The sequence below is a fragment of the Coptis chinensis genome, chromosome 8, assembly GCF_015680905.1.
Source record: "Coptis chinensis isolate HL-2020 chromosome 8, ASM1568090v1, whole genome shotgun sequence".
Taxonomy (NCBI): Eukaryota; Viridiplantae; Streptophyta; class Magnoliopsida; order Ranunculales; family Ranunculaceae; genus Coptis; species Coptis chinensis.
The window spans coordinates 17,421,467-17,493,555 of NC_141463.1; the positions used below are offsets into that span (position 1 = coordinate 17,421,467).

Below are 72,089 nucleotides of genomic sequence, written 5' to 3' on the forward strand. Positions count from 1 at the left end.
GTACTTGAACTCTGCAATTGGAAAAGAATTGGTGAGATTATATATAATTTGAGCATAAGTGAATCTAGTTTGAGCATAAAAGAATGACTAATTAACACAGACTATGAGGGAACAAAGAGGCAGCGCACTAAACTGGTCAAAAATCAACATATTAAAAGTTCATAACCTAGAATAGTCAAGAAATAATGAATATCATGCGATACAAATCATATATCAGACTTCACTCTTCAATTGAAGGTAGAGTGAACTATTTTACAACTTAATAAATCAATGATTTATATGTAACTGAAAATGAAGTGCATGTCCATACTCTGTACTGCTCAAACAATCAAGATTTGATGGCTAGTAAATATGTGATACCATGTAGGCATTTCTTATCTCACTTCATTCATCAAGATCAAAGAAGTCAAAAATAGAATGTCATGGCACTATCCCTCGCTCAAAGCTTAATCTCGGCAAAATATTGGCCACCATTAGATGGTGGCTTCATGGGCATTGTTTGGTCATAATTTTTAGATCACAAACATAATCAATCAATATTATTGGCTACTAATTAACTACCTCACGCTAATTGTTGTCAGTGCTATCAGGCCTCGATTTTTCAGACAATTGAATATTCAGGTAAAATAGCTCAATCTGAATATTCAACAATCTAATAAACCAAGACGTGAGCGGTTTGACTCACACGAGTCCAAACTATAACTAAAATAAAATCCTCTCTGAACATTGTGTTCTAAAAAAAATAAAATAAAAAAAATTCGGCAGAGTCTCCTCTGTATTTCTAACATTTCATAAATCTACAACCTGTCCTAACCTGAAAATCAAATAATATACTTCCATTTAATATATTACAACCTCAGTCGTAAACCCAACTATTAAAAGATATATAGATTCGTGGTACCGGCTACTTAACCATCTCGACAAATGCCAGTTAAATCAAGTAGCTGCAGCGCCCCGAAACCGATCTTTTACCCAATTATCGCCATAACTTCTAATTAATGAATTCATAACTAAAGACAATTAACATTATAACTAAATTATTACAAAACCAATTAAAGGGAATAAATTTAGGAATAAGAACAACTAAAAGAACCGTCTTAGCCGATCAGAGTACGCTTCACGTTCAATTTTCCTTAGGGAACACATACGCCCTTTTCCTGTTTTCTGAGAGCATGTTTGTCCCTGTGAAGATACTCCAACGTTCAACGTTGGATACGTAGTCAATATATAATAATCCACTTGAAATGAAATTGAAAACAAAAGACAAGGTTACACATACCTGTAGCTGCTTAATACCACTTACCGTTTCTTTATTAAATCCTTGTAAGTGCATCAATTAACATACTCTCAAGAAAAACGTTAGCATTCAACATAATTCCATATATCCATGCATAACACGTACAATATAATTTAGCCAGACTTTATCACTAATAAAACATGTTAAACACTCGACTTCTTTATACAAGGGGTAGGGGTTTTCCTAGGGAAGCGGCTGAGCCGGGTGGCTGCCTACGTACCCATTTAGGGATCAAGCCAATCGTAGTTCCCCTATTCGGGTAAGGATCTATGGGATGGATTAAGCCATTTCCGATGAGGAAGGCGGTATAGGTTCCTCACTCTTGTTCTAATCATGTTTCTCTGCTAACAACTATTCACGGTTCCACCGTAACTAATCACTAATAAAACTAACTAGAGCATATGGTGTATCCTCATCAAGATTACCGATAACCATATCACTCTATTAAGTACTAAGAGTTAACCTACTTCAATGTAAAGACAATTAAAATAGTAACTAGACCTTACTTCTATCCGGTACCCAACGTTATTCCAAGTCGTTGTTCCTTCACCTCATGTGTTCAAGACCAAAGCAACAACTAAGCAAGAACGACTTTAATCTATGGTTGATTAGTCCACCAGTTTATAAAACACAATCAATGTCGCAACCAACATCAATATTCAGAGCAACCACTTACATATTAATCAAGTTTGTTACTGGCCTTGAGCGCAAGAAACTATCCTTATTATCATGTACTCACTTATTAATATATGCTTCAACCATAACCAATCCGACAGCGTTTTGAACCAGTTAACCATCGACTTAGTTCTTTGATGGTTTATAATGCTTTCCTCGTTCAAAGCAATTAAAGTTAGAAAAAGAGTAAGACACCACCCCAAAACAATGTAACTGAACAAGTGTCTTCATATACGAATATAATTCGAAAACCCCTTTTGTTTTTCCACTGCATGCAACTCTCTTTAATCATAAGATACTATAATAACTAACTTGATCCCTTACCTGAACTTACTAACCTGGTGACACTCAAAGTGAGGGCCAGAGATCCGCTATTCCCGAGAGTGAGAGAGAGAGAATCATCCCCAAAATCTTCAATAATCGGTGACCAGCGCATCCTCTTTTTCGAAGCAGGAGGTGTTTCTGCTTATCCTTTTCAGAGGTAGTGTGGAAAGTTTAGAGAGTGGTGAAGGAGATGAGATAGATGGGCACTTCAGGCATCCATTTCCATCTGCTCCTCTTTTCTTTCTTTTTTTTTTTTTTTTTTTTTCCTCATCCCCTCTTAAGCCCTCATATCCCCTTAATATTAGAGCAGGCCCAACATAAAATAGGCCCACTAAAAGAACAGACCCCATATTCTAAACCAAGCCCAAAATAAAACAAGCCCAATATAATAGCACATGCACATTGATATTTCTACTCAAGCCCACACAATCAAGTCCAATTCAATTCTAAGCCCACATAATCAAACAATTAATATAAATAAAGGCCCAACATAAAATTAACCATCAAGGAAAAAAAAAAACCCATATCAATTAATCAAGCTCACCAAATGATAAAAGTTAAACCTCGCCATATAGTACGTAATTACCTAGAGTAGCACTGAACTAACACGTAAAATGACCGGTTTACCCGTAGGTAAAATTTCGGATCATTACAAGTGCATAGCACAACAAGTGTCCAAGTTAGATAAATTTAGGAGTCCAATGACACACCTTATTGTGACCAGAAAATGTAGAGCCATAAAAACTCCAAGTGAGATGATAAAAACGGTGGATACAACGTTTCTTTGGATTTTGTTACTTAGTTAATTAAGTCCGAGGTCCACAGTCCGAAGTCCGAAGACCCAAGTCCAAGGTCCAAAGTCCAAAGTACGTATTAGTCGTACGTTTTAGTCAAGTTACCTTACTCACGTGGGTTTGGTAGGATAGGTCAAGTAAGGGATCGTCCAAACCTTAGGGCTCGGAAAAGGTTCACAACTTGAATTACAACTTTTGGTGAGTAGGATTTTAGGTTTTTGAAGTTGGTTTAATTAATTTAACGGTAATGCAATTAATGTAAATTACTAACGGTGATTTAAATGTAAGTAAACAAAGATGGAGAAACAGGGAGAGAGTTAATCATACTCATGCAAGAATCATTTTTCAACAGTTTATATTACCACATCACTACATCTCTAATTCGTCTCGTGTTAGGAGACGACGTCGAGTATTGATCACTAGCGCATGCCCTCATCTCTGAGCCGCATTACACTAGCATAAGGAGTTGAATTAATATTTCATCTCTGGAATATCATTTCAGCTCCTGGCTCGATTCCACATCAACTGGACAAATTGGAGAGCTGTCTGACACCATAGAGTCGCGCGGGAGACATTTTGGGATGCGCGCGAGACTGTTCTGGAGCATCGGAACTCCAACTTTGTACAGTCTCAATCATTTTGGGACCGGATGTCATATCTAAGCCTAACTCCTAAGTAGTGATTCTAGAATATTAAGGAGTTAATCCGGATTCTCACACGAGCAGCATAACCCTCCCCGGGGGGATTAGCTCATGGTCATAGAAGGAATAATAAAACTTGTCAGTATACATTAAGTAAATAAATACGGGACAAGAATTAAACTAGAAAAGAAATGATCAATTAAGGGTAAAATGACTTACGATTTTAAAAGCCATTTGGAATGAAAATGACGGAATGTAAGTCTTTGAAATAAAACTAACTATCTCGCTAACGACGCTAAAGCATGAAAATCTTTGAAGGAGAAATAATGAAGGCGACCCACCCCCATATATATAGGTTTGGATGGTCGGAGAAAGATTAATTAGCTTTTGTCCGTTTGCTAATTGAGGCGTCAAAACTTTGAAAATCAAAGTTGTCCATGTGAAATTTGATTCCAAAGTTTTGTTTCGAAACAAAACTTTCATTTAATGTTTTGTCTTTTACCTTATTAAGGTTTCGTCCTTATATGTTTTGGTTTCGTCTTTTAGCCCAATTCAATTCAAACATTGAATTGGTACGTGTCTTTCCTCTTGCAAGGTGGCACCAAATTAAAACCATCACTTGCCACCTGCCTATGCTGACTCGTCATGCCTTTGGGCCCGCAGAGTGGGTCTACTTAGTGTGTCTAGTGGCGGCTCCGATTTTGGCATTTTTACGACTTTCTGTCTTTGCGTAGAGTTCGTCGCCCAGGTCGCTATGGCAGCTTCACTAGCCAATGTCGGCATCTAGATTTATTAGATTTGAGCTTCGGAAGTTTGCTGCTTCTTTATATGTGGACCCGTTATGCACTAGTTTTGTTCTTTTGGAAACTTCGGCTCTAGTCAGGCTTTGTTGGGCTTCACTAGAGTTGAGTGGGAAACTTCAAATATTCCAGTATTCTCGTACTTCGATGCATGTTTTATCATTATATTCATTTTAAATGCGGAAACCTGCAAAAGTACAAAAATATAATTATTACATGATTATTAAACACATAATCGACCAAAATGTTATGTCTCTCGGGGTTTAATATTATAGTTTTGGGTGCTTATCACACTACCCCCAAACAGCATTTTGCTTGTCCTCAAGCAAAGAAGAGACATTAAAATGATAAGTGGTCAAAAATGTGTTGTCCTAAGCTAAATCTCATTTCAGCGAGAGTCGCGGTTGCATTGACAAGATGCAACAAGGCCTTGAACCACTAGGAATTCCCTAGTGGACGAGTTATAACCTCATGAGAGTTTTCCGGAGAAGATACTCACAAACTTCATTTATACTACGACTTCAAGAACAAAGGCTTGTTTCCTTAATTAATCTCAGGTATCTAGACATCTCACTAGCGGGGGAAACAAGGATTTAATTCTTTCGAAATTCAAGTTAATATACATACAATAATCATAACATCTACGTATGAGCGTGCATGCAGTGATCTAATAATGAAATGTACGAGCAGGGCCGTTTATGGATCTTTTGGATAGCGTCCTTAAGTAGGTTCTCATAGGTATGTGTCGAAACACAATTTCTCTCTTATTTTTCCACTCAAGTTTTGCTATCTCCAGTGTGCAGTGGCACATGTTTCCTCACATACTCAATGACAGTTAGAGGAGCCGAGGTCGAGAAGTCACAACTACTACTTATTATCACACTATCCTACTCCTAATTGAGCTAGAGGTCTTTTATTAGGTGTTATGGGGCTTAGGAGGTAGTGTAGAAGGAACTGGAATGGAAAATTCAAAAATGATAAGTATGAGAGAATAAGGTCTTCGAGATATTTATACTAGAGAAATCCTTATTTTCTTTCCTGCTTCTAACATGGGTTTCCATACTTGGTTTTTTCAAACTTTTGTATTCCCTTTTGATTTGATTTTGCGGGGAATTCTAACTTTGATATTTCTTTTGATTTTTGGAAACATATTTCTATTTTTTTTTTCTTTTCTTCTGAAGCAGGTAACTGATTTTGATTTGTGACAAGTTTTTCTCTTCATTATTCCGTACTTCATCCTATTTCTCATACTCATCATCTAGGTAGGCTTATTTATTTGTGGTTAATAGATGGGTAATGACTTTTTAGTGAAATAGAAAGGGTTAATGAAAGGTTCAATGGGGCGACTAGTGGTAAATTCTTTTACAGGTGTGAATTTTTGGCTATATCGATCCAAAGAAGGCCTAAATTCTCGCCTAGGATTCGGGTAGTGATCAAATAAGTAGACGTGTGAACTTCTCTATTCGGAAAAACTACTCCACTGTGTCATTACTCACATATCACACATATTGAGGCTTTTTGGTTAGATTCTTACAGGATATGGAAATTAAGTTGTCTAACCGTGGGTCCCAAAACTTACTGCTGTGTACATTTAATGAAAGTCAGTACATGAATGCTCATGAAAAGATGTAAAAACTATTGCATACGTATTAACTCAAGTTTCTAAGAACAAGTCCTAATTCAAATGCTAGGGTGAGATTTTTAAATATTTTTCATCACAGAAAAGGAAACGAGAATTTGTCACTAAATACACATATTTACACATAAATAAACTATATACAACTATGAATGCTTAATTTTTGCGAAAGGTTCTTACCACCCCCAAACAGTCGGACGCTGTGTCCTCAAAGTGTCAAGAGGAAGAAAGAATATACCTGAGAGGCTTTGAGCAAAAATATAGCTGACATCGTCTACAGAAAATTATTGTAACACACTATATATTATACAACATAAAAGTGAAAGAACATTTTTTTTTTTTTTTTTACAAGGGAGATTAATGTGAACAGCATTGGATGTCCAGAAGAGTCATCATCTGAATTCATAGGCAATTGTCATGTCGGCTCTGGAGCGAACCCAATCCAGCCAGACTGTGGCTTTACCTCTATGTATTATGGGGTTAGGGGGCGGGGATTCGTTTTCTCCTGACCGTCGTGCTATATGGTCTAATAATATTGCCCTTATTACATATGGCTATCCTCAAACCGCCCCTAAGGGATCTCAAAGTAACCAATTCTAGGGGTTGGTCTGGTGGAATCCATTGCCCGTACGTGTTCCAAGTATGCAACATCCGAGGTTGAACACAAATCTCTATGTGCACAACTTAATGCAAAGGGAAAAGGCAACAATATATACATATTTACAAGGTGAGTCTTTTAACGTCAGATCCTCAAGACGAATCGAGTCTTTTAATGTCAGATTCTCAAGACGTTTGCGAGTCTTTTAATGTCAGATACTCAAGACGTATCCCAACTTGTGGGAGAAATGGCGCGGCGACGAAGATTATCCTGCGCAGCTGGTGTCAGACAAAAGTACACCTTAAACCGGCTAGTATCGGATAGGAAGACAAGACCTGGACAGGAGGGTTTTTGACAATGCATACACCACCCCATCCTTCGCGCACGTCGTTTACGAGCAAAAGTACTACGACCATTACCTATTCGTGATGGGTGAGACTTACACCAAAAGATTAGCTGAAGTTCGGGAGGCAGAGAGTAGAAAAGGGAAGAGAAGGAAGGAGGTGAAATTTTTGGTATCCATCGTTTACCAGCAGGAACGTTTGCTCGCGTTGCAGAAGACATTTATACTCAGTTCTGAAATAGAGTTTTTGTGGACTACGGCTCCGGCGCTTGCAACCACACACTTCAAAAAACTATTGAGTTCATAAAATAGAAGATGACCCGGCTACCAAAATGGCGTACCCTCTATAGAAACAAGATTGAGTACGCCAAATGAAACATCTAGTCTATGTAGACCGGATCCTGAAGAAGAGTCTGTTCAACATCTGGTGAGCGTAATTCGTGGTAATGGTTTAGGCGTTGTCCATTGACTTGAAATTCGCTGTTATCTTGTGGATTAAGCAAAGAGATTGCCCCATAATGTTTCACAGCTGGCACAATGAAAGGACCAGACCATCGTGTTTTCAATTTACCAGGAAAAATGTGTAATCTAGAGTTGTACAGTAAAACTTTTTGGCCAATTTCAAAATCCTTACGCAAAATGTGCTTGTTGTGCACTCTTTTCATATTAGCTTTGTAGGATTTCGAGAGATCATAAGCATCACTCCGAATCTCCTCAAGCTCATTTAATTGCAGTTTTCGCTTCTCGCCTACCGCGTTGATATTGTAATTAAGGCTTTTGATGGCCCAAAGGGCACGATGCTCAAGTTCAACTGGCAGATGACAAGGTTTTCCAAAAACAATGCGGTAAGGAGACATCCTTATAGGTGTCTTAAATGCTGTTCGATATGCCCACAAGGCATCCGATAAGCGGAGAGACCAGTCTTTTCTTGATGGATTGACAGTTTTCTCCATAATGGACTTTATTTCTCTGTTGGAAACTTCCACTTGGCCACTCGTTTGTTGGTGATATGGAGTAGCAACTTTGTGAGTAACTCCATATTTCTTCATTAAAACCCAAAAATTTATTACAAAAATGTGTACCCCCATCACTGATGATAGCTTTGGGGACACCAAAATGAGAGAAAATGTTTTCTTTTACAAATTTTACGACAGTCTTATGGTCATTTGAGCAACATGCGAGTGCCTCAATCCATTTAGACACATAGTCTACAGCGACTAGAATGTAGAGAAAACCTTGAGAAATAGGGAAAGGTCCCATAAAATCAATGCCCCAAACATAAAAAATTTCCACAATTAAGATAGGATTAAGGGGCATCATATTGCATTTGGTAATTCGACCCAGGTGCTGACAACGAATGCAAGCTATGCAATGTTAGGTGTGCATCGCGAAAAAGGGTAGGCCAGTAAAAACCACATTGTAACACCTTGGCGCGGTTTTCTTTCCACTGAAATGACCTCCGCCAGATTGTTCATGGCAAAAGGATAATACATCGGTGTGCTCGGTCGGGAATGCAAATGACGAATGAGTTAATTCGAACAATACTTAAAGAGGTAGGAGTTATCCCATAAATAATATTTTACGATGGATAAGAACTTTTATGATCGGGGCGTGACCAAGAGGAGGGACTTCCTCAAGAACTAGGTAGTTAACGATATCCGCAGTACCATGGAGATGAGAAAATAGAGTACAAATATTAGATGCAGGAAGGAATCACAGATGGCTTCAGAATCACTATCCATGTCACCAACTAGCCTTGATAAATTGTCGGCCACGACATTTTTGGTTCCTTTCTTGTCTTTGATTTATAGGGTGAATTCTTGCAAGAGAAGGATCTAGCAGAACAATCGTTGTTTTGCGTCCTTTTTTGATAAAGTACCGCGAAGTGCGGCGTCGGTCGATATATCACGATGGTGGATGTTCCAACTAGGTAAGGGCGAAACTTATCCAAAGCATAGACAACAGCTAGGAACTCTTTTTCAGTTGTTGTATAATTACGTTGAGCGTCATTAAGAGTTTTACTAGCGTAGTAAATGACAATGGGTTTGTCATCACGCGTTGCTTGCCCTAATCACGGCGCCAATAGCAAAGTCACTAGCGTCACACATCAGTTCGAATGGTTGAGACCAATCAGGGGGTTGAATGATAGGAGCGGTAGTCAGAGCGGTTTTTAGCTTATCAAAAGCTTGTTTGCAATCGAAATTGAAGTCGAATACCGCATCCTTGAGCAGGAGATTGGTCAAGGGTCGCGCAACTTTAGAAAAATCCTGAATGAAACGCCTGTAAAACCCTGCGTGGCCTAAAAAGGCACGGATATCACGAACTGTACGTGGGAAAGGTAGCGAAGCAATTTTAACAATTTTAGCCTTATCAACTTCTATCCCATCTTTTGAAATAACATGACCTAGAACAAGTCCTTTGGTAACCATGAAATGACACTTCTCCCAGTTGAGTACCAGATTTTTCTCTTCACAACGCGTTAATACCTTAGAAAGTTTGGATAGGCAGTCGTCAAAGGAATTTCCGTAAATGGAAAAGTCGTCCATGAAGAATTCCATATAGCGTTCCACCATATCACTAAAAATGTGGAGCATGCAGCGTTGGAAAGTGCCTGGGGCATTGCAAAGACCAAAAGTCATTTGTCTGTATGCAAAGGTTCCAAAGGGACACGTGAAAGTTGTCTTTTCTTGATCGGCGGGATCGATGACAATTTGGAAGTATCCAGAATAGCTATCAAGAAAACAGTAGTAAGCATGACCGGCTAAACGTTCTAGCATCTGGTCAATGAATGGGAGGGGGAAGTGATCTTTACGTGTTCTGGCATTAAGTTTGCGATAGTCAATGCAAATTCTCCATTTTAATGGAATGCGAGTGGAGATGCACTCACCATTTTCATTTTGTACAACTTGAATGCCGGACTTTTTGGGAACAACGTGGACAGGACTAACCCAATCACTATCAGAGATAGGGTATATGATACCCGCATCAAGTAAGCGTAAAACTTCCTCTCTCACCACTTCCTTCATGGCGGGATTAAGGCGGCGTTGCGGTTCTCACGATGTCTTTGTGCCGTCATCGAGATGTATGCGATGCGTGCATATGCTAGGGTCTATTCCCTTGATATCATCTAAGGACCATCCGATAGCGGAGCGGTGTTTGCGAATGACATGAATCAAACGTGCCTCTTCGTCAGTAGTCAATTGGGAAGAAATTATTATAGGGTGACTATCAGCAGGATCGAGATGCACGTACTTCAAATCAGAGGGTAGAGATTTTAAATCCAGAGTTGGAGGATTGGGGATCAAGGATTTGTGAGGGGTCATCTCTTCAATGGAACAAAGTGAATCCGGTTCTTCTGAATCAGTTTGCAACACAACAGTAGGGTCAAATAGTAATACCGACTCTAATAATGCATGGACATCTTTCATGTACGAGTCATCGTCAAACTCCGGATTATTAAAAGAAAGAAATTGGTGTATCTCGTCTGGTGGAAAAGAGTTTGTGAAATAATCATGTTCTAGACTATCAACCAAACTAATCTCGCCCTCCATTATAGGATCTGGAAATTGTTTTATTAATTTGAACACGTTGAGTTCGACAGAAAGGTTCCCAAAAGACAATGTCATTGAACCGTCCCGACAATTTATGAGAGCATTAGCAGTTGCAAGAAAAAGACGTCCCAAGATGATAGGAATGGAGTCATAGGCCACTTCAGTATCTAGAATGACAAAATCAACTGGGTAGTAAAAATCTTGGACCTTGACTATGACGTTCTCTACTATGCCCTCTGGGTACTTGATGGAGCGATCCGCGAGTTGCAGAGTCATATTGGTAGGTTTCAATTCATGAAGACCTAACTACTTAAATAAGTAGTACGGAAGTAGGTTAACACTGGCACCTAGGTCTAAAAGTGCGGTAGTGGTATACTTGTCGCCCAACGTGCATGGTACAGTTGGTCGACCTGGGTCCTTGTACTTTACCACACCATTGGTAGTGGTAATTGAGGAAACCGCCGATGAGGAACGCTTGTTGAGGAACATTAAATGCGTCGTTTGGTGGTGCACATGTGCTTCAAAAACTTGGCATGCTTGGGTAAATGCTTAAAGCATCTAGGAAAGGTAAGTTTATGGTCAAATTTTTGAAGGTTTCACGGATCTCATCGAAATGTTCGCCACGTTTGTTTTTACCAAACGGGCAGGGAACGGAGGTTTTGGGCGGAATTGCGCATAAGGATCAGTGGCGTCTTTCCCTAGGGACGTGGGTGTCGATTTGGAAGGAACAACTTTGTCCGTTATAGGTTGCGAGGTAGGAGTTGGAAGGACGTTAACCGTGGCTTCCGTCGATTCTATGTCTGGCATACGTATATTATTGTCGATGGTTCAGCCAGAACAAAGAGTGGTAATGGCATTTACCTCACCCTGGCTTGGATTACTAGATCCTGCTGCATTATTGAGTTCAAAGGCAGTGTTTGTAGGCTTAGGGTTTGGAACTGCTTGGCGAGGGAACACGCCCTTTTGACTTTTATCCCGAAATAACATGAAGAGACCGCTTGGATAGAAGCTAGGATTTGATTCTGTTGATTCATGTATGTCAGAAAAGTTTCAGCTGTTTTATCGGCTGTGGATTGTACCAGCGGAGCAGCAGGAACTAGATCACGGTTATTGTTTACGGTTTGATTTTGGTCGCCATATCCTTGATTAACGGGAACAAGGTTGCGGTTGTTTTGGTACCCTATATTTGCATTGTTGGGAAAATTACTTTGCCCTTGCTGGAATTGTGGAGGATTTCCTTGACGATAGGAATTGTAGTTCGCGGGTGGTCGTACAGCAGCATTGTTGACACCCGGAGTTGCTTGTTGTTGGCCAGGGGGTGCCCAAGCCAAATTTGGATGTTGTCGCCAAGGTGCATTAGGAATGTTGAAAGCACAAGCCTCTTCAAAAGGTAGGGGAGGGCACTCGTATACCAAAGGACAATAAGAATCGGCGTGCTCGGGACTTAAGCAAAGAGGACATGGGGAAGCGTTGGCAGCCATGACCTGTTTGGGTTTTTTATCATTTACTTGCACCGAAAGAGCATCGACCTTTTTGTTCAGGGACTCGATTAGAGTTTTTAATTCCGGATCGGGTTTGACCTCGAACATAGACGTAACTTTGGTAGGAGTGTCTTTAGAAGATCTGGAAGAATCAGTGTTTCCCCAATGGGTGCTTCGTGAAGCCTGTTTCTCAAGAAAAGTGTATGCTTCAGTAGCGCCTTTGTCCATGAAACAACCGCCGTTCATGATATCTAATGTTTGCTTTTGATGGTCGGAGAGACCATTAAAGAATGAACGGACTAAGACAGTGGTGTCGAGTTGATGATGGGGGAATTCGAGAAGCAGATCAGTAAATCTGCTCCATGCCTCCGAAAAGGATTCCCGGTGGTCTTTGGCGAAAAGAATTAAATCTGGCCAAGCATTTCTGTAGTTTTCTTACGAGTATAGAACTTTATCATGAATGCTTGTGCGAGTTTGGCCCCAGTGTCAATGGATTGCGGCGCTTCGGCCCAGGGAGCCCAACCGGCTTTTATCGGCTAAGGTGAAGGGAAACAACCTAAGCAAGACTTGTTCATTGGTAACGGTCGGATGGCGGAAAGGGGTGACTACTTGTTGCATCCGGCGAAGGTGATTGTCATCGGTTTTCATGGTCTAGACCATGGTAAACAGGTAACAAACCGAAAATGTTTGGCGGAATTCGAAAATCACCTACAATAGCATCGAGTTTAATGCAGGAAGCAGGTCCTTCTTGTAAGGCAGTATAGAAATCCGAAAGGGGTTTCTCGACTGTAAGATTTTCCTGGGCCATAATTAAGGGAGATAATAGTAACGGAGATACTTGACGAGGTTGGTTTACGGAGGAGGAACTATGCCTAGGAGATAACTTAAGTCCAGACCGTAGTCTCATACAAATACCAGTTTTAATTCTAGGCTCATACGGAACAAATTATGACAGGAGGATTTAGAATTAAGGAAGGAGGGAGGTAAGGCACGTCTTCCTGAGCTGTTGCTAACTCGAGCAGGTAAGCTAGGATAACGTGTGAATATTCAGCAGCCAGAAGGTGTATTATGCGGGGTACTATTAAGATGAGTATTATGAAATTTTAATTATTAGGATTTTTTTTTTTTTTTTTTGTATTTTGTGTTTACGTAATTAATGTATTATGGAGACGTGATTACGAAACATGCAATTAAAAACGAGAGATGCGAAAATAGAAACTAATTAACGTATATTATTTTTACACATGAAGTCTACACATGCAAATCTATATTACTTATATGTTAATAGAAATGTGTCCTATGCATGCAATAATCTAGATTACCGATACGTGCAACTATATGTGAGCTAGGGGAATGTCGAGAACGAACTCATGCAAACATGCTAACATACGAGGTAAAACAGGTTATAGCAAATAATATCCTCGACAAAGTTTGAGGAGTTTAAGAGTTTGAAACCTGGCGTCCCGCGATTCCTCGTACAACAATCGAACTAAGTCCCGAGCTCGTGAACTTATTGGAAAAACAGGACCAGAGAGTCCAAAAGAGTACTGAAAAGGAAAGTGGCCTGTACCTGAAAACCGGAGTGTTGGAACTCCAGGTTAGTCTTAGTCATTTTGGGACCGGATGTCATATCTAAGCCTAACTCCTAAGTAGTGATTCTAGAATATTAAGGAGTCAATCCGGATTCTCACACGAGCAGCATAACCCTCCCCCTGAGGGGGGGGGGGGGATTAGCTCATGGTCATAGAAGGAATAATAAAACTTGTTGTATACATTAAGTAAATAAATGCAGGACAAGAATTAAACTAGAAAAGAAATGACTGTTATTAAGGTTAAAATGACTTACAGTATTTAAGCTGCTGGAATGAAAATGACAGAATGTAAGTGCTGAAATAAAACTAACTATCTGCTAACAGACGCTAAAGCATGAAAATGCTGAAAGAGAAATAATGAAGGCGACCCCCTCATATATATAGGCTGGATGGCTGGAGAAAGATTAATTGGCTTTTGTCCATTTGCTAATTGAGACGTTCAAAACTTTGAAAATCAAAGTTTTGTCTCCATGTGAAATTTGATTCCAAAGTTTTGTTACGAAACAAAACTTTCATTTAATGTTTTGTCTTTTACCTTATTAAGGTTTCGTCCTTATATGTTTTGGTTTCGTCTTTTAGCCCAATTCAATTCAAACATTGAATTGGTACGTGTCTTTCCTCTTGCAAGGTGCGGCACCAAATTAAAACCATCACTTGCCACCTGCCTATGCTGACTCATCATGCCTTTGGACCTGCAGAGTGGGTCCACTTAGTGTGTCCAGTGGCGGCTCCGATTTTGGCGTTTTTACGACTTTCTATCTTTGCGTAGAGTTCGTCGCCCAGGTCGCTATGGCAGCTTCACTAGCCAATGTTGGCATCTAGATTTATCATATTTGAGCTTCGAAGTTTGCTGCTTCTTTATATGTGAACCCGTTATGCACTGATTTTGTTCTTTTGGAAACTTCGGCTCTAGTCAGGCTTTGTTGGGCTTCACTAGAGTTGAGTGGGAAACTTCAAATATTCCAGTATTCCCGTACTTCGATGCATGTTTTATCATTATATTCATTTTAAATGCGGAAACCTACAAAAGTAGGAAAATATAATTATTACATGATTATTAAACACATAATCGACCAAAATGCTATGTCTCTCGGGGTTTAATATTACAGTTTTGGGTGCTTATCATGAGACTAGCTAGGATTCAAAGCTTTAGCATTTAAGTTGCAACCTCTTAATAATACATACCTCACGAGCACCGGCGAATTGCAACATAAGAAATTCCAGTTTGGCTTCAGAAGCAGTTTCTAACTTTGCAACTCCTCAACCCTAAGGTCAATATCAACTAACGAGTTGTGAGCTCCTTGGCACGTTGTTCAGACTCATGTGCATGCCTCTGCTCTCCTTCTAAGCTCCTCCACTTCAGAATTACGTTAAGTCGATGAAGACGAGATTGGCTCCACACCATGCCCAAGCCCACAATTGTAACCAAGTTTCTTACCTAATACCATTTCAGTGATCTCATCCTCGGTCATAGGTTCAGAGCCTTATTCCAAAGGTTAAGACTTTATCTCTAACATCTTATCCTGTAAGTTTAAATTCCATGGAAAAAATGCAGTATCAAACACTAATAACTTTCAAGCAACTCGTATATTTTAAATCACACACAACAAGTGAAATGAAATATGCATTTATTACATAATTTTCTTCAGCCACGTGATTAGCCCATCCTTTCCCAGCATTGAAGTACATCATACGATAGAATTCAATCCTACCAGGTTCTGGTCGAGTTTCTGGATCACGTTGTAACATGTTGACATTATGAAAACATATGAGGATTAGTATGTCCACTAGTAGTAGCAATAGTTTGTCCACTAGCACTAGCTAGTATGTCACAAGATAAAAACAGATGTAAATAAAAATAGATAGTAGAACTAATTAACAATAAACCTTGGCAGAAACAGTAAACAACCTTGGCAGAAAGTTAGGGATAGATTATAGGAAGTTATGAAGAAATATATGGAAGAGAAGCTAGTAACAATCAAAGACACAACTAGAGCCAAAGGTCTAATGCTTAGACTGGGGTGAATGTAATTACTTAATTACTATGTACCTCTTCTAGATGAATGCCTTATGTAAGAAAGCCAAAATTTTAATATATGTTGAGGAATCCTTAACCCTAAGCTTCATTTTAAAAAAACGCAATATCGGAAAATAATAATAATGCACGATCAGCATAAGCTTGATCAACATATGATATATTATAAACCCACTTCTAAAACTCAAAAGACATCTAAATTAGTGTCATTTATTCAAGGAGTAACATGCATAAACAGGAGCATTGAATTTAATTAAAAGACAAAAAATATCAACGGTTTCTAATACCTTCTCCTCTCGGTAGTTTGCAAATGATTTTGAACCACCATGATGGTGCGCATGCACTATTTTTTTCGCACGGTTCCCCTTGTTTTGCACGTTGAGTTTCTGCCATGATAATTTTGCATTATATTATAACATAATAAGATTAGAGTAATGCAATCTAAAGCAACTACATTATAGTATAACTACTTTTACCTTGAACTTGTCAGTTTCGAACCAAGTAATAATCCTTCCCCAATCTTCTAGTGACACACCATCATATGGCTTTTCATGCCTATGGTGGTCACTTCCAGCCCTTTTGTAGTACTTGTGCATTCAATAACGGAATTCCCTGAACCGCTGCCCTAGAAATCTAGTGACAGCCCTTTCCATGTGTGGTATATGCAAATCAATGTCAAACTTTGTCTACAAATAAAATTTGGGATAGGTGCGAATGTTAGTAAGAATTTAGCATAACAATTAATACAACTAATATATGGAGAATTATTACCAAAATATGCTCATGCAAAGTTGTAATAGCAGGCCAGTTCTCCTTCTTGACCAAAATCCAATTTGAAAAGACAAAGGTGCATGCTTGCGGCAAAGTATGCCGACCTCAGTAGCAAACTGTGAACTCCACCTTCTAACCGGTTTCAACATCCCAGGTAGCATCTCTATCCTAGGCTTTTGCCCCCCTTGAGCTCTATGGTTGTTATGAGTATTATTTATTGCCTTGCTTTTTTTTTTTTTATTCCCTGATGATGTCGAAGCTGATTACAGGCAAAACCAACATTTTAATAAGAAAGATGATCTAATCTATAGTTTTTAATACAAAATACTATTATCTTACCGGCACTAGACACATTGGTTGATTGTGCTACTGAGTTTGGCATAGATTGAGACTGCTCATTAGTAGCTCTCAAGGATCCTCCACCTGGTCCCATTACTTCACAAGAAATATATGTTTAAATAAACTATCACAGCATATGTAGACTCAAAATGCACTCTGACAACTACAAAATATCATGTGTAACAAGTGTGACAATGGTGAAGTAGACTCATAACTCATACATAACATTAGATCCACTTAAATCTGACATCCTTGCTTAGTACATTATAAATCCAGATATATTCATCCACAGTGAATCTCATCATCTGTCAACATCTCAATTTATAGATCATCATGCACAAAGCTTCAACATAGAATAAACATTTGGAGGAAGAGACAGACTTTACTTCATTCATATAAGAAAAATCAAGATAAGGAATAACGTTTACTAAGCTCATCTAAACAAACACCCTACTGCTCCACACTGATGCTACAACTTATTTCCACACATCAGCATGTCCAGCTCACACTGGAAACACTTCTATAATCTACTATCCATAGCGCACTAATTTTGCGGAGATGAGGATTAAAAAAAGCACACACACACACACTCTAAACAGAATTACCCTCTCTCTAGTGTCCAAGAAGATGGACACCTAAACACATACACACAAACAAAGATAAACGGATGAGCAAGCACACACAGAAACATATCGACACATACAAGAGAACCACATTTTATCAATTACTGGATTGTCACAAAAATAGTCCTACTGCATAAACAGAGAAACTTTCCTTTAACACTAGGTCCTCAAATCTGTAAGCACTATATCCACACAAGAGTTAAGTATTCCACATATTACATAAACAAGTAGCTAACAAAACCAATTCATGATAAAAGGGGTCATACCCAACAACAGCCATAATAACTTACAGTTACAGAAGATGGGATGGTACTTACAAAAGTGATTTTTAGACGTGAAACAAATACTATTAATTCAGCTCACTTAAGCTCAAAACTACTAAAAATATCGAAACTTTATATTGTAAACAAAACAATCAATCAAAATAACTCACATGTAAGATACTTTAAAATGATACATACTTTCAGGGAATCCAATAGTTCTTTTCCAGCAGAATATTGGTGAACAACATAAGAATATAACACAAATAATTCCACATTACCAACATTCAAACAATTATTCATACCTGAAAACAAAGTTTAGCTTGAAATCTGAAAAAAAAACCAAAAGCTTACCTGAAAAGAAACCAAAAGTTTTAGACTTTAGATGTTTAATAGTAAGACTTTCTCCAAATTAGAACCATCTAAAGCTTTAGACTTTAGATGAGAGGAGATATTTAACTTACCAGTAAAATACTGAAAAAGGAATGGTAGAGAGAGAGAGAGAGAGAGAGAGAGAGAGGGGGGAGGGAGAATGTGTGTTGGAAGTCTGAAGTTGAGCTAGAGAGAATGCCGGTGTTATTATTTGAGCTTTTCTATTTGAGTTTTTCACCTAAAAAATAGGCGCTCAAGTGAAAATAAGAGCGCGGGATAGTGAAAATAAATTTCACTCAAAAAAATTGACCGGCTTAAGTGAAAAAAGAGTGCGGGAAGTAATAAAGAATGGGCACGAAGAACAAAAGGCAAGGGTGGGCATAAAAATTAGGGCTGGAAATGGAGCGGATTCGGGTAGGATTCTCACTCAAAACTCTTTACCATATTAGGATCCATCCGGATTTGGGTTGGATTTTGGATATCCATATCCATTAAAAAACACCAAAAAATACACTATTTTAATGATTTTCATATCCAATTTCTATTGTTGACGAACCCGATGAAGAAATCGCAAAATCAACAACTCCTCCACTAGAAATTTCATTGCCAACCATCGTAGGCTTAGAGTAAGTTCATCTCTCTTTCATTTTGATTTTGATTTTGATAAAGTTATGACATTTTTCATGCTTGTTGAATGTTCTTAGAATTTGTTGTTCTCTGCCAAAATTTTATAACTGGTTGAAATATATTTTATACTTGTTAAATGTGTGTGAAACTCTAGTGTCATATGTTATTTGAGTATGAACATTCATTGTCCACTAGGAGTATGAACACTGAATGTTCATACTTTCAAACAGGGGGGGTTTGACCCATGAACATTCAGTGTTTATACTCCTAGTGGACTATGAACACTGAATGTTCATACTCTTGTTGGACTATGAACATTCAGTGTTCATACTCCTAGTGGACTATGAACACTAAATGTTCATACTCTTGTTGGACTATGAACATTCTGTGTTCATAGTTGATGCAGTACAGCTTGCCAATGCATATATCAATGAACTTGGCATATGATGCATATGTTAATGAACTTGGCATATGTCAATGAACTGGAAAAGCGGGCATCAAAGTTGAAAAGACATGGACACAGCCATATTTGATTGGAAACATCAAAATAAGCATAACCCATAGCACCGTGGGCACTACCCTATCGGGCCCTAAATCCATCGTTTAGGCCTTCAAAATCACGTTTTTGCCGTTTTATGGAAGTTTTGTTTTTGCTATATCTTTGGATAGGAGAGTCCGTTTTTTATTTGGTCAATTGGGTTAGTTCTATTTTGATTAGTAGTTTCTTAATATGTGGTTATCCTAAAACTTTCCATTTTTGGAAAATTTCGAGTTTTGTAGTAATTAGGGCATTTCGCCTATATAAAGGCTGGTAGTATGTATTAGGGTTTTCAGTTTTGGTTTGAGTTAATAATATTAAGAGTTACTTCTCTTGTTTCCATTGTTTGGTATTCCTTGTGTGTGAATCAACAAACCTTGAAGCCATTAATCCCTGGTATTTCACAAGAAATCGACAGGCTTTAGTGTAGGTTGTGAAAATCTGCAACTTATAAGTTCTTCTCTACATCAATAGTCCTATTGTACTATGAACAATGAATGTTCATACTCTTATTGGACTATGAACATTCAGTGTTCATACCATTGAATTATGAACAGTGAATGTTCATACTCTTGTTGGACTATGAACATTCAGTGTTCATAGTCTTATTGGACTATGAACAATGAATGTTCATACTCTTGTTGGACAACTTATACATTGTCGTATATAAACTTTCTTTGTTATATAGTGTCGTGCACAACTTATACAGTGTCGTGCACAGCTTATACATTGTCATATATAAGCTTTACAAGTAGATATGACACTATAACTGTCATACTTATATGTTATGTCACTTCTTACAACATACATTTGCAGACTACTCAAACCTTTTGTTCGAAACATAGAGCCGAACAGTACCATTTCTGCATATGACAACTTAAGTTACATATCTCTAACTACCATACTGCAATATATAATATATTTTTATGTTAGAAACCCCCCCTGTAATATGTAAAACTATTTGGTTTTGTTTCTGATAGGTTTCAGAAGAAAAAGCTATTACATCATTTTCAACAGAGCAAGCACCTGTAGGAAGCTATGGAAAAAGTATAAAACTTGTAGTCACTGATACGTATAAGATGAAAGCAAAAACATCTTGGAGCACTGTTGCACTGAATAGCAAAAATATGAACTATTTACATCAGCCAAAAAACTTGAACCAGAACACATTTACTCCATGTTTACAAAATATCCATAACTTATGCAGAAACTAGAAACAACAAAATATCCTCCCAATAATAATAGAAATCCATCGAATCTAGAACTGCAGAAACTAGAAATGCACAACTACAATTAATTTTAAGTCCTTCAGTCATCTTCATAATTTTAAGTCCTTCAGTCACCTGCAAATCCAAAGTTAGTATGAGTCTATATCGAACATTATTCAATAAAAAGATTACAAGAGTCAAGAAACTAAAAGCACGAGGGACCAACTTTCCACTCTTCGAAGATATAACAAGTTTAAGAATAACTTAATTAATATACTACCATTGTAATATGGCCCTAACTCCTAATAAATCAACTAGCCTTGTTACATAGACCTAAGCACCATACCCCTAGCTCTATATAACATTCGATAGGAAAAGTAACATAAAACTCATTCGATAGCTTTATTATTTTTCCTTTCATTGGCACTTCATTTAGAATAACATGTTCCGGGAAATAAAATGTGCAACGAGTGCATTCAGACAAACCACAAGTGACTAATAAGGAAGAAGATAAAACATCGCTCAATGTTCCCAAACACAATGCAAAATAAACAAATTGTGATGATGCCATCCACTACAACAATATTGTTCTACTCTAGGAGGGTTTGTTCTACTCTAGGAGGGTCATTCCCACCTAATTTTCTAAATGATCAAAACTGGTAGGGCATTATCCTAGGGTTACTATTAGCAGGTAAGATATTCCCAATGCCAAATAATAATACCCAAAATAATAAAAATAAATACTAATATATAAATCATGGTAGTGAGTTCTACAGAAAGGACATGCATAATATACAAAATGGGTATCAAGCTCAAGACCCTTATAGTAGAATTGCTCGAGCAATGACCACATCATCTTCCGCAGGATAGCACTACATGGTTAAAAAGAATATTAGCCCACATAGTTGTAGCAAAAAAACAGTAACCATCCAATAAACATAAAAGCAAAAAAGCAAAAGACATCTAAACAATGTAGCAAGCACATACCAGTCATCACTACTACTGATGTTGTTGCTGTTGATTAGGTGGTGGAGGTGGCATACCAGGACGGAACACCGGAATCCCCTGACCAAGCTCAGTAGAGCTCTTCCTCAAGCTCAGCAGAGCTTTTCACCTTAACAGACCAAGCACGGTGAGATGTTTCCAGGTAAGGCTCCTTAGGTCTCGTCAATGTGAGTTTTGGCTTAGAAGTGGTGTTTGCCAGTACAGAAATAGCCACACAATCTACATTAGGTTGAACATGCTAGTGATGGGATGAAACAATTAAGCGGGAAACACAAAGTTAAAATTCAAGGAAATGCTCATGGCATCTGAACGAGATCAAAGATTTAGGAACTAGTTTAAACAAATAACATATATGCAGTATCTTTTGAAGTCAGAAGAGAATTTTTTTTGTCACAATCAATAAAAGAAAGATGGGAATTAAAAGTTAATAAAGCAATACCGTCAAAGAAAAAGGTAACATGGTTAGTCAATTTGCAGTTTGATAAAGTAGTCGACTAATGCTAAATGTCATACAGTAATGGTACAACCAGGAGTCTGAGATCTCATTCTAATGGTACAAAAACAGAACATCACATTCATCTTTAGTGGTTGATAAGGCTTACCATTGGTCTATAGCTTCAATTTGACACCCTACCGAAATGCCCTACTTCATATTTAATAACAATTGTGAAGAATGTGATTAGAAGGCACTCAATCGAGGAATAATGTGAGTTCTTCCTCCTCCACAATAAAACCCTAGATTTACTCTTTTGAGAACCTTAGAAGAATGGAGATAAAGGTGAGGAAGAGAGGGTTTTACACCTCACCCCAATCTCTAAAGACCAACTAGTAATTTATATAAAGAAGAACTCAGCCCAAAATGGTAGTCCCAAAACCACCCCACTCTCATGTTCTTAATTCCTTTTTCAATACATTTTTACCCCAAAGATTGATACAACTACTAAGAACACGACCAATTTATCAATCACATTGAGTTAAGTGGTCAACCTTAAGTTCTACTAACAATTTCCAATAGTTTAATTTGATAATCTAATTGACCTGTTCACCTTGCATATTTAAAGTGACAAATTCAAATTCAAAATAGATTTTTCAAAAATGCCAAATTCAAATTACTCGTAGCCTAAAAGATAATTATTAAAATAAGAAAAATATCTCCGAGAAGAGTCATGTCCCTCCCATCTTTTGACTGCAGAGCACTATTTTGTAAACTAATGCACCATGTATTGCCCTATAGAAGGAATAAATTGTAGAATAAAAAAGTAAAAGTATACCCACCATTACATCTTTATAAAAAGTTAACAAAATGCTAGCTATAAGTATACCACGTAGAACAATTCATTAAACATGTCAAAAGTGAACTTACTTAACATTTAATCTAAGTCAGAATCATCATCACTAGATATTACGCCCTCTTCTTCATAATTACAATATTCAGCCAATGTATCATCTTCTTCATCAGTTTCACCATCATTAACAATAAAATCATCATCCATCAATGAGTTTCTCTCTATAATGGTCCTGACCGCAGCTGCGTCAACTTCACTTGGGTTCAAATCTTCTCTATTCAGTTGTATGGGTGCAACTTCTTTTGCTTCGATTCCATTGCTACTTTCATCAAGTTGCTCTTCTTCTTGATATGCCTCTCCACCATACTCTACTCCAATCTCATCCTCTTGTTCTAAAACATCATACACATTCCTAGGTTTTAACTTCTGGACAACTTGCCAACTACCCCGCAGTTTAGTATCACTCACGTAAAAGACTTGAGCTGCTTGAGTTGCTAGCACAAATCGATCATCTTTATACCAAGTCCGCGAAACATTAACACTAGTCACATAGCGGTCTATGTGTATTCTTGTTTTTCTGTTACCAACATCCCACCAATCACACTGGAAAAGAAAAACTCGATAGCCAAATAAGTAGTCCAACACTATGACATCTGTTAAGATACCATAAAAGTCGGTCTCTTTTGATTCGTGGCACCCTTCCACAACCACACCACTATTTTGAGTCGTAGGTTTACTTCTTTTTATCCCTAGTATGAAACCTTATTCCATTAACAATGCTTCGGTATACCGATTGACACGATTATCTGCCCCGCATGCTAATGAGTACAACTCATCAGTTGCTTCAGGAGATTTCTCAAACCGCAATATTTGCATCTATCAATAAAATATAGACTAATCAGTAATATCAAAATAGGCATGTAGTTAAGTACAATATCAAAAGGACCCTAAATGAACACTAACCCGACGCTTAAACCATTCAGGAAAAAGTGCTTCCTGCCTCTCTTCTAGATTATATGGACTTTGCATGTTAAGCTCTATCTTGTGTTGTCTGCATATAGTGAAAACATTATGATTATATGTCTTTCCATCACTTACTAACACCTATATAGGGTCTAAATAATTATTCAACTTACTTAAGATATGGTAATACTTCATGTGTATTATTCAGCACATAGTACCGAGCCTTATCGAGCTCTTTGGAGTCCATGATCATATACCTAGAAGCCCCCAGTGGTCGTACATTCTGTTTGAAAATAGACAACCCTATATGTTGTTTCCAATTACCACCATCAAAATTCCTTTCTTCACGGTTGAACCTTGTTTCAATTGCTTGCGGATACATAGAGCAGAAAGTGAGACATTCAGTATCAAAGTATGCTTCTGCAATTGAACCTTCTAGGGGTGCCTTATTACGTACATATTGTTTTAGCGTGTGAAGAAATCTGCATAAAATTTCACAATTATTGAATACTGAATACAACATGATACTATAGTTTTAAACATAAGCTACATTTTATATTAAACATATACCTTTCAATAGGATACATCTATCGGTACTACACAGGTCTACCATATATTGCTTCATGGGGCAAGGGAATAGCCAAGTGAACCATGACATCAAAGAATGCCGACGGGAAAATCTGTTCAAGCTTACATATAATCAAGGCAATGTATTTTTCCATCTTCTCGAGAATTTCCAATCTCAATGTCTTGCAACACAACTCCTTGAAGAAGGTACCCAACTCAATTTATGCGGTGCATATATCAGTATACAAACAACCTCGTATTCCAATAGGAAGAAGTCGTTGTAGAAGTACATGACAATCGTGACTCTTCATTCCTAATATTTTACCATCTTTGGTATTTACACAACGAGAGATGTTTGAGGCATAACCATCTGGAAACTTTACTGACTTCAACCACTCACAAAATGCAATTCTCTCTATAGACGACATAGTGTAGCCTGCAGGTGGTACAACAAATTTATTACCCTTCAGAATTACATGCAACTCTTCCCTTATGCCCATTGTAGCCAAATCCAATCGAGCTTTTACCGAATCTTTGTTTTTACCCTCTAGGCTCATTAGTGTGCCCAACACATTGTCACATATATTCTTTTCAATATGCATAACATCTAGATTATGGCACAATTCAAAAGTTTCCCAATATGGCAACTCAAAAAATATGCTCTTCTTTGTCCAATTCAACTCAATCTCTGTCCATTTTCTCTTCTTCTTGTTCGGCCCCTTCCCAAATTTCTGTTCTTCAACAAGATTAAGCTGCAATAACACTTCATCACCTGGAAACTCCTTTGGCTACTGCCTATTCTCAACCTTTCCATCAAACAACTCCTTTCCTCGGGTTCACCAAGGATGTCGTGGCGGCAAAAAGCGGCGATTGGCCATATAACATAACTTTTGGCCATTCTTCAAATACATAGAAACAGTATCCTTATTGTAATTTGGACATGCTAACTTGCCTTTGGTGCTCCACCTAGACAAGTTACCATATGCAGGAAAATCATTTATAGTCCACAATAGCGCAACATGCATCTAGAATGTCTTCTTCGTCATAACATCGTATGTCTCCACCCCATTTACCCACAAATCCTTCAATTCATCTATCAATGGCTGCAAGTACACATCAATGTCATTTCTTGGTGATTTACGACCAGGAATAACTAAATACATGAAGATGAAAGGCTCTTCCATAGATTTCCAAGGTGGCAAATTATATGGCATGACCATTACTGGCCACATACTATATTGATTGCTCATGTCACCAAAAGGGTTAAACCCATCATTTGCAAGACCAAGGCGAACATTGCGAGGATCACTAGCAAACCACTCATGCTTCTTGTCAAACTCTTTCCATGCTTTAGAATCTGCTGGGTGTCTAAGCACATTTTCCTCCTCAACTTGTTTCTCTTTATGCCATCTCATATCCACTGTCGTCTTCCTTGACCTAAACAACCTTTGAAGCCTCGGTGTAAGTGGAAAATACCGCAAAACCTTTTGTGGTATTCTCTTATTCTTACCTTCATTAATCTTATACCTCGATGAATTACATTTTGGGCAACTCTCAAGATCCTTGTTTTTTTTCCAAAACAGCACGCAATCATTTACGCATGCATGTATTGGAATATAACCAAGCCCTAACCCCCACATTAACTGCTTAGCCTCATGATGGGATGCCGGGAGTGTCTCGCCTACAGGCAATGCCGCTTTTATCAATTGAAGTACCTTATCAAATGATTTGTTACTCCAACGATAGATTATCTTTGTGTGAAGCAACTTCATAAGAAAATCTAATTTGGAAAATTTCCCACAACCTGGATACAAAGGCTGTCGTGCATCATTCAAGAGTCTATCAAAAGAATCTGGATTTTCTTCACTCGTATCATTATGGCTAGTAGAAGGGTCTGCATTAATATCATTAGTATAATTATCTCCAACTTCTCCATGTTGTATATCTGGACTAGGATTATTCACGTGAGTTGGTGCTCTTAAATCCTCAAGCAGGTCCTGCATCCCATCGAAATGACTACCTTCATCACCAAAACCATCCTCGTCTTCATCTTCTTCACTCATCACCTCCAATTCTTCACCGTGATATATCCAACGAGTGTAACTCTTGTCCATGCCATGCTCTTCTAAATCATATTTCACGTCATTGACAAGCTTGTAATATCTATTTTTGCAAATCCGGCATGGACATAGAATTCTATCCGCCTTGTCTTTGTGAACACCGGCAACGGTAATAAATTCATTAATACCATTGGTATACTGAGTGCCAAACCTATCTGGCAGTTGAATCCAACTATTATCCATATTCAATAATGAGACAAGTCCTATAAAAAAAAAGTTTAAGAAAGTTAATTTCAGCACAAATGAAATTAAATAAAATAATTAACAAGAAAAACAAAAAGACAAGCAAATGGACATCAACATTTAACCACAAGATATTCAAGTGAACAAAGGCACTGAGTTTCTAGTGCTCGAACATCTATCAATCACAAAGGATATCGAATGACACCCAATCACCAGCTCACTAAGTGTGTTACCTCATCAAATTGATAATCAATCCCATCTCTCAAAACAATCAAAATGAATTTAAATAAGGCTAGATCTCCCTGATTTTTCACTCATTTTACACATATCGAGCTTCCTCGAAAACGAACAACCAATCGAAATCTAATGCTTAAAATCCATTTCCCTACTAAACCATATATACTAGAACAGAATACAAAACAACACGACCCCTCATTCAATCAAACAAATTAAATAAAATCAAAAATCATATATGTGTAAAATAAAAGAAGTGCGTACCTAGAATAAAAAGCTTAACCTGGGATCCAACTACACCACCTTTCCAAAAAATTCAGAAAATTAGAATCGCCAAAAACAAAAGATTAAGACTTTTGATGTTTAAAATTAGACTCATGATTAACGGGGAAAAAAAAAAGATGTTTAAAATCAAAATTCTTCAACATTAGAACCACTAAACCTTTGCACTTTAATTAGATGGCTAAACAAAAAAGATAAGTGACTTACCAGTAAAGCTTGAGCACACACTAAAAATAGAGAGTGATGAGAGAGATCGAAAGGATAGAGAGAAAGGTGAGCTGGAAGTTAGTGAGAAGGAGATGGTGGTATTTTTAGGTAGGGTTCTCTTATTTTTTTTTCTGATATTTTGGCAAAAAAAAAGGAGCGCATAAGGGAAAACTCAGCGGGATGTGTATTTGCTGCACCCAATGCGTAGCAAAAGCCCCATCACTTGCAACGAAATAGTAAAGTGTGGCCAAAGCTATTTAGAAACCACCTTACGTTCTTATGAAAAAATATTAGCTGCAGATTTGAGTGTAGCAAAAACTTATAACTATTTACTACTCCCTTCAAAGTGTCTATGATACTATTAAAATGAATTAAACACCATTTTATTTTTACTAAAAAACATGATTTCGTAGCAAAAGGCCCCATCTCTTGTAGTGTATTATTATATTTTTTTCCAGTAAAATATACTGCATAATAATATGTAATTCAATTCCTAACCTGTAAATTTATTTCACCAATAAAACAGCTATAAAATTCTCAAAAATAAAATTAGAACATCCACAGTAATTTTAACCCATATATTTTCAAACCATTCGAAAATACTTATTCCTTACATCAATTTATCATTTATCCAACATCACTGAAAAATGCTAGATACATTTATTTGATAGCACATTCAACCAAACTAAAAATCATTCTAATCAACTCCATCATCAACAAATTAAGTATTATCCATCGATCGATCGAACGTTGTCAAACCTAAGAAACAAATAAAGTAAAGAAACATTATTAGTAAATTTGCTACCAAAAGCTCAAGCCACTGACCAAAAGCAGACTATTTTATATAGGCATGGGGATAACAATGCGATGGGACCTAGTTCTCTCACAACGGAAGAAAAAATAAATGAAAATACCTACAATGTAAATAGGCTGTGGTTCAAGATATACACTACTACATTTAAAGTCATCCCATACCTCAAAGCAGCAAACAAAATAAAAACAAAATACTATTATCACAATACATACACATACCTTTGGCTTGGCGAGATAAATCGTTCAATAAAGTCAATAAACTCCATACGAATTTCAATAAGTTCAGCAGTGGTATAGGTGATAGTGTTGGCCAGCTCCATTAGCTACACGAGTACGTCAAGTCAACAAAGAATTTAGTATATATGATATACGTTTACAAGAAAGAATTACATAGATATTTTAGAATATATTAACAAGAAAGACTTGCTAACCTTTGTCTTAATTGATTGACTAGGATCCATCATAAAATGTCTCATGAACCGCAAGACATAATATCCATACTCGTATCCTCCTGGTTGAATTGGGCACTACACAAAAAAATAAACAAATTTTCAAAACACATTCAATACACTAAGTAAATCTTTCACATTCAAGTACTGTATATTTACCTTGACATAGTCCCACTCTGGTTCCACTTTTTCTCCTTCACTTAATGCTAATGTTTTCATCCCACTAAAAAAATGAACTTTACAATTAAGTTACAAGTTGTTTGCATATATGACATACAAAATAAAAATAAGATTCAACAACTCACGTGTTCACCATGCATCTTAACTTTATATCAGGGACACCTCCAGTTGAATCAAGAAAATATACTTTTTTTGCACTTACGTCAATAATTACCAAAACCCAATGAATCCTATACAACCATATATAGGAGTTAAGAAAGTACAAAAAATAAAAATAAAATGAGAATGCATATATGTTAAAGAACATGACCAACAAGCATACCCCAAATTATACGGAAGAAAAATAACTTGGTCTCCTTGTCTTGCCATTAATCTATTTGAGACCAGACAATTCATCTCTTTTTTGTCTGCGTATAAGTTGAAATCGCCAGGATAACAGAATCCAAACCTCTGTCGAGAACTTTTATATTTCTCATACAAATATCTAAAAGACTAGCCATGCCTAATTAGGACTGTTAACGGCTTGTCATGGGTTGACTGGTGAACTGCCAGTGCTTTTTGGACCTATCAAGTATTGCGGGTGGACATGAATGGTATGGACATGGTCTGTTTAAGCTTGATATTGATTTGTAAAGGACTGAACAGGGTCTGACATGGGCTGGAAGACTGAACAACGTTTGACATGGGCTGGAACAGGCCTGTGGGGTGCTGAACATAGCCTGAAAGTGCCTAAAATTGGCATAGAATGGTCTGGTTGAGCTTGATACTAACATGTTATAGATTGAACAGGGTCTGACATGGCCTAAAATTGGCTTGTGGGATGTTGAACACAGCCTGAAAGTAGCCTATGGGGTGGAACACCAAACCTCAATTTACAAAATCCAGTGAAAATTCACTCCTTTAGACCATTGTGACTACAAGGCTGGTGATATTTAGACTTCAGGTGGACTGTAACATTAGTACTTTACTCTATTACCCGTGCTAGCATAGCTCAAAACTTACAATCTTTTCTGCCACCTTCCTTGTATCATTGTTAAAGTATTCGCCATTCTTGTTCTGCCGAGCTAAAAGCCACAAGCCAGCTCTATCATCCTCATCAAACGATTCTCCCAACTCTTCTTGCTATAATGAGATATACAAAAAAAAAAAAAAAATTAATTTAGTTATGAAGTATTTTATATGGTTTACTATGTACATTAAGATTTAAAAAAGTTATACAAGTCCTTACCATCTTATCTATCAAGCCATCATATCCAAGCCTGCTAACTCGGTGATTATACTTACCCTTTGCCCTTCGTGCAGATTGTAACTTACTCTTCTTCTAATGGATAAAAAAAAAATTATTAATTTAAATAGAACAATATACCTATTTAAATGTCTCACACATACCTAGAACTCTTCTGTTAATCTCGATTTCACAAATGCATCCCAATCAGCTTTTTTAATTAACTTATACTTTGCAGGTGGTTTTGAAAGTGCCTCGGGATCATCTTTAAATGGCATAATATATTTGACAGTTAGCATATCCTTGTAGGTCCTCCATCTAACTCCAAACGATTTCAAAATTGACTTCCTATACCTGATATCTATATCGAATCATATCTGGGTCACGAATAAATAAACCGAATCCAAGTTACAAGCAAGATAAGAAACAACAAGAAAATAAAAATTCAAAATTCAAAATAAATTACCAGTATGCCAGCCCATAATAGTTTTAAAAGTTCTGGTGGTACTTTCGTCCACTTTTGAAAAGCAGTTAGGGGAATCAGACTCCTCGCAAGAGCACCTTCCCAACCAGAAAGCTTATTACAAACTTTTCAACCTATAGGCCTACCTTTCCCATCAAAGAAAACTCTTATGATGATACCATCCCAATCACCAGAAAAATAGTACATTACAGTTGCTCCTCTCCTTTCTACTTCGGTACTTATAAGTGTTTCGGCTTCATAATGGACAACCTCATCCTCAGAATGAACAACCTCGTCTTCAGAATGGACAACCTCTTCTGGATCCATGGCTAGGCTAAGCTTAAAAATATAAGCACAGGGCATTAATTAGTATATATATAAACACCTAGTAATAGCAATTTGTTTGAATAATACCTGGCATAGATGAAGTCTACTCATGAAATAAGTAAAGCTCCAAATGGAAAAACATAAAAAGTAACTAATAGAAATAACTAAATACAAGATTCACTGAAGGCTTAAAAAAATCTTGATCAATTGACAACTTATAGAGAATATTACAATAAAAAAATCGCAGAAACAAAAGAGAAGAAAAAAAAACAAAATGAGTAGGTTTTAGATGATTCATTCTCAACCCATATTCCCTCACAGTCTTCACGTGTCTAAACTAACCGAGATTCATCAATCAAATCAAAAGAATTAGCACTTGGAAATACTTCGAGATGAACCTTGTCTCCTATGTCCCCATCAAACACGTCATTACCAATATCGCCAACATTATAACATCTTTAAGGAGCTGCCAGAGCAACTGACCACTTAGGATCAAGTTGGTCAGAAACAAAAAAGGCTTGCTTGGCTTGAGAAGCTAAGATAAACGAATCAGATTTATGCCCAACTTTACCAAGATCAACTAAAGTGAAACCCAAATCATCTTTCTTTATACCATTCCTACTATCAACCCAATCACACCTGAACACTGGAACGTGAAAATTAAAATAATCAAGCAGCCATATTTTAACAATAACTCCATAAAAGGACATATCAGAAAAGGTTGGTTTCTTATCCTATGCACTTGCAACTTGCATTGCTGCGGCCACCAAGCTCACACCACTATTTTGAGTGACACGTGAAGCATCCTGATTTTTTGTGGAAAACCGATAACCATTGATGATATAGCTCTCATAATTTAATACATACATCCGAGGCCCTTGAGATATCCACATTAAGGTATCCGAGACTTTGTTATTGGTGATGCGTCGCTCTTGTGAAACCTGTGTTCTTTTAAGGGTTAGTAACAATTAAATGGAGTTTATAGAAAAAATGGTACTTTAGAATTGCTTAATTGTACCCTTTCTTTAAGCCAATCACTAAAGGTACGATTGTGTTCTTCTTATAACCATGTTGGTTTCTTTGACTGACGGGGGTGGATTTTCTTCAGGTAGTCCATGTGCTCCCTATTTAGTTACCGAAAGCAATCTCACATTTAGTTATAGAAATTCTAAGCCAATGGAAGAATGGAAGTAAACTATCAACATATTTTACCCTATGTAAGGCTCAACAACTCTTGTGTTGTTATCCCCAAGACTTTGACTCCACCTTTCTCTGTCTTATCCCCAAGACTTTGAATCCCTCTAAGGTAGAGGACTTCAGACCCATTGCCCTCTGTAACACTATTTATAAATGTGTATCCAAAGTGATTACAAATAGGCTCATGAAGGTGATAGATTATCTGGTCTTTTCTAATCAATCTGCTTTTATCCCTGGTAGAATGATCCAAGATAATATTCTGCTTTCTCATGAATTACTCCGAGGTTACGATAGGAAATATGGCACTCCAAGATGTTCCATAAAGCTTGATATTAAAAAAGCTTATGACACAGTGAGCTGGGATGCAATTAGAGCCATGCTTATCACATTCCACATTCCAACTTCTATGCAGAAATGGATAAAGATGTGCATTTCTACTCCATCATTCTCTGTGTTAATTAATGGTGCTCCAGAAGGGTTTTTTCAAAGCAACAAAGGTCTGAGACAAGGAGATCCTCTATCCCCGTACATCTTTGTTATGGTGATGGAAATCCTGACATGCATTTTGAAGGAGAGATTGGAGTCAAAGATGATCAAATATCACTCCAAATGCCGAAAAAGCCAATTGTCACATCTTGCATTTGCTGATGATGTATTGATTTTCTGCAGGGGCGACATTGATTCCATCTCAGCTCTAAGGGATGGGTTGAATGAGTTTGGTATGGCCACTGGTTTACAGATCAACACTTATAAAACCTCATTGTTAACCGGAGCAGTGACTCAGCAAGATGGAATAGCTTTAGCTCAAATTCTGGGGGTACAGCTAATCAAACCCCCAGTGAGGTACTTGGGGTTACCTCTCATTTCGGCAAGACTGGGCATTAGAGAATGCCAACCGCTCATAGAAAGGTCACAGCCAGAATCACTAACTGGAAGTCAAGATTTCTGTCACATGCCGGGAGACTTCAACTAATTCACTCGGTGTTGATGGCCTTTCACGCATACTGGTCAAGAACTTTCATCCTCCCCAAAACTTGTTTAGAGAATGTTGAAAGAATTTGTGCTCAGTTTCTTTGGAGGGGTGCGGCCATGAAAAGGACTATTCATCAAGCTAGCTTCATTACAATCAGCAAACTCAAGGATGAAAGAGGACTAGGTATTATGAATCTACAATGTTGGAATCGAGGAGCTTATTGTGGGCTGGTACATAAGATAGCTTCAAGGGATAGCAGTGTTTGGGTTCAGTGGACTTGGCAACAACACATCAAGGACAACTACTTTTGGACTATGAAAGTTCCAAAAGACTGCTCCTGGACATGGCGACATGTGCTTCAAGCGAGGACTGATGCCAAAAAATTAATCACATACAGTATCTCAAATGGTGAGAATACTCTGCTGTGGCACGACTTATGGTGTGGAAACTCTCCTCTGCTGGAAAATCCCTTGGCTATAGCTGAATGGCAGTTTCCACTTGATACCAAAGTAAGCCATATCATTGAGAATGGAGGTTGGGCAGATGCGGTGCACAACATTCAGAACAGACAACTGAAAGAACTAATCCTTGGGGTCTACATAAACAGGAATCTTGATCAAGAGAGAGTCATTTGGATGCCACACCAATCAGGTCAGTTTACTTCTAATAGCGCGTACATGGCCCTAAGATCAGTCTCTCCTAAGGTGAAATGGAGCAAAGTAGTTTGGGGAAAATGGGTGATTCCCAAGCACTCATTCACTTGCTGGCAACTCCTTTCGAATAGCTTTTCCACACAAGATCAGCTGATACAAAAGAAAATCCTCACCCAATCATCATGCTGCTTATGTAATCGAAGTAGAGAATTCTCTAAACATCTCTTTTTCGAATGTGAGTATTCCAAGGAATTGTTCCGCAACATCAAAAGGCTGATCGGTATCACAACTGATGCTAGGAATTCAAATCGTGAATGATCATCGATTATCAGAATATGTCAAAGATCGGGACCTGTGGCTGAAGTATACAAGGTATACATTTGTGCTGGTGTTGATGCGATCTGAAAGGAGAGGAATGCGAGACGATTTCAAAATTCTAAAAGATCAGTGACAGTGGTTTTCGGAAAGCTATGCAGAGATTTGAAAAGCTATTTGCAGGTCACCCTTCGAGATCTGATTGGTTCTCCTGACTTAAGGAGGATTATCGCAAGTATTGGCATACAGGTACAATTTACAGAGCCAGTCCAAAAGTTTTATTCATGGAAGTGTCCAGAAGAAGGAAAGTTTAAACTAAATGCGGATGGATCAGTGGCTGCAAAAGGGTGTGGACATGGAGGCATCATTCAAGATGAGCATGGCAATGTGGTTTCTGCCTATATTGGGAGCGGTGGACCAGACTCAGTTTTACAACAGGAGCTTAAGGCAATTGAAGTGGGGATTGCTCAATGTGCTAGATTGTAGATCAAACAAGTCCAAGTTGAATCTGATTCCAAGAGAGCAATACAAACTATCAACAAGCTGGAGAAGCCACCCTGGTATTGTGAAGATGTTGTCAAGGCGATACAGAACCCATATGTATGCTTTTGAAGATGTGTCTTTTCATCATATTTTTAGGGAGTGTAATAGGGCAGCGGACTATCTTGCAGGTCTATGCCAAAAGAATTGTAACTTTTGTATCTTTTTAAGTCCACCACTAGATTCTCATTTGAGTATTATAGTGGAGGAAGATGCTTCTGGAAAATTGTACAACATAGTATAAGGTTTTTTAATACAGGTGAGGGTCTGCCCAACCCTAGCTTATTCTCGAAAAAAAACTCTTGTGTTGTGCAACACATAAAGATGCGCTTGCTCCAAGGCAGTACTATCAACTTCAGCAGCAGAACCCCCTACAGAGGTAACTCCCTCCACCAGCATATCATAATGAGTGATTTTACAATTGAGAGGAATTCCAATTGCATCCAAGTTAGATAAGAATTTACTGCAAAAATCAATTGCTTCCTCTGCAATATAATTTTCAGCAATGCAACCTTGTGGACGATTGTGGTTTCGTACATAACCCTTCAGCACCACCATGTGCCTAAGACATTTCAATGGGAAAATTGTATAATTATGCTTACTATGTCATACAAACCAAGGATAAAGGAAAGCTCAGTAAGTTGGTTTACCTTTCTAATGGGTACATCCATCGGAAGAAAACTGGACCACAAAGCTTCACCTCTCTAACAAGATGAATCGTGAGATGAACCATAATGTCAAAGAATGACGGGGGAAAGTATTTTTCCAGCATAAATACGGTGACAACAACATCCCTTTGAATTTGACTCAACTGCTGCACATCTATTACTTTTGCACAAAGTGCATTGAAGAAGAAGCACAACCTGACAATTGCATATCTCACATGCTTTGGCAAGACAAATCGTATTGCCACAGGAAGCAACTGCTGCATCAAAACGTGGCAATCGTGCGACTTCAGCCCTTATAATTTTAGATAATCCATTGAAACACGGGGCTTGAAATTAGAAGAGTATCCTTCGGGGACTTTCATCTCATGCAATGTTTGGCAAACTCTTCTTTTTTCATCTCTAGATAACATAAAACAAGCTGGGGGTAGGAAAGTTTTACTTTTACCTATCTTTGGTGCCAACTCAGCCCTTCCCATCTCCTCAAGATCAAGACGACCGTTAACAATATCCTTTGTTTTAAAAGGAATGTTAAGCAATGTACCAATAATGTTGTCACAAACATTCTTCTCAATATGCATGACATCCAAGCTATGTCTAACAGCCAAAAACTCTCAATAGTCCAGTTCAAAAAATATTGACGACTTTTTCCAACATTTCAAAATATCATCGACTCCAGTATCAACCCTTGCTGATGTGGTTGGCGTCTTTGCCTTTTTCTCTACACCCTGTCGCTTCCTTTTACCCATTGACTTCTTCCATTTTCGTTTCGTAACTTCTTTCCGCCATTTTGGTTTTGCTGAATTCTTCGCAGTTACATTCTTAACTTTTTTCCCCCAAGAAATATTAAGCAGTTTAACCTTTTCTTTTACTTTCTCACCGGTTAATGGTTCTGGTTGTGATCGAAACTCTTGTTTACCGTTAAACATCTTCTTCTGCTTTCTATAAGGGTGGTTCTTTGGGAGGAATCTGTAGGAACCGTTATTTCAGAATGAATATTTCTACAAACCGTGAAAACCATGCGCAGCGGAATTAATGGTTCTCACGATTTTGGAATGGAAAACATACCTATAAATCAGCTTCTTGATAACTCTGAGAATCCAATAGCTATGAATCCGAATCAACAATCAACCCTTTGATCTTTTGTTGTATTCCTTTCAATATATTGGAAGTAGTGTGAGAAACGATCTACCAACCCCCTTCTTTCTCACAAAGCTAGAACCAATTTTGGATCTATCTTTCCTTGCCTCTCTTTTCAATCCAGTGAATAGTGAATTTGGCCAGGAGAGAAGGGTTTCTATTTATAGGCTACAATAGGGACCATGAGGAGAAATTAGGGTTGGGCCTCCTGACGGGCTTGGGCTTCCCATGTTCTCCCAGAACACACGGCCCAAGTCCGTCAACAAATAGCTTATTCTACTATAGGCCATTGTTGCACTACTGCCCTAATCCCAAATTTCGTGTTACGTTTATGGGCTCCATATTATATGCTCATTGATCTCCCCGTGTTTAAGATATCGAATGTCCGTTGATTAAGTCAAGTTACTGACAACTACATTAATCAACTTCTTATGTCCTTGAGCAGTACCACTCAACCTCATTATCATGTCGGAATAAATCCATTTGCAGGGTTTACATGACAATCTTTTTGAGCTCCTCAAGGGGACATCATCAACCCGACTTCCTGCGGATTACGGATTCCTTCTATAATCAACAGCACACCTTACATACAATGTCATTACCCAATCCATCGAGTTTGTTGATTCACGAATGAATCTCACTCATTGATGATTTAAAGCAATGTACAATGCACATAAGTTCCCGTTATTATATCCGGATTAAGAGGACAAGCATCCATAATAACATAGGTGTTTGTTCTCTTATATAGTCAGTATAAAGAGAAACAACCTCACTTGGTCCTGTTCAATACACACAAAGTGTACTAGTGTAATCCTATAGTCAAGATAGACTAATACCATATTATACTACAACCATACCAATGGTTTGTCCAAATCCATTTAGGTTGTGAACGTTTACTTATACTTTATAAGGTACTGATGATATGATCTTCTGTGTGTCAACACACACCATATCATCTACAACATAAAGTATTAGACACATGTATATAACTAATAACAAATATAATATGCATAACATTTGCCCATATGATTCTCATTCAAAATATAAAAAATTAGAGTTAATACAAAAGTAATGCTTTTAGTATACCCTATCAGAATCTTCTGGTGGACATGTATACAATCTTCTTAGAATGCTTCAGTCTGAGCAAAGGTGTATTCTCACCGCATATTAGACAAGCATAATATCCTTTAACGCAACAACCAAATAGGTTACCAAGCGCGGGAAAATCATTTATTGTCCACATTAGCACAGCTCTCAATGTAAATGATTCATGTCAGTAAGCAACATAAGCATCAACCCCAGTATTCCATAAAAATTTTATGTCATCAATCAAGGGCCTCAAGTACACATCAATATCGTTCCATGGTTGTCGTGGACCTGATATCAACAATGTAAGCATAATAAACTTTCTCTTCATGCACAACCACGGTGGAAGGTTGTAAGTGATCAACTTAACTAGCCAACAACTATACCTACTACTCATAGAACCGTGTGGATTGACACCATCTGCGGAGAGTGTGAGACGCAGATTTCATGAATCTACTGCAAACTCTGGCCACATACAATCTATAGTCTTCCATGCTGGGGAATCTGCTGGGTGACGCAATTTGTCATCAACTTCTCTTGCATCAGCATGCCATGTCAAATCCTTAGTTGTTTGCACAGACTGAAACATCTTTTTGAACCTTGGGATGGGTAGAAAATACCACAAAACTTTTGCATGCACACCTTTACTTGTCTCGGTCATATTTTTATTCTCCTTATATCTTGACGCTCCACAAGTAGGACACACGGTAAGATCCTTATACTTGTCACCTCTGTACAGGATGCAGTCATTAGGACATGCATGTATCTTTTCATACTTCATTCCATAGACGCACAATGTCTTCTTGACCTTATTCAGTGAGGACGGTAGTAAATGACCTTCCGGAAGCACCTCTCCAAACAATTTCAGTAACTCTGAAAAAGTCTTGTCTGACCACCCACCTTTGGCTTTTAGATTGAATAGCTAGTTTAACCACCATTGATAACTTGGTAAACTTTGTACACCCTTCATATAATGGTTTCTCAGCATCTTGGAGCAATTGTTCAAACTCAACAGGATCACCGGTGAATTGGTCACGTCCAGCATCTAGCAAGTTTTTTGTACTTGCTGCATCTTCTGGAGTTTCCATATTATGATAATCTTGATGGTCTTCATTTCCATCGACACTAGAAGGGGCTGCATTATGACTTTTCTCCCCTTGATATATCTAGCTAGTATAGTGTTGGTCGATACCAGATTCAAAAAGGTGGTTTCTAACCTCCTTTTGAGTAAACTCACAAAGATTCACACAGTGTTTGCATGGACATCTTATGAGAATGGTCTTACTCTCTGTTGGATTAGCAAACAAAAGAAAATTCTTAAACCCTACAATATATTCATCTGTTAGCCTATCTTTGGACATCCACAATTTGTCCATTTCGAATCAAGTATGACACAAAATCCTGAAAACACCCAAATTTTGCACTTTTTTCGTTAAGAAAAATAAAAATAAATAATCGCTTCAAGATCATTAAATCTGTTAGTGATTTTATTGTTCTCTATTACTATGTATTCTCATAGGCACCATAAAAGTGCTCTAATTTTTGTATCACTACTACTTTCCAATAGGCATTTGCAGTGGAGCAAATTAATTTACTTACTAACAATCTCAATTTGATTACTAGTTCTACACTTGTCAAAAGTACTATGCTCACCTAACAATAATCTCAATTATATTACAAAAAAATAAAGACAAAATAATAATGAGATGCATATAGGGAGGCAGGTCCTTTTAATATTCATAAACTGAGCAACATTTGGTCATTTTAGATTATCACATAAAAGGCAACACCCTACACATGCACAAGTGATACCAGGCTAATTAGGTAAGCACAGGGTGGCGCACTTTAATGAACCACATTAATTAGGGGCCAAAAGTTTAAGTATAAATATGTGCCTGGGATGCCTAACAATATCAAACCAACTCAAAAGTAGTTAATACATATGAAAGTAGATAAACTAAAGAGATATGGTCGTGTCGAAGATCGGTTTTGTGTATATAGTCATTGCAATTTCAAAAAGTATTAACAGACAATTCTGCAAATATCAGCTTCTCACCTTTATGCCTTAGTTTAAAACCTTTTAAAATACTTGTCTAAAACTTCTACTAACCTGAATTTGACGGCTAAGGCTAAATCAAACTCATTAAGGAGAACTAAGTTCACTTAAAAATATAATATTAAAATATCCCTCGGAAACTATGGCATGGTTCAGAAGAGTTTTACAAACAAACCAACATAAAAAAAAGCATCAACAATAAGCATCCAGTTGAGTACCCAAAAAGAATCACTAAAGCAATCCAGATACGTGTTAAACAAGATTGCAGCCAAAACAAGTCATGTATAGATAATACCTTTAAAAAAATTCCAAACACCCTATTGGATGAAATTTTAAATCAAAACAACATTATAAAACCTTTATAGAATGCTTAACAGATAACAAAAAAAACAAACATAAAAATCTTACTTGCGAATAAGAAATCACTTCCTTGGCAAAAGCAACGCACTCCACTCCAAGTTCGACACTAAGAGAACACTGCTATGATTATGAAATGCAAGATGAGTTAAAAGACACAGACATTTAAATTTATATATAATTGAGATACTATGCTAAGGTTTCAAAGTGAATCCCTAAGAATTAGAGTGAATGGGAATATTTACCTCTTTCGCACGATAACCAATCTCCAATCCCAATTTGACAACTTACGATAATAAACTGTTAGGGTTGAGGAGAATTCGGGAATTAGATTAGTAAGCGCGCGTTGTATATCTGTTGAGCGGGGAAATCCTTTCTCCATATCGATTTTATTACCTTTGGTATTAGATAGGGATTCAGGGTTTTGGTTATTTGGGAAGTTTGGTTATTGAGTTACCAAAAAAAAAAGAAAGTTTGGTTATTAAGAATTGGGTATACTATTACTGACCCGAGACTTAACCCAACTATTCTTATTTATGGTTCAGTGGTTCACTCGACCAGTCAGTTACAAGGGGTTCGTTTTTAATTGCTCCCAAATTGTTAGACAATTAATTAAACACCGGTCATGCTGGATGGAAAAAGTAAGACAATTTTTTATTTGACATTTGTGAAAATGAACTCATAAATTAGACACCAAACTTGACACATTGATCAAAAACGTCAAAGATATTTATGACGGCTAGCCTATAATAGTCAACATTAACATCATGCGTCATAAAGTGAACGATAAGTATACAATTGTTAGTCACTAACTTGACACATTGATAAAAAAATGTCACATATATTATGACGCATGACCTATAACCGTCAACATTTGACATCAATCATCATAAAATTAATGGTGAGATAGAAATAATGACGGGTTATACGGAAATCGTCAAGGTAGAAAAAAAATACCCGTCATAAAAAGCCCTTTTTTTAGTTCAGATAATAGGGGTAAGTACATTGGGCCATTTGAAGAGTATTGCAAGAGTCATGAGATTCATCATGAGCAGACCATTCCCAAGAAACGGCAACACAATGGTATAGCCGAGAGGATGAATTTTACCATTGTAGAGAGGATGAGATGCATGCTGTCTCACTCTAAGTTACCTAGAAGTTACTGGGTATAAGCAATGCGCACAGCCGTACATGTGATCAACCTATAGCCTTCGAAGCCTCTGAATAGTGATTATCTAGAGAGAGTATGGTCAGGCAGAGATGTTGATTATGGATACTTGAGGGTATTTAGGTGCAAGGCATTTATTCATATTCCCGAGGATAAGAGATCCAAGCTTGATGACAAAGCTAAGCAGTGCATTTTTCTGGGTTATGGGGATGAGAAGTTTGGCTACAAACTTTATGATCCGATTAACAAGAAGGTAATCCGAAGTCGAGATGTTATGTTCTTGGAAGACCAAACCATAGCAGACTTTGAGGATGGTGAGAAGCTAGAAGCTTTCACTAATGATCTTGTTAATTCACAACCAGAAGTTCCTACTGTGAAACGTGCATAAGGCATTGAGAATGCAGAGAACCATGGGTTTGAAGCACATGATGATGATCCTATTGTTCATGATAGGATAGAACCTATTGATATAGAAGATGCAGATGAAGTGCATGAACCACCACCTAAGCAAGCAGAAGTGCATCCTCCTGAGGCACAAGAAGATGGGGCAAGGAGGTCTGAGAGAGAGAGAGACAAGCTTCAACCAGGTATCCACCACATACGTATGCTTTACTATCTGATGGTGGAGAACCTATGTACAATCAAGAGGCTCTTGAAAGTACAGAAAAAGAGAAGTGGTTGAAGGTCATGCATTATGAGATGGATTCTTTGCATAAGAATCACACTTATTACTTAGTTATGAAACCGAATAAATGGATCTTCAAAGTTAAGCATGAGGAGAATAATCCACAACCAAGGCATAAAGCTCGCCTTGTTGTGAAGGGATTCGGTCAAAGGAAAGGCATTGACTTTGATAAAAATTTTCTCTCCTGTAGTTAAGATGACTTCTATCAGGGTGGTATTGGGTATGACCGCAAGTATGAACCTAGTGATTGAGCAACTAGATGTCAAGACAACTTTTCTTTATGGAGACCTTGAAGACGATGTCTACATGGACCAGCCAGAGGGGTTTGAGGTCAAAGGTAAGGAGCACCTAGTATGCAAGCTGATAAAGAGTTTGTATGGGTTGAAGCAGGCATCGAGACAGTGGTACTTAAAGTTTGATTCCTTTATGAAGTCCACTTCCGATCATTGTGTGTTTGTTCAGAAATTTCTAAATGGGGATTTTATAGTGCTCTTGCTATATGTGGATGATATGTTGATAGTTTGGCCAAAACATCAACAAGATATCCAAGCTGAAGAAAGACTTGAGTAAGTCCTTTGAGATGAAGGATTTGGGTCAAGCAAAGTAGATACTTGGTATGCGGATCACTCATGATAGAAAGAGTTGAAAGTTATGGCTTTCTTAAGAAAGCTACATTGAGAAGGTGTTGAAGAGATTCAACATGGATCAAGTGAAGCCAGTCAGTTGTCTGCTTGGTGGCCAGTTCTACATAACCAAAGATATGTGTCCAAAAGGTGAGCATGAGTAAAGTCAAATGAAAAAGATTCCTTATGCATCCGCAGTGGGCAGCTTGATGTATGCAATAGTGTGTACAAGACTGGATATTACTTTCGCCATTGGTATTGTAAGCCGTTTTCTGTCAAATCTGGGTAAATAGCATTGGGAAGGTGTTAAGTGGATATTGAGATATATCAAGGGCACTTCCAAAACATGTTTGTGTTATGGTGGGAGTAAGACCTTGCTTGAAGGCTACAGATACAGACATGGCAGGTGATGTTGACTCGATGAAGTCTACCTCCAGTTATCTGTTTACTTTTGCAGGGGGAGCAGTTTCTTGGCAATCTAAGTTGCAAAAGTGTGTTGCCCTCTCCACTACAGAAGACGGGTATATTGCAGCCACTGAGTGTTGCAAAAAGATGTTATGGATGAAGAGGTTCTTTGATGAACTAGGGCTAAACCAGAAACAATTTGTAATTCTATATGACAGTCAGAGCGCCATCCATTTGAGCAAGAACCCGAGTTTTCATTCTAGATCCAAGCACATACATGTGCGTTATCATTGGATTAGAGAAGTTCTCGAATACAAACATTTGTGTATTGAGAAGATCCATACCGACAAGAACGGGTAGAATATGATGACCAAAGTTTTATCGAAAGGTAAGTTTGATGTTTGTTGTGCCACCACCAGAATGGTAGCACACTCCTCCTGTTGATTTGGAATTACAGGGAGGTATCCCCCCTCACTGTTCGGGAGGGGGAGATTGTTAGAGTTATCCTTCACATGAAGAAGAGGAGAGAAATAGGTACTATTCGTGTGAATAAGTAGAGCGCCAAGACGCCTTTATTTTAAGCCCAAGCCTGGCACAGCTTGCCGCCGAAAAAAAAGATAGTTTTTTTTCAGCCTCTCACGAAACATGTCTACTAGAAGTTTGGATGAAAAAATAAGAGGGCGCGCGCGCGCTCATGCCTAAACTTGCCGACTTCTATTTTTCTACAGTAACCGTGAAATTGCATATTACTATAAAAACAGAAGTTAGGTTTTGGAAAACCAAGTCTTGCTTAGAAACCCAATTTTGAGAGCAATCAAAATTGAGAGAAAACCCTTGTAAAGAGAAAAGCTTGTAAGGAGAGAGGAGTGATCTAGTAAGGTGGAGAGACTTGAGAGAAGTGATTGTAATATTAATCTTTCTTCCCATACTTATAAAAGAATTAGCTCTTGTGAAAGTAGGCATCATTGGCCGAACCACGGTACATGTTTGTGTTGTGGTATATTTTACTTGCTTTATATTTCTATTGTTTGTTTGAGATAGTTATATCCATAGTTTAGGTTGTGGTTGTTGGTTGTAGTTAAAGTTTAGATTTTTTATTGGAGTAGAAGATTGTTCAAGAGCAAGCTATCTTAGTGGGGATCAATTGGTATTGTTTTCCCCCAACAGAACCAACAAGTGTTCTGATTGTAGGAATATATGCAATTACGTATATTTACTCGATCTTTACGCCGAGAGATATAAAACTATAAGAAAATGTAACGACCACTAATGATCGACATGCTAAACCACGTTGTATAAGTGAAAAATGATCTACTAAATGTTCTTGAGTTCTTGTCCTCGTTAATGTATTTACTATTTAGTAATAATTTATAAACCTCTTCATTTTCCTTGGCGATGCTTCCAGAGCTAAAACTTAGTCATGAGCACTAATATTATGCTTGATACAATATTTGCATGTCTCTCACTCTCTATCGTTGCTAACAAAATATCAATGGCACCTTCCTGGACAATTGATATGTTAGTGAATAATAGTGATGGGCACAGCCATATTTACTTTGTCTCAAGTGTTCAAAGTGTGCGAAACTGCAGTCTCGTTAATGTTGAGCTAGAAATTAAGAAACATTATTAATATATTTTACTTTACTAATGATATATAACTTGCATGGGATTACAATTCTTCAAAGGGGAAAAAATATAGCCGGATTATGGCAGTGTTAATCCTGCCCTGCTCATAGATTGGAAATTGAGAGATAGACTGATATTGAAGCGGAGTTCTTGCAGCCCTTCATCTTTGCTGGGGTCTCCAATCCACATGCATTTGGTTTTAGGAGTTATTTAATTATTATGTCTTCTATAATTATTGATTATAGTCCACGGATTATACGATGAACTTCAATTCGTGGAACTATGCCGGCATTCTGAAGATTTTGCATGAAATCCACACTTTTAATAAATTAAGAGCCGTAGCAAAATAGGTTGCCTGGTCCATACTCGAACACGTTCCATGGGCGGTCCATACTTTGAAAGGTCGAACGAAAAAGGTCAGGCCAATATGTTGTTAAATCAGCATTCAGGAGTGCAATCTGTAAAAGAAAATGAGTAAGTTCAATCGAAAAGTCTTATTCAACTTCAAAGTGTAATAAAAATTGTGCAGTCGAATTCAAAGCTAGGCAGGAAAATAAACTCGATTATAAAGGAATCATATCACCAATAAAATGAATTGAAAGTCGAACTTCTTTGTCATCCTCTTCATCCTCTCCTGTCTCATCTTTCTTCTCAACAAGAAAATGTACGTATGGACTGAACTAGAGCTACACATTGTTGCTAAGGTGCTACCATTTCTTCTGTAACTTCATCTAATTCTAAAATAAAGTGTTACGTAAATTCATTGGCCTGGGTTCAGGTTTGATCTAAATTGAGAGAGAGAAGAGCGGTAGCAAGTCCGTTTGGTCATTGGTGGGACTCGTGAGTCCAGTGAGATTACCTTTTGACCCAATCACCAAGTCCGTTTGGTCTGAGCTAATGAGCTTAAATATACAAAGCAACAAGAGATAATCTTCACAAAACGAGTTAAGAGATAATATTTTGTAGATATGATCCACTAATTATTGATAGCTACTCCACCAAAATTCGGCTCATTTGGAAACTTCTAATCTAGTTAAAAAATATTGCCAACTTTGAATTTTTTTTTACAGAGTCAAGATTCTTCGATTTTGCAATCATCTTTTGACATTATTAAACACTATCAAATGAGATGAAATTTTGTGGAGGTGATCTTCATGGTTTGTTGGACATATCCACAAAAAATTAGGTTCTAGTCCGACTTGTAGGTGAAGTTGTGGGGCATGGTATAAGCCATGGTATGAAAATCATAGAATATCAATCTCTCCCCTATATAAGCTGAAAACCTACTTTAGCTGAGATATCTGAGATGAGAGGAAAAAGCTTACGTTGTTAGAGCATCTTTAGGTGAGATACTATTCTAGCATCAAACACCAAATTTCCAACAACAATAATTTGGTGTTTTTTCATCTTCAAGAGAGACACATGTTGATAAAAACACCAAAAAAACACCAAACCAAACACCAAATCGGCAAAATTTGGTTCCAGCTTTGGTGTTGTATCAAATATCTCTTGCAGTTTTGGAAAAACCGGGCGGTTTTTCTAACACCGCATGGGCTTGGGCTTCTAAGTGGGCTTCTATGGTGCATGCGGTTTTGCGAAAACCGCGCGAGAGATTCAGAAAGAGAAAAAAGAATAAAGTTGATATGCGACACATCGCGCGGTTTCTGGAAAACCACGTGGGCTTAGACTTTTAAGATGGGCTTCAGTGGCGCAGTTTTGAGAAAGCCGTGTGGGCTATATGGCGCGGTTTATCCAAAACTGCGTCATTTGATATCGAATATTTGATGTTTCTCCTGAAGTTGGTTGGTGTTTTTTTGGTTTGGTGTTTGGTTTGGTTCAAAATTTTGGTGTTTTCTTGGGATCTCTTCTAAAGATGCTCTTATAGTTGAATATATCCTGGTAATTACAATTTTGGGGTATACCAAGTCCCCGTTGGGGCCACAGCCCATGCAAGTAGAATTCCCTTCGAGGAGTAACCCGGCAATTTCCGCTGTAGCACACTATAGGTCCGTAATGTACTACCAGAACATAATAATAAAAATTATTGTTTTGTGGCTGGGCTGAAGTTGACAAGTGTGATAATGAAAAGGTCAATGCAAAAGAAAGAAATATGGTAGAAAAGAAAGAATAAGTGTGCGCCATTGTGTATGTATAAGTGAAGATACAAGATAGTGTAGCCCTATGTAAATGTTATATTTCGTTTAACCTTACTACAATAGGCAATTCGAAGGAGATGGGTTGATTGATTGGGTTTGACCGAGTTTGGTTGGACAAACTGTCTACGTATCAAGTTTTCTCTCTAGGGGAGACTTGAATCAGGTCAGACGTAGTTCCTTATCCTCTTTATATAGGCAAGGGGTTGCACCTCCTGCTCTCGCGCGTCAGGTCAGATCCAGGTCTTCAGGTCACTTCTGGGCCATGATGGCAAGTTATTACGAAACGTGCCTGAAGCTCCGGTCTTGATGGTAGTAATAAAGACATACGTTACCGACCGTTGAGGTGAGTGAGAGTCTGGGAGGTCGCTACCATGAGAGGTCGTTCGTGTGTAGCGAGTCACTATGAAGCGAGTTCTTGTAACGAAGACTTCCAGGTCGGTTGACTACAGATTAGTCATATCAATTGCCCTAGTCGAGTTGCTATGAAGTGAGCTATGAGGACGAGGATCGAGGGTCGATCTGCATTCATGTTTGTGCTGGACACGTGCTTGATATTCATTGGATGTGAATATTACTCCCTCACACAGCCCCATCTCAATAGGTCATTCGGTTCGTGTGAGTGATCTGCTGAGAGATTTAAGCTTGCACGTGGATGGCACATGGTACGTTTGATTTGAAAGGTTGTGGTTGAGGCGCCTCATTTTGCGTGACTACGTGGCACGCTAGCGTTAGATAACATGATTGCATTTTATTTTTGAAAAATGAACTGGTGGGTGGCTTGTGATGTACGCCTGGAGAGTTGTGGGACTCCTCATTTGCTTCCCTTGAGAATGAGAGCTAAGGTTAGTTTCTGCCATTTTTGTTTCTTGTACTTTCCTTTCTGCTCGCTTTACCTTTGCTTGGTTTCTGGTTTTAGTCTTGCTTGAGTAGTTGTTGTGGGCTTGAAAAGAGGAAGAATAATGTCTAATTCTGATGACCAATCTGAGGAGGTTAGGGAAGTTGATTTGAGTGAGGAGATAGAGGATGTTGGTTCTGAATCTGCGGTCGCGGTGGCGAACAGTTCTAGTGCCTCCTCCTCTAATGGTTTGCCTCCTAGGGTAGTAGATAAGCAAGCACTAAAAAGCTTTGGTGAATTGAGGCGCGCTTACGATATTCGTGTGAGCAATCTGGAGATTCATGAACTTGGTGAGGATGCTGCCATTTTTAGTAGCGCGTTCGTCCCCCGTGATTATGGTGTGGTTATCTGCGAGGGGCAACTGAGAGTGGGGTTGAGATTATCGTTTTCTAGGTTGACATGTGATTTTTTAAATTTTTGTGAGAAAGCACCCTGCCAGTTTGTTGGGAACACATGGCGTTTGCTTAAGGTATTTGATCTTTTGAATGAGAGTGTAGAGTACAACATTGGTGTTGTGGATATTGCTGAGCACTTTGTTTTAAAACGCTCTAGCGCAAAAAAATTTAGCTTACAAACTTTGACTGGAAAGTCTAGCGTTCTGGATGGGGTTTGCAACGAACCCTGGGAGAAGAGGCCTTTTTTGATAGTTGGGAATTATTGCACCTCTGGTTATAGTGTGGAGACTAGGGTTTGTAATTTTACTGGTACGTACTAGGCTGTATGGTGAATCATGCCTCTATTTTGTATGTTGACAAGTATGTGCTAATAATGAATTGACCTTTGACTTTCTTATGTTTGCAGAGGTCGCTATTGCCAGAAAGAAGGGTCCTAGTGTGATAGAGAAGTTCGCTTGTCTGACTTGTGCTAAGAAGCGAGACAAGTTGCCTGAAGTGGCCAGCTATTTTGTTGAAAGAGGAGGACGCAGGATCAGGGCAAAGAGGAGGCAGCAAAAGAAGAGGTTCAGAGGTAAGGACGTCACCATGTCATCTAGCAATTCAAGCATGGAGAGTGAAGATAGCGGGATAGTGAGTAGGGAGCAAAGGAGGAAGAACGGTGGTGGGTCAGTGCGACCTAGTGGGGGAGCCGGTGGTAGCAGGAAGCGACCTGAAGTGGATAGGTCTGTTACTGGTGAAAAGGGGAGAGGACAGGAGAGTTTCCCCGTTGATGTGGAGGACATCTCTTTTGATCCTCGTGAGCGAAAGAGTTCCCTAAAGAGGAAGGCTGACGAGCCTGTAGGTCGCGAAGTCGCTAGAAATGCGAGGTCGCCCTCGGTGCGCGATTCCGTTTGCTGCTAGGGGGGAAGCGAAATCGGTGGGAAGACAGCTTGGTCTTCTCGATCTAGGCCTTTGGTGGACTTTAGCATTCTGGGTCTCGAGGATGCTGGTACTATTACTGAGAGGGTGAAGGAGAAAGCTCCTACTGTGAAAGTTGGGAAGGGCATCTTAGTGCTAGTAGGGATGACCTGAGCGTAACCTTGTTTATGTCAACGAGTGAACTGTCCGAGAGGTGACCGTGAAGAGGTCGGACTACAGCTATAAGTCCGCACCTGTAGCGTCATGCTTGCTGGAAGGGATTACGCTGGATGGTGATCGGAAGGATCTGGACTCGAAGGATATAGGTGAGAACCTGCGACCGTTGGACCGTGCGCACTGCTTGGTAATTGCCAAACCGCGATCTGGAGATGAGGCTTTGTTTGTACGAGCTTTATTTGTGTATCTAACTGTGTTCACTTGGCTGTAGATTATAGCTGGGTACCATAAGATGAAAACTGCTGTTCAGTTTGCTGAGATGGAGAAAGGCGAGCTGGAGAAGCTGAGGGACGAGCTTGCTAGTGTTCGTGAGGTGCAACAGGCTGAACAGAAGGAGTTGGACGACCTTAGGGGGCAAATCATTACCATTTCTCTACAGAGCACGATCGCAGAGAACTGGACGAATGAGCTGGAAGGGAAGTTGGCCACCATAAATGACTTCGCTGATAAGTGTAAAAGTGTGGCGGTAGAGGCTAAGGAGGCGTACGAGTGTATGTTCAATGAATTAGAGGAGGTGGAGGAAATGCATGAGCAGCTGGGGGTAGAGCATGGATAGCTCAAGGAGGAGTATGCTCGTGTGGTTGTGGGCCAAAAGGAGGTCGCTCCCTCAGTAGATGCTAGTCTCGTCCGTGCTTTGGTACCCGCTGCTACTACTCCTGTTGCTTATTTGCTTGGGGAGACTGAGGTGGGAACGAACTCTGAAGTCCCTCCTGTCTTGACCTCGCTCCAAGTCGCCTCTGGCTCTTTACTTGATCCGCTTCAAGTTGATGAGTTAATCCACCCTTTGTAAAAATTTGAGTTTCTTTAATTGGCCATGGGCCTGATACATTAGAACTGGTAACCTGGGGAAACCTGGGCAGTTCGCCTCTGTGAAGTGTTTGAGCTAGAACTTAACGAACTGGTTTCCCGGATTGTTCTGGGCAGTTCATTGTGTGACGAATGCTTGCTAGCCGAGTTGGTTTTCTGGGATGTCCCAGCAACTCGGCTAGCAGACGAACTGGTTTCCTGAGCCTGTTCAGGCAGTTCGTTCCTTTGCCTTTATGAAATGCATGCTCTTTTTTGTAGCTCTTTTTGTTGATGACTTGAATGTATATTGCCTGATGTTGTTGCATTGTATAGCGTTGCATGCTCCAAGTAGTAGGAAGTGTCCAGGCTATATAGCCTTTAAGCTCAAGTGAGCGTCTTGCTCCTGTAGAGCATTTTTCACTGAGTCGTGTCTAATGTTGTGGGGCTTCACTAGTAAAGATTGCTAAGACTATGCAGCCGGTGAGCTCGAGTGAGCGTTCTTCATAGTAGAGCATTCTGGTTTAGAGTGGGCCTTAGTACGTGTGTGGCATGCGTTAGGATTTGAACCGTTTGAGAGAGATAGAAATGGTAACCTCCCTATTTTTTGGAATTTGAAAGATGGCAGTATACGCGACACGTCGGTTAGGGTTTCAATGCATTTATGGTATGTCTTGGGAAGTGAAACGGTTCACCCTAAAAGACTTTGTGTGAGAGGTTTGGTGGTACTGGTTCGTCACCTTCCTCAACCTTGCTGCCATAGTTCTTGCCAAAGCTCTCTTCGAAGCTCTTCCCAAGTTCTCTAGCGTTTCAGGTTTGTTCCAACTTCTTTTCATTTCTCTTCTTCGTGATATGTAAGCTTAGTACGCTTCTTTTGCTAAAATTTGTGTTGTTAACGGAGTGTAGAATGTCGAGAGAAGATGGTGATGATTTTGACTCTTTGATTCCTCTAATGGGAGGGGTGAGGGAGACCTCTCCGCTCATCTTGGAGAAGATTGAATTCTTGCCACACCGTTCACGCAACCTGGGTAAGCGGAAGGTGGTCTCTTCTGACACGAGGGCCACAAAACAATCTGAAACTGTGGGTCGCTCTATTTCTGGTTCGCGCCAGTGAACTGAAGGTGTAGTGTTCATGAACCCGCGTTCAAGGGGTGGAGCCGACCTGGGCGCTCGCAATCGTGCTATGGCAAAGAAGGGAAAAGTTGTTGCTGGGGAGAGCTCTGGGGCTGGTGCGTTGGGGGTGCAGGATGGCAATTTAGGGAGACAGTTCGTCTACGCTGGGAAGACGGGGAAGAGGCGTGCAGTAAAACGATCAGACTGCAGCCTTGGGTCGGCACCCATAGCGAACTGTCTTCTGGAAGGTATTGTCTTGGATGGTGACAAGGAGATGCTGGAAGACCAAGATTTGGATAAGACTATGGAGACCATGGATATGGTTTGCTATTTGGTAAGCTTTTACTATTCTCTGGTTCCTTTTTCTTTTATTGGCGGGAGTAACATGTATGTTTTTCTTATAGTTTCTTACTGGGTATCATAAGTTGAAGCATACGGCCCGAGTTATGGAAACTGTGGAAAATTATGTGGGCAAGATGAAGTAGGACCTGTTGAGCTTATAGCTCACTTGAGAGACTAAGAGGAAGGAACTGGTTGAACTGAGGAAGCTGCATCAGGACATTGTGTCTGAGAAATCGTTGCTGGTCAGTTTGATGGTTGACTTGCAAGAAAGACTGGGAGCAATAACTGAGTACGCCAAGCAATGCAAGTCGGTTGCTCGTCATGCTCAGCAGGCATATGACAGAGTGTGCCAAGATTATGCGTTGCTGGAGGAAACGTACTTTGAATTGAAAGGAGAGCATGAACGTTGGGCTCTAGGTACGAGTGTGTTTGTCGTACCTAGAGATGTTAGTAATGCTCCCTCTACTAGTACTGCTCCTGCTGACCGAGCTACCGCGCCTGCTGAAGATAAGCATGTTACTCTTGATACTTGACTATCGCTTCTGCATTTCTTCTTCCTTGGTGAGGTTCCTTTAAATGTTTTTCTAATTTGTGAATGGTTGTAAAACAATAGAACTGGTTTCCTGGGCTTGCCTGGGCAGTTCGCTTCTTGAAATGGTTGGGGCTCGGCCCAAATACATTAAGAGCTGATAACCTAGGGAAACCTGGGCAGTTCGCTTTATCTATTGCTTTAGCTTTGAGATTGGGATGAACTGGTTTCCACATAAGTGGCAGTTCGATAGCTTTAAAGAATTGGTTTCGTGAATGTGTTCAGGCAATTCATATTTGCACTTATGAAATGCATGCGTACTTTGAAGTATGATCTTACTTTTGTCTGAATGCTTGTTGCATATACTTTCATAGGCATATGACCTAGAAATGTATATCCCGTTTGTCTAGGGAGACATAAGGTACTATGAAGCGTTTGAGCTTGTGTGAGCGTTGTAGCTTAAGTAAGCGTGTTGCCCGTAGAGGGTGTTTTGCACTTAGCTGATCTTAGGAATATAGGTCTCCAACCAGCGAGAAGTGTTATGGCTAAGTAGCCTATGGGCTATGTAGCCCTGAGCTCGAGTGAGCGTTTTAGTCATTCAGAACGTTTAAGCTTTGGAGAGCATTTGAGTTCGTTTGAATGTTTTTGCTCTTAGAGAGCGTTCTACACTTAGTTAACCCTAGAAATATAGGTCTCCAACCAGCAAGAAGTGTTAATGCTAAGTAGCCTTTGGGCTATGTATCCCTGAGCTCAAGTGAGCATTTTAGTCATTCAGAACGTTTAAGCTTTGGAGAGCGTTTGAGTTCGTTTGAATGTTTTTGCTCTTAGAGAGCATTCTGCACTTAGCTAACCCTAGAAATATAGGTCTCCAACCAGCGAGAAGTGTTAAGGCTAAGTAGCCTTTGGGCTATATAGCCCTGAGCTCGAGTGAGCGTTTTAGTCATTCAGAACGTCCAAGCTTTGGAGAGCGTTTGAGTTCGTTTGAATGTTTCTGCTCTTAGAGAGCGTTCTGCACGTAGTTGACCCTAGAAATATAGGTCTCCAACCAGGGAGAAGTGTTAAGGCTAAGTAGCCTATGGGCTATGTAGCCCTGAGCTCGAGTGAGCGTTTTGTTGAGGAGAACGTTTAAGCTATGTAGAGCATTTTAGTTCATAGATTTGACAGCATTGGGATACTGCAGTTCATTAATGCTGAATAAAACTATACGATAATGCTAAGAGAAAGAATTCATGGAAATGGAATTTTTATTGATAAAATTTCTTTAACAAGAAAGTATTCCAAGGACGTGGAAGTGCCTGTCCATCTTGGGTTTTGATCCAATATGCTCCACTGCCAACGACTCGTTCCACTATATAAGAGCATTCCCAAGTTGGTGCCAGTTTCGAGTCATCCTTAGTCTTTTTCAAGATTAGGTCGTCTGGTTGGAAACTGCGAGGGTTTACTCGCTTGTTGTATGTCTTCCTCAAAGTTCGTTAGTAGGATGCCACTCGAATGGCTGCTAGGTCGTGTCATTCTGCAAGTAAGTCGACTTCACGAGCAAGAATGGAGTCGTTATATCCAGATTCGACGATCTCCGATCGAGTCGTTGTAATTGTCAGCTCAGTAGGGATGTCGGCCTCAGTACCGTAGCATAGTGAGAATGGTGACTCACCTGTACTAGAACAAACTGTCGTTATATGAGCCCATAGGATGTTTTATAACTGCATTGGCCACTGACTTTTGTTCTTTTCAATCTTCTTTTTCAAGTTTTTCAAAATTGCTTTGTTACTAGCTTCCGCTTGACTGTTGCTCTGAGCGTACTAGGGAGTGGAGAATGCATGAACGATCTTCCATTTAGCCAAAAATTCTTTGACTGTTTTTCCTTTGAACTGAGAGCCATTGTCCATTACCAATGTGTGGGGGAGACCAAATCTAATAATGATGTTGGTCCAAATGAAGTTTCTGACATTAGACTCTTTAACATGAGCCAAGGGAATCGCTTCCACCCATTTGGTGAAGTAGTCTGTTGTAGCTAGGACAAACCGAAAACCTGTACTTTTCTATGGAATGAATGGACCCATGATGTCCAAGCCCCACATGTGAAATGGCCAAAGGCTGGCAATGTTGATCAGTTCACGTGTTGGCTGAATGATGTTGTGGCCAAATGTTTTGCACTTAATGCATTTGAGTACATATTTCATGGCATCGATCTGCATTCGTGGCCAGAAGTATCCCTGTGAGATTGCTTTGTGGGCGAGAGAGCGACCTCCTACATGGTTTCCGCATTCTCCCTCATGGATTTCTGTGAAAATCGTCTGACCTTGTTCTGGGCTGATGCACCTCAGATGGGGTCCTCTGGCCAATTTTCTGAAAAGTTTGTCGTTGACAAGGCAATAGCGACTTGACTGATACTGAACCTGTCTGGCTTTTGTGCGATCTTCTAGTGATTTGCCGACCTGGATGTAATCTATAAGAGGTTACGTCCATGTTTGACTCATCTGAGTTTCAGAGAGTAGGCATAAGTTGGTAACTTCTAGGATGTGCTCATTTTGGTAAGCAGGTTGGTCGACTACCTCGATAAGTAGTTTCCTAGGGTCACCGTTCGGTGTTTGGGTTGCGAGATAGGCCAAGCTGTCAGCGTGGCGATTCTCGTCCAATAGGAAATGTTATATGGTGACTCTTTTGAAAGACGGTAATAACTGATCTACAACTTGAAGGTATTTCGAAAGGTTACCTTCATTGGTGGTATGCTCATGAGCGACCTGACGAACGACTAGTTGTGAATCGCTAAAGACCTTGAGCTCCTGAACATCGAGCTTTAATACCATACGGAGTCCCATGATTAGAGCTTCATACTCCGCTTCATTGTTGGAGGTCGCAAAATCGATGCAAACTTACTTTTCGACCATAGAGCCATTTTGTGACACTAGGACTATGCCGACTCCACTGCCCCTTGGATTGCTAGCTCTATCCACGAATAGTGACCATACCGATGGGTCTAGTTGTTTAGAAGTCGGGGCGTTCTCTTCTAGTTCTCAATTCAGGTCGTCAACTGGGAAATCTGCTAAGAAATCAGCAACGACCTGACCCTTCTAGGAGGTTCTTGGAGTGAATTTAATGTGGTGTTCACCGAGTTCTTCTGCCCATACTGCTATGCGAATCGTCTTGTTAGCTTTGAGAAGTATCTTCTTTAGTGGCAGGTCGGTGAGCACCTTGATTAGGTGTGCTTGGAAGTAAGGCCTGAACTTTCTTGCTGAATAAAGTAGTGCTAGTACTGCTTTTTCAATGTGTGAGTAGTTTTTCTCGGCTAGCAATTGCGTTTTGCTGGTGAAGTAGATCGGTTTCTCTGCGTTCTGTTCCTCTTTGAAAAGAACCGAACTGATAGCGAAGTCAGAAACAGTTAGGTACAGCCCCAGCATTTTACCGTTAATCGGTTTTGACATCATAGGTGGTGTTGTGAGGTAGTCTTTGAGGGTTGAGAACGCCTGGTGGCATTGTTCGTTCCATGAGAATTGTTCGTCCTTTTTGAGAATCTGTAGGAAAGGTCGGCATTTGTCTGACGCTCTCGATATGAATTGGTTTAGAGCTGCCACCATTCCTGACAGTTTCTGTATCTGCTTCTTTGTTTTTGGATCTGGCATATCCAAGAACGCTCGAATCTAGTCTGGGTACACTTCTATCCCTCGCTGAGATACTTGATACCCCAGAAATTTCCCGGAGGAGACGCCAAAGAGGCATTTCTCTGGGTTGAGCTTCATCTGAGTTCGCCTGAGTCTAGAGAACGCTTGTTCGAGATGATCTAAGTGATCTCCAGATTTCTTGATTTTTACAACCATGTCGTCTATGTGGACTTCCATGGTGTCTCCTAACATGTCTTGGAACATTTCGGTGACCAATCGTTGGTATGTCGCTCCAGCATTCTTTGGGCCGAACGGGAGGACGTTGTAATAGTAGATGCCCTATTCTATTACAAACGATGTTTTCTCTTGGTCTTCTTCGTCCAGTGGGATCTGTTTGTAGCCACTGTAGGCATCTATGAATGACATGAGTTCGTGGCTAGCGGTTTGTTCTACGAGTTGGTCGATTCTTGGTAAGGGGAAGCCGCCTTTAGGAGTTTCTTGGTTGACATTGGTGAAGTCGACACAAAGGCGAATTGTGTCGTTCTTTTTTGGTACTGCTACTATGTTGGCAATCCATTCAGGGTATTCCACCTCTCTAATGAAGCCTACTTTTTTTAGATTGTTAATCTCATCGTTTATTGCTTTTCTGAACCTAATAGATTGTTTCCTAGGTCGTTAGCGAACTGGCTTTGCATCAGGGTTAACATTTAACTTATGGCATACAATATTTGGATCAATTCCAGGCACATCGATATACGACCAAGCAAAAATAGCTTTATTTAATGATAAAAAGCTTACAAGTTGTGCCTTGAGAGTAGGATCAAGGTTACCTCCTACATAAACGAACTTGGGGTCGTCCTCAGTTCCTAGGTTGACTTTTCCCTTCATCTCGGTCTGAGTAGCAGCTTCAGTGGGCTGAGCAACCTTGGTCTCTTGCGATGTCTCTTTCTCTTGAAGGGGTGGGGCGACCTCTGGGGTCTGGACTTCGGGAGGAACGTTTTTGACCGAGCCCCCAGTGTGTTATTTAGTGAGGTCACTGTGAGGGGTATTGGTCAAGGTCTTGACCTCAGAGATGAAGTCTTCTGCTAGCTTGGTTTTGGCGATTTTGCCTTTGTTTTTTAGTGAAGCCCCAGCGGGTTTGCTAACTGAGTGGATCTGATTACAATTGTGAGCATCGAGCTGGTTGCTGCGGAGCTCCATCATGCCTCTGGCGCCGGGCAAACGCAACACTTAATGAAGTGTTGAAGGGACTACTTGCATCTTGTGGATCCAACGGCGTCCTAGTATAGCAGTATAGGACGAGTTAACATTCAGAATGCTTAAGCGTGTGTTGATGCTGACTTTGTCTTCATACAATCCCACCGAGAATGGTAGAATGATGTCACCTATTGGATCAGCTCGTGATCCGTTGAAGCCATAGAGGGGGGCTATTGGATTGACCATAACTGATTTGGGCAAGTTCATTTCTTTCAGAGTGCGATAGAATAGGATATCGCACGAACTGCCTAGATCGATCAGGATGTGTTTGACAGTCCAGTCGCTGATTTTGACGTGGACTACCAAGGCATCATTATGTGGGAGGGACACCTTGTTGAGGTTGGCTTCAGTGAAGGTGATGTCTCCTAGTCGAGCTACAACCATTTGTACGTGGGATGGGGGCCGCTTGTGAGGAGAACTGGTAGACTTCATGTAGGGCGCCCACTTGTCACCTTTTCTCTCTAGAGGACGTGACCGAGTTATCTTGGAAGGTGATCATGTTGATGGTTCTGTTGGTGTCTCTGTCAAAGGAGTGTTGGCGACACTCGTGACGCGATTGCTCCTTTGAACACCCTCTTGCATGAGAACGAGCTCAGCTGCTTGGGAGTGGTGGAGTTCGGCATCGCTCTCTGCAAGCCATGAGTTTGTGATGCAGGTCGCCATTGGGTATATCAATATAGTGTTTGAGATGTCCTGCTTCGATGAGGTCTTAAAGGTAGTACTTGATCCCCTGGGATTCGTTGGTCTCATGGCACTTTGCTTTATGGAAAGCGCAGTACGGCTTCCCTGGTGTGTCCTCTGGCCATTTTATCTCGAGTCGGTAATAGGCCGTGTTTTTTATTTTCTCCAGTATGTAACTTAGAGATCTTGTAAGCACAACGAACTCTCTTTTGGTTTGGTTTCGGTTGCTGGTCTGCTGACCCTATTGCCTGGGTCACTTGTTGGAAGATGGGGCGTTATCTGAGATTGCCGCAACCTCGCCTGCGGTCTTTAGCCTTTCTTTTTCAATACTTTCAGCAAGCTTGATGCACTTCTCCACGCGTGAGTACAGTTCGGCCAGTGTTTCAGGGTGCTATTTCATGAGCGACCTGGACAGATCGGTGTTTTTCTTAATCACATTTAAGAAGGCTACTGTGGCGAACGACTCCTTGAGGCCGCTCTCCATGGACAGTAGCTCCGTCTTGAAACGTCCCAGGAAGGTGCGAATTGGTTCGTCACTCTTCTAAGACAATTGGAAGAGTGAATTGAGGTCAGCTGTCTTACATCTGTTGTGGCCGGACGTACTAGCTAGCGAACTGGTCAGTGAGCTTCTCGAAGCTATCGATTGAGTTTGGTCCTAGCGAGTAGAACCAGTCGAGAGCTCTGTCTTTTAAGCTTGCTGGGAACAAGCGACATTGCAGGTGGTCGGACTCGTATGCACTGTAGAGTGCAAGGCTCTGAAAGTACCGAGATACGTGCTGACCAGGGCACGTGCTGCCGTCGTACATTGAGAACCGAGGCTGAATGAAATCTTGAGGGGAGGATTTATTGAGTACTTCGAGCATGAAAGGTGATGCCCAGTAAGTCTTCAGCATCTTGTGGACGACTTGAGTGACGTCTTTCTTCCCAATGCTCTATTCGATCCGCTGGGAGAGGCTGTTGATCTGCTAGTTGACCTCATTGATCCCATCCTCAGTGGTAACCCCGTTCAGGTTCTGGGATTCGACGTGGGTTTTGAGAGCTGCGTTCTCCTGTTGGAGCTGGGTGATGCTGCCATTCATGGCTTCCATTTGGGTAGCCATAGCCTTCATTTGATCTTGGAGGCTTTCCATGCTTCGTGGGCTTGAAAATTGGTGATTCTAAGAAGATGGTTGGAAGAACTGTAATTTTTTAGTAGATGAATTTTCAAGAAATTCAATCCACAGATAGCGCCAATGTAAAGGTTATATTTCGTTTAACCTTACTACAATAGGCAATTCACAAGAGATTGGTTGATTGATTGGGTTTGACCGAGTTCGTTTGGACGAACTGCCTACGTATCAATTAGTTCTCTCTCTGGGGAGAGACTTGAATGAGGTCAGACGTAGTTCCTCATCCTCTTTATATAGGCAAGGGGTTGTGCCTCCTGCTCTCGCGCATCAGGTCAGATCCAGGTCTTCAGGTCACTTCAAGCCATAATGGCGAGTTATTACAAAGCGTGCCTGAAGCTCCGGTCTTGATGGTAGCAATAAAGACGTACGTTACCGACAGTTGAGGTGAGTGAGACTCTGGGAGATCGCTACCATGAGAGGTCGTTCGTGTGTAGCGAGTCACTATGAAGCGAGCTTGTGTGACAAAGACTTCCAGGTCGGTTGACTACAGATTAGTCAGATCGATTGCCCTAGTCGAGTCACTATGAAGCGAGCTATGAGGACGAGGATCGAGGGTCGATCTGCATTCATGTTTGTGCTAGACACGTGCTTGATATTCAATGGATGCGAATATTACTCCCTCACACCCACTTATATATATATACTTCTTCTTATTCACTTTGTTTGAGTTCACACTCTTGATGCTTGGTGTTGAGAACCATGTTTTATTTTGGTTTGGTTTTTGTTTGTTAAGATTATTATGATAAAGTGATGTAGCTACGACTTTTTTGTAAATCAGGGTTACACACTCTAGGTGAGGAACTGAGGATCTTTTAGAAATGCCAAATAGAAATTACAAAGAGCGACTTTTCGCATTTTCATCATACTAACTGAGATAATCTTTCCTAGCCTGAGTCCGGCCAATTAGGTCCAGTAGTGATCATCTACTTGCTGGCTACCATATTGAACAAAAACTATATTCAGCTTTTATTCAATTGCCCCTATTTTATACTTATTCAATTTCTGAGTGGTGATAATTAAGATTAAAAATTAGGTCATAAACATTTTTGGTAAAAGCTTTTGCTTGTCTTGATTATTTGTGGTGGAACATTAACATTTCTAAAAAAGATAACTCAGTTGGCGCAAAATAGTTTGCAAGTTACACACATGTGTGCAGGTCTCAGAAAAACTGAGTACGAAAACTCCCATCTTTTTTTTCTTTTTTTTTTAAGTGGAAATTTTATTCATAATGATAATGAATTTTACAAATAATTAAGACAAACGTGCAACAAGCTGCTCCGCCAGTCCTTTCTAAATAGCAAATCCTATCCTTCTAAAAACAAACTAGTTAGAACCAGTTTTTTTTTTTTTTTTTGAATAAATCAAAGGGTTTGGCAGACCCTAACCTGCAATCACAACTATTTAAAGTCTTTTATATTAAACAGGTTCCGTTTACCACACTTTTTATACCATAGTTTATACCATGCCCCACAACTTTATATACAACGTGAATTATAACCTAATTTTTTATGGATGTGTTCAACTAACCATGAAGATCACCTCTACTAAATTTCAACATTTGATAATATTTAACTATGTCAAAAGATAATTGCAAAATCAAAAATCTGAGCCGTTTAAAAAAAATCAAAATTGAAAACAATTTTTAACTAGGTTAATTAGAGATTTCTAAATGAGATGAATTTTTGTGGAGATGTTATCAATAGTTAGTAAATCATATCCACAAATTATTAGCATCTAACTCATCTTGTAGGGGGGTGTGGTATAAACTATGGTATAAAAGGTATGGTTAACGGAACCTGCTCGATATACCTCTATGTGGAAGTATCACTTGCACATTTGCCTCCACAATTCGGAATTTCGTGAAAAACCATCTCTAGGTGGAGGCAAATGTTGAGGTATCACCTATGTAGCCGCATCCGTGGATGCAAATTTGGGGTTTTGGATGCGGATGCGGCGCGCCATTGCCAATGTCGCGTGGGGTTTTTTTTTTTTTTTTTTTTTATTTGGCACGGCGGCGATTGGGGAATGTCGCGTTTTTTTTTTTTCAACCTGGGGCGACAATATCAATGTCGCGCAAAGTAGACCATATTCCAAATTTGCGACTGTTATTAGCATCTGCCTAGAGTTGGTCAAAATTTGCAGATACTTACCTCAAATTTTGGCCTCAAACATGCAAGTGATACTACTACATACCACCTAGAGATGCTCTTATGTTTACAACACTTTTTGTACAACGTTTTATACAATACTCCCTATCGAACCCTTCAAGATGTTTTAATGGCTAATGTTTTGTGGATAAGATGTTCTCACCATGGATTGGGTCATTTGAACATTTCTAAGTTTGCCAAAAAAGGGTTACAAAATCAATATTTCTGGACCGTTGATAAAAAGTCATAGGTTGAGAGCAATTTTTCTCATGGTTGGGAGTTTTCAAATGAGCTGAATTTTTGTGGAGATGATCTCCATAATGTGTAGATCATATCTACAAGGAATCAAAGCTTAATTCATATTTTCAAAGAGTATTATATAAAATGTTGTATAGAAAGTGTTGCCCCTTTATATAAAAAGACCCAATATTTGCTCTTATGCGAACTCTTAAAATACGAACTTGAACGGACTCAAATTTGTGAAGGAATCTCACGTGTATCTCCTCCCTTCGTATTTAAGTTTCTCTCACCAAGTCAGAGCCCATTTTTGCTGCAATATTTCTATGCTGCAATTGCTTCTGGCCGTATCGAAACACAACACGTGGACAGCCAAAACGGTACCCTGTTGAAATTTCTTAACACATTTCACATTGTAATAGCCCACACAATGTGTAGGTAAAGTAAATATTATAAAAATGATAAATTACTTTAGTAACCTTGCTGTCATCTTCTACATTCGAACCCAATTTGCTCTTTAGACATATAATTCAAACAAAGGGAGAAAGCTAATATATAGCTTTGAAGTTTAGGAGTTTAGGATGAAACCAATGTTCTTTCTAATGTTTAGCAACAAATCAGACTACACAATTTTTATTGAAGGTTTTATTTTGGGTTTTCAAATTTCAATAAGTTGATTGTAGAAGTTCCCATTAATAAAATGGGTTCATGATATTCGGCTAATTTATTGACTTTTTTACACCAAGTAAACTGATAAACTATGAATCTCATTGATGTTATGGAAAAGAATGATGTTTCTTTTCATTTTCTTCAACATGATTACATTTTCTCTTTTTTCTCTTGATCTGCATTTTTAGTTTGTTATTATTGAAGTGGGACCGCATTGATATAGTGACAACTGACAAGAGAAGATTTCACAGGGTTCATTTTGGCTGCTGGGTGGTGCTGGATTGGTGGGTTTTGAGGAGTTGGTGGTGGTGGAAGGAGAGAGGAGCAAAATAGGAAGATTAATAATTCAAAACAACACCCAATTTTTTGACTTTTTGTTTTGTTAGTTGTACGCGTGTCGTTTACTGATTAGGCCAGAAGCAAACTAAGCGTTACAAAAATTGCGGCAAAAATGAATCTCACCAAGTCACCAAATATAACTAAATATTGGGTCCCACAGGCCACTAAGCAAAAACTGATTCCTCCTTCCACTTGCTCATTCCAAGAAAACAAATTAACTCGAATCTTCAAGAATCCTCTATACACACACAGCTTCCAAGTTGTCACTGGTTGAGGCTCAACTTGCAGAATTGTCGAAAGGCAGTACAACTACTAGGAAGCTACCAAAAAAGATTCAAGCGTCACACAGATTCTCCTCCAGTTTAGAATTAGAGATCAATTACCGCAAAGATGCCAAATCATGGGCATTTTATTTTCTTCTAGAATTGGAGAACACCCACAACGAAAAACCAAGGGGACCACCATTATACAAAAATGTTGGAGGTTCAAACATGAGTTTGATGGACGACTTCGTCGAGATGGAAAATTAGCAATAAGTTTGCATGGATACATCGCTTGGTGACTCCAATGATTCTTCAAAAGAAGCAACTTGCAAGGAGCTAGTTCCAGTTAGTGACAATTACTCAAGTCTCATTGGCAAAAACCAAAAAACTATAGCCAAAAGATACATCGATCTGTTGGGATATATCCTGATTAGCTTCAAGACATTTTGAGAATGGTCTTGGAGCAGGATTGTGTGACACATAAATCCTGATGACATCATTGAGGATCTCAACTTGATCAATATGAACCCATAAAATAATAATTCGCTGAAGAATGAGAGAGATATGGATCTGATTATGGTTGATTGATGAGAAGCTCATGTAGTAGTCTGAAACTGTTTGCAACTTTTGCATGAAGGTAGTAACATCTTGAGAACCAAAGCCTACTGTTTACATATTTTCTTTACTTTATCTGACTTCTTAAATAGAAGTCAGTGCTGGTATGGGATTTTGCTTTGAAAGAGAAACAAGAGGGACTTACACATAGTTGCCAAAGAAATGTACGTAGCATTGTAGCTTACGTTTATGGGTGCATGGATAGCTGAAGCAACCAATGTTAATGTTTCTTTGTGCAGTTTGGTCCTCACTAATTAATTCAGTTTCGTTATTGTTTTGCTCTTTCTGATTGTATGTAATTACGTATCTTAAAAAAATTGAATGTGGCTCATCAAAATAATAAGCTTTTGTAACAATCATTTATTGTTGTACGTACTTTGTAGATGAAGCCTACCAAAGTTCATTTTCCAGGTGCTTAACATTAAGACTCGATCATTAATTGTAATGTACATGTTTTAGCATTTTAATTGGTGTATTCATATGTATTTGCCCATGTTAACAATTATAAGTGTAGTTCATGGATTGACAATTGATGCTACTCGTAATTTTTTTTTTTTTTTTTTTTTCTGAACTAGAAGTGGTTTTGAGTCTGAGTTAATGTTCTTAAACATCTCATTTATTTTTTGTTGATGGTGAATTCATGGTGCTGTTTTTAGAAACTGCGGATGTAAGTTCATGGTTAAGAATGTGTTACCTGCACGTTCGATGACGTTAACACTAGTTACATGGTTGAATGTTTTGGGATCTCAGTAAATATTGGAGAAGCACAAATGTGGAGGAGAGTATTGGTGGAGTCTGTCTCAGTTGTTGTACTTCTCAGGGGAGTAGGGGACTACTCAACTACGATAGCACTTTCGAACAGATATGTAAATAATATAATTAATGCAAGGAGTTGCACTCTTGCTTTATCTCAAATACGAATCAAAGCAAACTTTGCTGTAGACCAAGCAATTAGACGGGCAACTGCATTAACCCGCCAAATGAAGGAAGACTTTGTTGGGAAGCCTCTATGGATATGATATTGGGATGGGGGGTCCCAAGAGCAAACTATATCTTAGAGTTGAATTCATAGTGAAGTGCATGTACTTCACTTTTACCCTTCCTAAGTCACTCTTTAGATTTGTTTACAAATTATTTTTTGCTCATTAAGAAAGAAAATGTAATGACTGTCTTTCATTACAATATAGTTTAATGACTTAGCTTGCAATAACATGAGATGTTATGCTTTAATTACAAAGCCAATTCTCAGACTTCAAAGATTTTGTGTCCTCTTAAGGAAGGATCCATTAAACACCTAGTTTCAAAAAGATTTGTATGAATGTTGAATGTATAACACCTGGAGGTTGTTTAGTTTATGATTGTGTATGTAATTAAGTTCTTACATTTTGCAAATTGATTTTAATCACATTGTTTGAACTTTTTCTTCGGCTAGAACTTTAATCAATTGTTTTATTAATTATATTCCTAAAATGAATTTGTTATGAAGTGGAGGCAGTTAGGTTTTTCGATCCAAATTATAAATTATACCGGATTCTATTTGCATGCACAAGTGAATCAAATTCATTAAATTGAATGTTGAAATTTAGGATCCAATGGGTGTGGCTCAATAAAACCTCCGGACATGGCATTGTATAAAGTTTTTAATAGCCACTTTTTGAAATTGTATCAAATCATCGTCATAGTAATTGATTTATAGTTAATGTGTAAACGTAGTCATAGTAATTGCTAAATAGTTTGGTCACAATGACATTTTCTTTTTTCCTAAAAATCAATACTAAATTGCTAATCACATGGTTCAAAAAATGGTTGTAATTTTTGATATCTATCGTTGTCAAGTCCAACACTTCCAACCAATTCTTGAAGAGATGAATTGCATATTTGCATAAACGAAAGCATGTACATCTTGTGATTATCAATTTTTTTTTTCCATCACAATAAATAGTAAATGCATGTGGAATTTTAAATCACATTGTCGATGACGCTTCTTTATGGAATCCGTGCCAAAGCCACGGGTAATACCTAGTCTATTAAAACAAAACAAAATGGATAGACAAAGGGTGGTCAGGATCACATAGGGATCTGAGTTAGATGTGTGTGGATGTGCAATGGGGATCATTTTGAATGAATTAAATGGTTCCTTTATAATGTGAGTGGTAGCGAACCTTTTTGAGTTGGGTTTGGATCGGAAAGTTGGGCAAATTGTTGTTTGTCTTGTGTCTTTTTGCCCCCCCTCCTTTTCACAACTTCACTCTCTCTCGCCCCAGCCGATCTCTTCCCTACCACTACTCCCCCATTTTCATGCACACCCCTCCCCTCTTCTTCTTCTTATTCTTCTCCTTCACTTACTCCCTCTCTCGTGACTCTCCTTCGCCCATAACCCTCCTCAACCAAACCCAACTCTCTCTCTCTCTCTCTTCCCCAACTCTCCCTCTCTCTTTCTTCTCCACCCTCCGCTCACGCCCCCACTGCATCGCAGTTATTCTAGTATTTATTGTGAGGCATTTTTTATGGGTGCAAAAATTCATGTGTGATATGGGCTTTCGGCTTTGGGCTTTGGATATGCCTTTACAAAACACCTTAAATAAATAATGGGAAAAAACCCCAAACGCCTGAACTTTTAATAGACCTGGCGAACTTCCATTTAAAACAAGTGTTTCCAAACTAAAACGTTGTTAAAGGATTCTTTTGAGTAACGTCAGAATACATACTCTTCTCTCCTAAAAATTTATAACGAGGATCACTCATTCCTTCTTCTCTCAGTGTTTTCACCTCTTCTTATGTGCATGATATGATTATGTTTTGTCAGTGTTTTCATTTTGCAATTACAATTTTCTCGTGTTTAAGTAACTCTTGACTTCACTAAATGTTTCTTCTAAATTTGATTATTCACTTGAGTCACATCTGCAAATTTCTTTGTATTCTTTGGTTTAGTTTTTCATTTCCCGGAGTGTTTGTTCAAGTGCACAATAGAAGAAATATTGTTTCTTAAAGTGCCTCAATGAAGTAACTTTTTTGTTTTTAACTCAAGTCCAGTAATCAAAAATCGACTTTGACCATTAATTGGAAAGGGTACAAACAACTAAGTCATATAAAGGGGGAGTTGCATTTTCAGACGTGCCCTTCCTTTGCGACCTTTAGCTTAAGCGAAACACTTGCCAAATTTTCATTATAGGTAACCAAATCATTTGGATGACTTTTTTTTGTTACTATTAGTATATTTTTTTTTTTATCTTCATAGATACAACTTTCAGATGTAATATGTAATACCTTTTGTGTGTTAGCTTAGTACTTTGTAATGCATATTTTCATATCTAAATTGTCGGTTTGGGTATTGCTAATGTAGGTTGTTCCTACCCACTGGAGCAAGTGAGTTGGAGCTATGAGAACCCAAAACACAAGATTACTGCTTGCCCAATGTAAAGGTGTGAATTGGTTTAACTTTACAACTGTGAGTGGGAACGAGGAGAAGGAGTTTGGGGGTTGGAAAGATAGAGTTCATTCGGAGCGAACTACCTACATATCAAGCTCTCACTTCTAGGGGCGGAGAGTTGAATCAGGTCTGACGTAGTTCATGCAGGTGGTATTTATAGTTGTTGAGCATGAAGATCTGCGCCACACGTGTACTGACGAGTACAGATGTGTGGTTGAGATTAGGGATGCATGTAGGGTTGGTGTTGGTAGAAATTTTGTAATGATGGGGAGTGGTTGCAGTAGTTCTTATATTGCGGTAATGGGTTGTGTGAATATGGCTCTGGTAATGATTGCATCTGGATAATGGATGATGTCACTAGATGGAACATTCCGTGTGAGGGTGCGTGAGCTGAGTTACTCTGGAGCGATCTCGTAGGACGAACATCTTAGATCGGGTTGCGAGCTAAAGATGTGAGTCGCCTCTTTAAATTGAAAGCGAAGCGGTACCACTTGCATACGGTGAGCTGCTATGCAACAAGCTCGGAGGACGAGGACATGAGGTCGGTGTGGTATTTCTATTTATGCTGGACACGTGTCCAATATTCCTGGATGAGAATATTAGTCCCTCACACAACCCCATCTCAGTAGGTCGTTTTGTACATAGAAGTAATTTGATGAGAGAGAACGGTGGTGCGTGTTTAGCATATGTGAGGAGGCGAACAGACGTGAATAGAAATACCAACCGTGCTACTGAGGTTGGCGCTTGTTGCATGATGAACTGATCTGAGATGGTAGCTGGCACGTGGGAGAATCTGAGCAGTTGTGAGGAGAAAAATCACCGCCTTGTTTTTTGGGAATTTGAAAAGACAGTGCTATAGGGGACATGGCATATAGGGTTTAGGGTGTAATCATGACATGCGTTGGGAACTGAAGGGTCGCTGCATAAAACCACTTTTGGAGATCTGAAAAGCCATTTTTTGTTTCATTTTCAAAACAACACAAAGTCTAGAGCTTCTCATGTTAGTTCTTATGCCATTGTTGCTCTGCATTTTTCTTCTGCCCTTGCTTTTGTCGTTCGGCTGTTAGGTCAGGTTTAGCTTTTCTTGTTTAGGATTGGTAACCACTAAGAAAAAAGGAGATGTCTGCTTCTAATGACACGCGATCTGAGGAGATTATTGTTAGATCGCTAGGATCTGAAGATGGGGAGGGTCAGGAGGTTTATGGATCTGTTGTAGCTTTGTCGAGTGGTGAACTTGTAGGGGATGGGTCGTCTTCAAGTAGTTTACCCCTAGGGTTGTGAATAGAAGTGCAGTTACGAGCTTTGAAGATATTAGGTCAAGGTTCGACATTAGAATACTGGACCTTGAGATACACGACCTGAGTAGTGTTGATAATGTATTTAGCAATAGTTTTTTGCTGATAAATGAGGGTGTGGTTGTTTGTGTGGGACAACTGAAAGTGGGGATGCATTTGCCGTTCTCAAAATTGACTTGTGAGGTACTCAACTTTAGTGGGAAGGCTCCGTGTCAATTCGTTGGTAACAGCCGGAGGTTGTTTAGGTTTTTCGATCTCTTGAACTAATAGGGAGAGTACGATATCGGGCTTAAAGATGTACTTGAACACTTCGCTATGAAGCGATCTCAAGCGAACAATTATAGCTTGCAAACTGTGTCCAGCAAGTCGTCTGTTCTGGATGGATTTAGTAACGAGTCTTGGGAGTAAAGACCGTTGTTAGTGAGGGGGGAGTATTGTGTGGATGGGAGTAGTTTGAGATGTAGGAGTTGTAATTTTGATGGTATGTATGCATCGGTACCTTTGATTGTGTAGATTACTTGTGTCATTCTCTTGCGGATTTTGACGTTTGGTGTTTTGTTGTTTTTGCAGACGTTGTTATCTCGAACCGAGGGTTTCATGGTGAGATCGAAAGATTTGCACGACTAAGTCATTATGAGAAGCGGGAGTTTCTTGGTGTTGTAGCGAACTATTTTACTGAGCATGGAGGTGCGGGTATCAGGTCAAAGAGGAGGCAACAAAAGAGTCGAGCACGAGCTGCTGTCGTTGTGAGCTCAAAGGCTGAAGTAGAAATGGTTAAGGAGTCGTGTGATCTGGTTACTCATGGAGATCATCGTAGGGATCACTCTTGATCAGGGAAGTAAGGAGGTGATGCTGGAGCATCCGGTAGTGGGGCTATTGTTAGGCGAACGGAGCTTTGTACTGTAGGAAGCTCGGAGGTCGCTCCCAGGGAGTTTGGGAGGCAACAGAGAGAAGGGTCGCCGCTTGTGATGGACGACCTTGCTGTCCCAGTGCGCAAACCTATGTTGAAGAGGAAGGCTGGCCTTACGGAAGCTAGGTCTGGGAAGAATGCCCGTGTGGAGTGTGGCCGATCTGGCCCGGGGGCGGAGCGTTCTGGGGGGTAACCTATAACTGGTAGCAGGTCAAGGCTTGCTCCTGATCTGGGAAGCCTGGACCTGGAGATTTTCAAAACTAGTCAAGGCCATCTTGCTGCCCCTAAAGGGCAAGCTCCGGCTGTGAAGTTGAAAGTTTCTGGAAAATCTAGCAGAAAAGATGTGGTGGGTCAGGATGACTTTGAGCGCTGCCTGGTGTACCTTGATGATCGGGGTGTCAAGTGTACTATGCAGTGACTTGACTGCAGCTACACTAGTGCCCCTTTAACGAGATGACTGCAGCTGTCACCCCGTAAGGTGATCGGATTGAGCTCGACCGCAAGACTTTGAAAGAGAACCTCAGGTTGATGGATATGTCACAGTGCTTGGTACGTATGACTGTGAACTTGTTTGCACTTGATTTGCTCTTTTAAATTCTAACGACTGTTATCTTCTTATTTGTATAGATGATTAGCGGGTATCATAAGCTGAAAGAGATTGCCTTAATTGCTGAATCTGAAAAAGATGTTGTTGAGGAGCTGAGGGGGGAGTTAAAGAGTGTGAGGGAGGAGTTGAAGGACGTGCAACTTGTTGGCTCGGCAGAGAAGTGGGAGTTCGATGAACTAAAGTCGAAGCACCAGGACGTATGTTTGGCAAAGATGCTTGTGGAAACTGAGCTAGCCGATCTGAAAGTCGAGCTGAAGACTATTACAGGCTATGCCAAGCATTGTAAGGAAGTTGCTCAGAAAACTAAAGATGCCTATGACATCCTGGATGCGGACTATGTTGAGCTCGAACAATTGTACGCTGCCCTCAAAGATGAACATGAACGTGGGGCTTTGGGTACGCCATTGTTGAATGCACCCAAAGATGCAAGTGATGTTCCTTCTATGGGTACTGATAAAATGTAAAATACTAATTTTACCTACAAAATAAGCGATGAAACTCAAATGTAAGTAAAACTAGAACTATTATACGCGATATATATCAAAGTTTTCTACTCTCGTTTACCAATGCAATATGTTTGGAGTAGAGAATTCGTTCCACTCCTAGTTCTTTTAGACGTGAAGATTTCCTAGTTCGTGTAAGCTACCAAAATCAATGAGAGCAATGGAATTGAAATTAACTAAGACGCAAGGACGGTGAATTAACTAATCAAGATGCGATAAATCAAACTACGGAAATACTAAATTGACAATATGAGGAGGAATTAGGGGAATTTGATTCCACCTTAATTCGACTTAATTAACTAACGAAGAATTTTTGTAATCCGAATTGAAATGTTTTCGCATAACAATTGGGTCTATCTAATCCCTAATCATTCATGGTAATCTCTACCAACTAACAATCAGCATGTGAAGCAATCAAACTCATTCTCATGGAGAACTAATTACTTTCTAGAATGGAATAGATCATTACGACGATTTCTACGCTAATCGAAATCAAGTTTCATCAAGGCTTCCTCAAACCCCTCTAATGGAGGTTTTAGCCTTGAATCATTACACTATCATTTCTAACACAAGAACAAGTCATGAATTAATAAGTAATTAAACTTTATAATTATAATTGAACAATAGTCTAAGATTCAAAATGGATTAAAACTGAATTTGAAACTAATTAGAACTAAGATTATGAATAACTAATTATCAATTTAAGACAAACTAAATCTATAAATTAAATATTGAATTAGAAACTAAAACTTGAAATATAAACTAAGTATTTGATTCTTAACTAAGTAACTAAGTCTAACAAACTACTTTATTGTTCTAAAACTAATTTTATGAAAACCAAACTAAGTATTTTTTTTTTTCATTCCTAAGTAAAAACTAACTAACTTGATAATTTTCTAAGTAATGGAATGTAAAAAAACTAATTCTATATCTATTCTCAAAGTTAAAACTAACTACTTAAGAGCTAAGCTTTTGTCTCTTCATATAGAAGAGACCAGATCCACAAATTCGTGCATGGGCTGAGGAGCCATGTTTTGGACCGGAAAATCGAGCCCAAAACTTTCAGCTGTAAATGACTTCAATAGCCTTTTCGTCCACTTTTGCTCCTCTGGCTTGGACCATTAGAAAGATCTTTCCAAGCCGGTCGTTTTGACATATGGTAGGCCCAATTCCGAGGTCTGAGTCCAAAGATACAGCCTTCGAAAGTTCTGCTGACTTTTGTGCGCTATTTCTGCCCACGTTGACTTTGACTTTTCAGCTTTAACCAGTCTTTAAAAAGGTTTTTTCTCCTTGAATCTTGGCCTTTAATTGTAGAACTTCTTAGCAACCAACCTTTGCTCCTTTATCTCGCAAAAGGGGCGCATTTCTACACATATTCGACTCCAATGCCTGAAATACATAAAAGCACGTAAACAACACTAACTCTTATTTATTAATCACATTATTGGTCTAAAAGTAATGTTGTTAAAGGGTTAAAACTATAGTTTTAGGCTCTTATTAGGTACTCCTCCCCTTGATGTTGTGGAAACTTGTGTTGGCACCACTGTTGTTTCTCCTTCTGGTGTAGGTGTTGACGAGACGATTGTGGAAGGCGACCTGGCTACTTTGGCTACTGAGAATTTAACAAGGGTGTCATAGATGAGAGTTGTTTGATTTCTTCTTGTAAGCTAGTTGTACTCCTGAGTTTTGTTGTCAACTGTTTGTAGTGGTGAAGTAAGTAATTGGGGCGTGGCCCAGACACACTAAGAGCTGGTTTCTTGGGGTAACCTGGGCAGTTCGCCTTTCTTTATAGTTGTTAAGATACTGAACGAACTGGTTTCCATGTAGGTGGCAGTTCAGTGGCTTTAAAAACTTGTGATCTGACCGATCTGGATTTCTGGGTTATCCTAGCAGATCGGTTAACTTACGAATTGGTTTCTTGAGTTTGTTCAGGTAGTTCAAATTTTGTATTAAGAAACGCATCATTTTCTTTCGAAATATTATACTTGTTGTTTGGTTATGTGAATAAACCTGGTTCTGATCGTTGATGTTTACATATAGAATTTGACATAGAAGTGTATGCCGGGAATTCTGAGTATGATGCAGTGTTAGAGGGCTTTCGTGTTCGATTAAACACGTCATCTCTAGTTGACCTTAGGCATGTAGGGTCATGACTAGAGAATAGTTTGAAGTGTAAAGTAGCATCTGAGCTTTAGTGAGCGTATTACTGTAGAGAACGTTGTTAGTGCTGTAGAGCGTTTGAGCTCGAATAAGAACATGTGGGTTCCTGCAAGTGTTCGAGTTCGATTGCGCATTCGGCTCGTGGAGAGCGTTCTTCACTGAGTTGATCCTAGAAATGTAGGTCCTCAACTAGTGAGAAGTATTGCAGCTAAGTAGCCTATGAGCGCGAGAGAGCGTTTTATGCTTGAGAACGTTTGAACTCCTGAGAGTGTTTTAGTTCGATTGCTTGTTTGGCTCGTGGAGAGCGTTCTTCACTGAGTTGATCCTAGAAATGTAGGTCCTCAACTAGTGAGAAGTATTGCAGCTAAGTAGCCTATGAGCTCGAGAGAGAGAGAGAGAGCGTTTTGCGCCTGAGAACGTTTCCTGAGAGTGTTTTAGTTCGATTGAAAGCGAGCTGTGTGTGTGTTTGGAGATTTTAATTAACTGCTTTGATACTGATGATAAATGTAAAATGAATAGTCTACCTACGAAACAAACGATGAATTCAAAACGTAAGTAAACTA

The 72,089-nt window shown here is 39.2% G+C and overlaps 1 protein-coding gene and 1 long non-coding RNA gene across 2 annotated transcripts; both read right to left on the reverse strand.

Moving 5' to 3' along the window:
* Positions 1-25,351: 25,351 nt before the first annotated feature.
* Positions 25,352-26,629, reverse strand: LOC147480262 (uncharacterized). The gene has a single exon (XM_086578604.1). The coding sequence runs from the start codon at positions 26,627-26,629 to the stop codon at positions 25,352-25,354; it is 1,278 nt and encodes a 425-aa protein (XP_086434730.1).
* Positions 26,630-27,916: 1,287 nt separating this feature from the next.
* LOC147480263 (uncharacterized) lies at positions 27,917-28,601 on the reverse strand. The gene is made up of 2 exons (XR_015207012.1): positions 28,385-28,601; positions 27,917-28,111 (listed from the first exon to the last, which is right to left on the reverse strand). It is a non-coding gene; the product is annotated as an uncharacterized LOC147480263 (long non-coding RNA).
* Between the last annotated feature and the right edge of the window lie 43,488 nt (positions 28,602-72,089).

What these genes read in the sequence shown, in the direction of transcription:
- LOC147480262 (XM_086578604.1), bottom strand. Translation starts at nt 26,629, where the DNA reads ATGGATAATAGTTGGATTCAACTGCCAGATAGGTTTGGCACTCAGTAT.